The following is a 53,289-nucleotide window of genomic DNA, read 5'->3' as shown; positions in this document are numbered from 1 at the left end:
CAAGTAGGCAGGGATGGTCAGGGACTTTGAAGTGGGTTGCTATAGATAGGGAGGTAGTGGAAAGAATGGAATGTGAGGAAAGAATATTATTAGAGGGAAATAGTTATTCAATCTTTGAATTTTATTGTAGCAAATAAAACATTATGGTGGTAAAGACAGAAAAGGTGTGAAACAAGAAAGAAGGTAAATAAAGATGATATATATTGAATAGTAAATACTGAAACGTAGATGATGCAAAGGGAAGGTAGATTGTTTGTTTGTTTGCTTGCTGTTTGATGCCTCACTCAGCAATATTCCAGCTATATGATGGCTGTCTGTAAATAATCGAGTTGACCAGACAATTCAGTGATTGACATCATGAGCATTGATCGTAAAGATGATGATATGAAGGATATTCTTTGAAATACAAATGTAAAACTTTACAGAATTACTGAAGTCTTTGAACCAAAGTACTCTCAACATTCATAATAGGACTTTGTTAATTGCATACTGTTAGTTTCTAAGGTAGGAAAACAGTATAAACATTCAGTTACAGCTTTATAAAAACAGGGACCAGTACACAGAAGTGTTCCACATATCGGTGAAAACTCATGGAAGTGCTAAACAGGCATTGCTATAGACAAGCCTTTATGACACCTACATGGCAAGGGGCAGGATAAGTCAGTTGGGACAGAGGCTGGAGGAACCAGATCATCCGATCAACTGTGGGGAAACAGAAAAATAAACATACAGGGTATTAAACGCCCAGAATGTATGTTGCTGGTCACTAACCTTTGGCTGGTGACTAGTAAATAATATATCATTTTGCAGTTAATAAATTATTTGTGCTAACAGATAGGTCATATATCGCTAAGCTTTTAGGGGTTCCCCTTTTCCAAAATGTTCCAGTTTTATGTTGGATAAAGTTGCCTAGACACTACAACGTATTTCTCCTTGTTACTTTACAACTTGATCCCTTCAGACAAAATATGGGATAATAAGTTACAGTTTACCTTTCACTGCTAAACTAATTCTATTTGATACAATACAAGGGATTCAGCCTAACCATACAAACAGACTGCTGTGTCAGTTCTGAGAGTTTATAAGAAATCATGGGCAGATCCAGGTTTATAAAAAGGGCCTGGGGGCTGGGGTGTGTTCCACTTGGGCTATTTGTAACTCAAGTACGGGCAGTTCTCACCCAAAACCCTTCCCAAGACTCACAAACACTTCATGTAAACCACTGTAAATAAATTTACGGAATTCATTTTACAACCAAATCAACATGTTACCATGGTAGGAAAGGCGCATAAAGAATGTCATTGAGATGTAAAAGACACAAGAACCCACATTTTCAAATAAAGTTCAAAGTACACAAAGGGCCCTGCATTCAACATCTTAAGCCCCCAAAGTATCAAAGTGTTTGTGGTTCAGTACAGGAGCCATGACAGATCATGAACATGATGATACACACTGCCTCATCACACTAATATATACCAACGTGTAGGTACGGAATCTAATGAAGCGTAATTAGAATTGTACCTTGAACATAAGTGCTCGCATTCATGGTGACAGGTTCCGAAATTGCAATAAATGATAGGAAAACAACGCTTTCAGAACAGCAAAGTGCAGATGTAGCATCAAAAATGGCGTCGATGTAACATCAAAGTGACAACCGTCGTCAAGGAAATCATGAAGTCTCGTAAAATCACGCGATATTACAAAATAAGTTAAACTGGCTCCCGACTTTATTTGCGCTTGCACTGGGGTGTAAGAGACGGAATTCGGCTGTATTTTAAGGAGAGAAGTTAAGTCGCGCCATCATATAAATGGAGCAAATTTTATTATGAGCTGAATTAATTCCTTCAGTCACGATTCTGGGTGTTACTAGTTACTATTCAACCGGCAGCTTGTAAGGGTCCGTCAAATTTAAGGTACGATAGTGACTATAACCATACTATGACTATTTTCACAACCAGCAATCAGCAGACCCTGCATGGTTCGTTCACTAGTTTCAGGCACCAGCAGTTCAGACGACGAGATCCATGAGCGAGTCAGATTGCGACTGAAATTATCATGAGAAGGCCCCTCTAACGCTCTGTCATTTCCTCTACCACAGAACGTGCAGTGCATGCGTGCTTGTGCTGTTCCTTCCACGGTTTGTCCCCCCACGTGTCATGTACACATTTCTATACAAAATTACATGATAGTTTCTTAAAGAACTTCATCCGTCATGGGTCTTAAAATTCAGATTTTGTTGGGTACAGGGTATTCATGGTCAAGTACCATATTGATGTTTCATACACTTTTCTTGATTTCGAGTTATTTTGCAATTCATCGTTCTCATTTGGAGTCAAACGGACTGTAATTAGAACACGAGGCCCAGAGGGCCTGTATCGCTCACCTGGATATTGACGCAATCATGACAAAATATACATTTGCATTGTACATGTATATAATACACCAAATATTTCGTCATTTGGATTCTGTCAGCATTTAATATGGGTGGATGGCAAATCTGACAGAATGAACGTGTATTTATCTAGATACAAATGTGGCATAAAGATCTGAACCGTTTCTATGTTATGATCCAGGATAAATCATATTAAAGGTATTATTCTCTTCATAACAAACAAACAAACATAACATGTATCTGTTTATTATAGGGTGGGGATAATATCGGTTGCAAGTTATGGTCAAGATTCTAACTCCTTTGGGAGTGCCGGACAGATGAACAGAAGGGCCAGTCCTTGTAGCATATGTGCATTCCTCTCATTATACTCTCAATTGTACATATGGTTATACGATGGGGATCTTAACTGTGTCCAAGTTATAAACTCTTTTTAGCCCCGCCCCTTAGTCCCCGGGGGTAGGGGTTGGGGTCAGCCCCTCCATTTCTCCAATATGAATCCCCACCATTGGAGAATGCTTCCATCCAAATATGGTTGATAACTATCTCTTAGTATCAGAGAGGAAGTCGTCTGAAGCAATATAGCCAAATTACCCCCATTTCGCCCCGCCCCTCAGCCTCTTGGGGGGTGATCAGCCCTTCCATTTGTATAATTTTGAATTCTCACCACTGGAGAATGCTTCCAACAATATATGGTTGATATCTATCTCTTAGTTCAAGAGAAGAAGTCGTTGAAAACAATAACGCCAAATTACTCCTATTTGGCCACACCCATAAGCCCCTTGGGGTGTGATTAGCCCCTCCATTTGTACAATTTTGAATTCTCACAACCGAAGAATGTTTCCAACCAAATATGGTTGATATCTAACTCTTAGTTCCAGAGAAGCAGTCGTTTAAAGCAATATAGCCAAATTACCCCTATTTGGCCCCGCCCCCTCAGCCACGCACGCACACACACACGTGCATGAACATCGCTCTATGCTTGACGTTAAACCCATTCACCTCACCTCACCAAGGTGATATCCATGTTGAAATGTATGGATGAAATATGATAGGCGTTGCATCATAACCATTTAGCCGAGTACTTGCATCTATTCCAATCAATGTCATGATGTTATGACAAAATGTTCCCAAGCCTCCAAAATATTATTGTCCACACTGAAACATGAACCCAGCCAGACCGCCAGAGATGGATACTTTCCTTCTCAACAGGGGGGCGGTGGGTAGCCTATTGGTGAAAGGGTTAGCTCATGCCGAAGACCAAGGTTCAATTGCCTACATGAGTACATGTGTGAAGCGCAATTCTTGTGTCCCCCGCACTGATATTCGTGGAATATTGCTAAAAACGGCACCGTACTCACTCATTCGTTTTAAATTCATTTTAAATGTTTGATTTGTATCATGGGCCTACCAGGAACAGCCTGGTTGTCAAAGATGAAACATTGCAACTGTACCAACATGTAGACCATTTCGTCAACAAGAAATGTTGCAACCAGAGGATGTATACATCTTCGTCACTCTGTTTGTTCATGGTACAGTGTGTGTGTGCATGCGTGCGTGCGTGCGTGCGTGCGTGCGTGCGTGCGTGCGTGTAAAAATTGTTTGGGGCCTTGAAAACACAATGCTGTGGTGCCATGTCATTATTCCAGTGTCGGAAAGAACTCGACAAAATGATTTGTGGTACAACGTCTGCCACACTCCATGCATTAATTTCCCATGGTGGTCAGAAGGTATGTATTGTTCGTGGTACAACTTTCTACTTAATGATTTGATTATTACCAAACATTTTGCAAGTAATATATTTCCTAAATATTGTTACAAATGCGTCAAGAGTCCTAAAGGAGGACTCACTCACATATTCATGAGTTTCACATATTTATTATCCTAAAAACACTTGTGTGAAGATTAAGTAATGTACATGTAAACTACTTAGTATGTGAGTGGATGTGACGTTTGGAATGTTAATTTCCCAAGGGACGCAACTCTGCACATCGAATCGCGGCGCCTAAGTACACGACTGAGCCACCCGTATATTATAACAAATGCCTCAACAGTCCAAGAATGATTCATAAATGTTTTGTATGTAAGTATATACATATGTGTTCATAGTTCATTGCCTAATCATCCTTCTTCAAGAATCCTTAGCGGGTTTTACATGGGACCAGTCTTAGGCGCCTCAGGTCACTGTGCAGAGTTGCGTCCCTTAAGCATGCCAGCAACCAAAGACCGTGTGTTTGAATGCCGGATTCGCCCTACTTATATTTCTAGGTTTGTCAGTGTGGACAAAACACCAATTTCATTCCAGAATAAGGTGGGTTGACCCTAATCGAACACTTGTTTATATGGTGCACCAGCGTGTCTTCCCCAATGTGGCAGCTGCTTATGAACTACATGTTTGATCACCATGACTTAGTCCAGAACATCGCCATAAACTAGCAGACCAAATGAGCAAATGAAAACACAACCAAAATTTGTAACAAATAACGTGTTTTATTACTAAAAAGAAAACAATAAAACAAATAAAGGTAAAATTTATGTATTTCCCAAATATTGTAACAAATGCCTCAACACTCCCAAAAATGGTTCATAAATGTTTTGTATAAGTATATATTTTTGTGTTCAGAATTCACTGCCTAATCATCCTTCTTCTTAAACACACTCTTGACTCTTCTGAAGAAGTTGGCCACCCTGGATAGCAAGGCCTTCAGGAAGGAGTGGGTTGGCTGGACGATCTCCTCATCCATGAGATCTACTTCAACAAAGTCAGTGTCGTCCACGATGTACTGACCAGCGATAGTGAGGGACACAGAGGGGACAGTGCTGGGGCGAAGGGTCTGTGGGACGGGCAGGTGGGACAAGTAGGCAGGGATGGTCAGGGACTTTGAAGTGGGTTGCTATAGATAGGGAGGTAGTGGAAAGAATGGAATGTGAGGAAAGAATATTATTAGAGGGAAATAGTTATTCAATCTTTGAATTTTATTGTAGCAAATAAAACATTATGGTGGTAAAGACAGAAAAGGTGTGAAACAAGAAAGAAGGTAAATAAAGATGATATATATTGAATAGTAAATACTGAAACGTAGATGATGCAAAGGGAAGGTAGATTGTTTGTTTGTTTGCTTGCTGTTTGATGCCTCACTCAGCAATATTCCAGCTATATGATGGCTGTCTGTAAATAATCGAGTTGACCAGACAATTCAGTGATTGACATCATGAGCATTGATCGTAAAGATGATGATATGAAGGATATTCTTTGAAATACAAATGTAAAACTTTACAGAATTACTGAAGTCTTTGAACCAAAGTACTCTCAACATTCATAATAGGACTTTGTTAATTGCATACTGTTAGTTTCTAAGGTAGGAAAACAGTATAAACATTCAGTTACAGCTTTATAAAAACAGGGACCAGTACACAGAAGTGTTCCACATATCGGTGAAAACTCATGGAAGTGCTAAACAGGCATTGCTATAGACAAGCCTTTATGACACCTACATGGCAAGGGGCAGGATAAGTCAGTTGGGACAGAGGCTGGAGGAACCAGATCATCCGATCAACTGTGGGGAAACAGAAAAATAAACATACAGGGTATTAAACGCCCAGAATGTATGTTGCTGGTCACTAACCTTTGGCTGGTGACTAGTAAATAATATATCATTTTGCAGTTAATAAATTATTTGTGCTAACAGATAGGTCATATATCGCTAAGCTTTTAGGGGTTCCCCTTTTCCAAAATGTTCCAGTTTTATGTTGGATAAAGTTGCCTAGACACTACAACGTATTTCTCCTTGTTACTTTACAACTTGATCCCTTCAGACAAAATATGGGATAATAAGTTACAGTTTACCTTTCACTGCTAAACTAATTCTATTTGATACAATACAAGGGATTCAGCCTAACCATACAAACAGACTGCTGTGTCAGTTCTGAGAGTTTATAAGAAATCATGGGCAGATCCAGGTTTATAAAAAGGGCCTGGGGGCTGGGGTGTGTTCCACTTGGGCTATTTGTAACTCAAGTACGGGCAGTTCTCACCCAAAACCCTTCCCAAGACTCACAAACACTTCATGTAAACCACTGTAAATAAATTTACGGAATTCATTTTACAACCAAATCAACATGTTACCATGGTAGGAAAGGCGCATAAAGAATGTCATTGAGATGTAAAAGACACAAGAACCCACATTTTCAAATAAAGTTCAAAGTACACAAAGGGCCCTGCATTCAACATCTTAAGCCCCCAAAGTATCAAAGTGTTTGTGGTTCAGTACAGGAGCCATGACAGATCATGAACATGATGATACACACTGCCTCATCACACTAATATATACCAACGTGTAGGTACGGAATCTAATGAAGCGTAATTAGAATTGTACCTTGAACATAAGTGCTCGCATTCATGGTGACAGGTTCCGAAATTGCAATAAATGATAGGAAAACAACGCTTTCAGAACAGCAAAGTGCAGATGTAGCATCAAAAATGGCGTCGATGTAACATCAAAGTGACAACCGTCGTCAAGGAAATCATGAAGTCTCGTAAAATCACGCGATATTACAAAATAAGTTAAACTGGCTCCCGACTTTATTTGCGCTTGCACTGGGGTGTAAGAGACGGAATTCGGCTGTATTTTAAGGAGAGAAGTTAAGTCGCGCCATCATATAAATGGAGCAAATTTTATTATGAGCTGAATTAATTCCTTCAGTCACGATTCTGGGTGTTACTAGTTACTATTCAACCGGCAGCTTGTAAGGGTCCGTCAAATTTAAGGTACGATAGTGACTATAACCATACTATGACTATTTTCACAACCAGCAATCAGCAGACCCTGCATGGTTCGTTCACTAGTTTCAGGCACCAGCAGTTCAGACGACGAGATCTATGGCATGAGCGAGTCAGATTGCGACTGAAATTATCATGAGAAGGCCCCTCTAACGCTCTGTCATTTCCTCTACCACAGAACGTGCAGTGCATGCGTGCTTGTGCTGTTCCTTCCACGGTTTGTCCCCCCACGTGTCATGTACACATTTCTATACAAAATTACATGATAGTTTCTTAAAGAACTTCATCCGTCATGGGTCTTAAAATTCAGATTTTGTTGGGTACAGGGTATTCATGGTCAAGTACCATATTGATGTTTCATACACTTTTCTTGATTTCGAGTTATTTTGCAATTCATCGTTCTCATTTGGAGTCAAACGGACTGTAATTAGAACACGAGGCCCAGAGGGCCTGTATCGCTCACCTGGATATTGACGCAATCATGACAAAATATACATTTGCATTGTACATGTATATAATACACCAAATATTTCGTCATTTGGATTCTGTCAGCATTTAATATGGGTGGATGGCAAATCTGACAGAATGAACGTGTATTTATCTAGATACAAATGTGGCATAAAGATCTGAACCGTTTCTATGTTATGATCCAGGATAAATCATATTAAAGGTATTATTCTCTTCATAACAAACAAACAAACATAACATGTATCTGTTTATTATAGGGTGGGGATAATATCGGTTGCAAGTTATGGTCAAGATTCTAACTCCTTTGGGAGTGCCGGACAGATGAACAGAAGGGCCAGTCCTTGTAGCATATGTGCATTCCTCTCATTATACTCTCAATTGTACATATGGTTATACGATGGGGATCTTAACTGTGTCCAAGTTATAAACTCTTTTTAGCCCCGCCCCTTAGTCCCCGGGGGTAGGGGTTGGGGTCAGCCCCTCCATTTCTCCAATATGAATCCCCACCATTGGAGAATGCTTCCATCCAAATATGGTTGATAACTATCTCTTAGTATCAGAGAGGAAGTCGTCTGAAGCAATATAGCCAAATTACCCCCATTTCGCCCCGCCCCTCAGCCTCTTGGGGGGTGATCAGCCCTTCCATTTGTATAATTTTGAATTCTCACCACTGGAGAATGCTTCCAACAATATATGGTTGATATCTATCTCTTAGTTCAAGAGAAGAAGTCGTTGAAAACAATAACGCCAAATTACTCCTATTTGGCCACACCCATAAGCCCCTTGGGGTGTGATTAGCCCCTCCATTTGTACAATTTTGAATTCTCACAACCGAAGAATGTTTCCAACCAAATATGGTTGATATCTAACTCTTAGTTCCAGAGAAGCAGTCGTTTAAAGCAATATAGCCAAATTACCCCTATTTGGCCCCGCCCCCTCAGCCACGCACGCACACACACACGTGCATGAACATCGCTCTATGCTTGACGTTAAACCCATTCACCTCACCTCACCAAGGTGATATCCATGTTGAAATGTATGGATGAAATATGATAGGCGTTGCATCATAACCATTTAGCCGAGTACTTGCATCTATTCCAATCAATGTCATGATGTTATGACAAAATGTTCCCAAGCCTCCAAAATATTATTGTCCACACTGAAACATGAACCCAGCCAGACCGCCAGAGATGGATACTTTCCTTCTCAACAGGGGGGCGGTGGGTAGCCTATTGGTGAAAGGGTTAGCTCATGCCGAAGACCAAGGTTCAATTGCCTACATGAGTACATGTGTGAAGCGCAATTCTTGTGTCCCCCGCACTGATATTCGTGGAATATTGCTAAAAACGGCACCGTACTCACTCATTCGTTTTAAATTCATTTTAAATGTTTGATTTGTATCATGGGCCTACCAGGAACAGCCTGGTTGTCAAAGATGAAACATTGCAACTGTACCAACATGTAGACCATTTCGTCAACAAGAAATGTTGCAACCAGAGGATGTATACATCTTCGTCACTCTGTTTGTTCATGGTACAGTGTGTGTGTGCATGCGTGCGTGCGTGCGTGCGTGCGTGCGTGCGTGTAAAAATTGTTTGGGGCCTTGAAAACACAATGCTGTGGTGCCATGTCATTATTCCAGTGTCGGAAAGAACTCGACAAAATGATTTGTGGTACAACGTCTGCCACACTCCATGCATTAATTTCCCATGGTGGTCAGAAGGTATGTATTGTTCGTGGTACAACTTTCTACTTAATGATTTGATTATTACCAAACATTTTGCAAGTAATATATTTCCTAAATATTGTTACAAATGCGTCAAGAGTCCTAAAGGAGGACTCACTCACATATTCATGAGTTTCACATATTTATTATCCTAAAAACACTTGTGTGAAGATTAAGTAATGTACATGTAAACTACTTAGTATGTGAGTGGATGTGACGTTTGGAATGTTAATTTCCCAAGGGACGCAACTCTGCACATCGAATCGCGGCGCCTAAGTACACGACTGAGCCACCCGTATATTATAACAAATGCCTCAACAGTCCAAGAATGATTCATAAATGTTTTGTATGTAAGTATATACATATGTGTTCATAGTTCATTGCCTAATCATCCTTCTTCAAGAATCCTTAGCGGGTTTTACATGGGACCAGTCTTAGGCGCCTCAGGTCACTGTGCAGAGTTGCGTCCCTTAAGCATGCCAGCAACCAAAGACCGTGTGTTTGAATGCCGGATTCGCCCTACTTATATTTCTAGGTTTGTCAGTGTGGACAAAACACCAATTTCATTCCAGAATAAGGTGGGTTGACCCTAATCGAACACTTGTTTATATGGTGCACCAGCGTGTCTTCCCCAATGTGGCAGCTGCTTATGAACTACATGTTTGATCACCATGACTTAGTCCAGAACATCGCCATAAACTAGCAGACCAAATGAGCAAATGAAAACACAACCAAAATTTGTAACAAATAACGTGTTTTATTACTAAAAAGAAAACAATAAAACAAATAAAGGTAAAATTTATGTATTTCCCAAATATTGTAACAAATGCCTCAACACTCCCAAAAATGGTTCATAAATGTTTTGTATAAGTATATATTTTTGTGTTCAGAATTCACTGCCTAATCATCCTTCTTCTTAAACACACTCTTGACTCTTCTGAAGAAGTTGGCCACCCTGGATAGCAAGGCCTTCAGGAAGGAGTGGGTTGGCTGGACGATCTCCTCATCCATGAGATCTACTTCAACAAAGTCAGTGTCGTCCACGATGTACTGACCAGCGATAGTGAGGGACACAGAAGGGACAGTGCTGGGGCGAAGGGTCTGTGGGACGGGCAGGTGGGACAAGTAGGCAGGGATGGTCAGGGACTTTGAAGTGGGTTGCTATAGAGAGGGAGTTAGTGGAAAGAATGGGACGTGAGGAAAGAATATTATGTTGAAGAAAAAGTTATTCAATTATTGAATTTTATTGTAGCAAATATGAAATTTTGTCGGTAGAGCCAGAAAAGTGATGAAGGTATGAGTGAAAAGTCTATAGGTGGTTACGATTAAGAATTAAATCTGTACATGAAGTAAACAAAAATGATATTATTTTATATAGTAGATAATGAATGATGGTAAAAAGCTGATGTGAGGTACAGACAAAGGTAAAGCAGATATGACGTGAATGACCGAATGGTCTATTGCAGTATTGGAAATATGTATATTGAGAGCTGAGATTCTTTCTATGAGAAACCATAGACAATGTGATCCAAACAGAAGACTTGTATTGTTTCAAGTACACATTCAATAAAGAGAGGTGGAGATTACATAATCAAAAATAGACAATATGAAGGATTTTCTAGGAAATACCAAATAACAAAGTATATGCCAGGCCAAGTATACTGGTAAGCTGTTCATAGTCATACATCCAGTTGGTAGAATTTGTCTTTAACCGTTTGTTTAGGACAAGAATATATAATAATGTTTGTTGGTTTTCTTTTAGTTTGGGAAGTATGTCATATTTAGTGTAATATTTAGGATGTTAAATTTCAACCAGTATATTAATGTTTTCCACATGTAAGTGATAGTGGAAACACAATATCATATTATATGCAGAGCTAAACACTAAGAATATACATAATAACAGGCCCCTATAACACCTACTGGAGAAGGGGCAGGAAAAGGCAGGGGGTACAGAGGCAGGGGGAACCAGATCATCCGATCAACTGTGAGGGAATGGAAGGGTAAGACATTGAGTACAAGCCACTTCAGAGGGTAAATCGAAAAGTTTGTTGCCTCACATAGAAAATTGTTCAGAATTAAAATTATTTTTCCAATGTAAATTTCCTTTAATACACTTGGCCCAGCAATACTTTCTCAAAACCAGATACAATTATTTGTTTGTAACTTGATGTGTCATAATCCAAGAGATGTTCTCCTTCATACAAGTTCTGTGAAACCTCCCATGTGACCAGAACGTTTCGATTTCCCCTCATACATATACTAACCTATGAGAACATAATGTCTATCATTGTAATATGTTTAATTTCATTTCAAACTCAAATAAGGGATGCTTATTTAGGAGACTGGACTCATCCTTAACCCTCTGGATGCCATTTGGACATGTATGTCCCTACACAAAACACAGTTGCTGTGCCAGAGTGACATATATGTCCTTCTGAAACATCATGTTAAAAGAATTGAAATAAATACAGCGATAGTACACAGGCTATTTTTAGGTGGCAGCCAGAGGGTTAAGACACATTGCAGTCCAGCTGGTCATGTGACAATGTTACCATTTCAACACAAACAGACACAGGTGAGTTCATGTAAAACGTGGGGTAGAATGTGAGGCCGAATGCATTTTAAAAAAGTCTACCCTATGTTGTATGATTATGGACTGAGGGCACCATGCAGTTGTTGGTAATTTCGCAATTCACCAATGGCAGAGACGGTTGTAGGTCTAAAAGGATCTTCATCAAGTGAAGGGACAAACGACATGTGTGTCTCCCTACACGTCATTGGCAGGATTGCGGTACATACCGATACCGTATGCCATTTTTGGAACAGATTTGCACGAGCTCCTTCCTTTGCAGCTCTAACGGTTTCCAAGTTTTTCAGACGTGTTTTGGGGTCAGCTTATGGTTAACATCAAAGAAATCGGAAGTTTCTAGTGTGGGTTGATGTATAGGCCTGCCTCCTTTATATGTAGTATGTATATATATTTATATAGACATTTAGCCTTGATACAACAGGCTGCTAATCTCTCAAACTAACGTTCGAAATTATTGGGCTATTCCCACGTATTTTTTTCAACACAAAATCGAAACCCTGCGGAAGAAATCACTGGGGTAGGCTCGGCCTATAGGTCTACGGTCGATGTTGGGGTCATTGTCGGCACAGGTACTGGACAACTGTACCCCAGGTATATTTACGTATACAGAAATGGACCTAAGATTGGCACTGTCACTTCACATTGTCTAATAATGTTACAGGATCATAAAGACATGGAAACAAAGTCAGAATTGTACCTTGAACATACGTGCTCGCATTCATGGTGACAGGTTCAAGAAATGCAAGACAGGATAGCAAGACAACGCTTTAAGAGCAGCAAAGTGCAGATGTAACAACAACAATGGCGTCAATGTGACATCAAAGTGACAACGGTCGTCAAGGACGACACTCAAAGTAACAGTCACGCGAGATTTAAAAAGAGTGTTGACTGGTTCCCGGCTTCCTTCGCGCTTTCAATATTTTAAATCTGTAAAGACTGAGCTCAGTTTGTATATAAAAATTATGTTGCGAAAAAACGTCAAGTTCACTGTGGAAATTTATTTTTAAAATAATTTGTGGGGGGACACCAAAGAATATCTTATTGGCATTGTTAAGAGTTAAAAAAAAGATTTGATTAATTTTGAGGAGCACATACAGAGTCTTCATACTTTACTCGAGTGAGTGAGTATGGTTTTACACCGCTTTTAGCAATATTCCAGCAATATCACGGCGGGGGACACCGGAAAATGGGCTTCACACATTATCCATGTGGGGAATCGAACCCGGGCCTATGATGTGACGAGCCAACGCTTTAACCACTAAGCTACCCCACCGCCCCATAAACTTAACTCGAAAAAATATATATCGTTATTAAGTGCATGAAATGGTCTATCTATTATATTGATTACCGTTTTTTAATGAGTTCAAAGTCATTGAGCCCCCTATCATAATCGGGTGACCGCAATAATACTAATAGAGGCCATTTACAGATATGGCATTATGTAATATGTCTCCAGCCACTAGGGCTGGGACGGGTAACTCGGGTACTCGAGTCGGCTGGTTCCTGAGAAGGACCTGGTTTCCCACAGTACTACCCGGACCCGTGGTTTGTCACGTGACATATTGTTTAATGACAAAAACTCACCAGAGCTCAGTGGTTACACTACAAGTCACTGATGTTTCCATTTCTTTATGATGATGCACACATTCCTTTTGACTTGTATATGTTTGAGTAAAGATAAAGCTTCAGTCAACTATAGTGTACGCATGTTTGATCGCTTCGTAAGAGACCATATATCTATAATATGGTCTCTGGTTTCATACATGTATCTAAACAGTTTATACCAGGGCTAGAGTTAAACTATTCATTAGACCTACAGTCCCAGCCCTACCAGCCAGGTTGGGTACATCTTACCGAGTCAAGAGAGTTAACTGACTATAAAAGTCCAAACTGGACTTTTAAAGTCAGTTAACTCTCTTGCCTCGGGAACATGTATTCAAGCTATATGACGGCAGTTTGTAAAAATCGAGTCTGGACCAGACAATCCAGTGATCGAAATCATGAACATGGATCTACGCAATTGGGATACGATGACATGCATCAACCAAGTCAGAGAGCCTGACCGACCGATCACATTAGTCGTCTTTTACAAGCAAATTCGCCTCTTGGGTTGCTGAAGACCAATTCTAACTCGGATCTTTCCGGGTCTGTTATATGCTGTGAGATCAATACACATGAACTCGTCATTGGTCAGTAAATAAAAATATAAACCCTATCTACTTACAAATAGGGTGTATACATTATATATATTAAAATGAATACCCCAAACATGATGGTTTATGGTGAATGTGGACGAGTCCCTTTGTGTATAGAAGCACGTCTGAAAATAATAAAATATTGGATAAGACTACTTAATATGCCCTCCTCAAGATTTCCTAAGAAATGTTACAATATGATGTGTTTGTATGATAGCAATGGCAAAACAATTGGGTAACCGACTGAAGGAACCTGCTGAATAATTGTGGTTTTGGTTACATTTTTAAATTAGAACATATTGCTTATCCGAAGTTGTTCATAAATGCTATAACACAAAGATTAAAAGATTTATATTTTCAGTCATTGAATGAAACTCTAACGCGTTCACCAAAGTCCCTGTTATATAGCAGTTTCAAGTCATATATCACTGCAGAGCAATACCTTTTCAGTGTTAGTCTTAGAAAATTTAGGGTAGCACTTGTAAGATCCCGATGTTCATCACATGATCTTTTAACTGAAAAAGGTAGATATCAAAATATTCCGAGAGAAAATAGACTCTGTCCACTATGTGACCTAGGATTAATTGAGGACCAGTATCACTTTTTACTAGTATGTCCGCATCATGATGTACTAAGAAAAGTATATTTACCAAAATATTTTCATATAAACCATTGTACATTTAAGTTTACTGACCACTAGCAACATTGAAACCATAAGAAATCTTTCTATGTACATATATCATGCTTTTATACAAAGAAAATCAAGTTTGGAAATTATATGATTGTACCAATTGCTCCTGTAATCATGATTGTACTTTGTACAAGTATCACTTGTCCCCAACTTGTATTTTCATGAATCAAATAAAACTGTTTTCTATAAAACAAAATCTAGCAGGAGCAGTTTGGTAGTTAATAATTTTGGTAATTTACATATGTTAAAATAAGTACTACAAAGTTTGTAAAAGTTTTTTTTATTATTTTAACATATGTAAATTACCAAAATTATTAACTACCAAATTGCTCCCGCTAGATTTGTTTTTTTATAGAAAACAGTTTTATTTGATTCATGAAAATACAAGTTGGGGACAAGTGATATTTGTACAAGTATCACTTGTCCCCAACTTGTATTTTCATGAATCAAATAAAACTGTTTTCTATAAAAAAACAAATCTAGCGGGAGCAATTTGGTAGTTACTAATTTTGGTAATTTACATATGTTAAAATAAGTACTACAAAGTTTGTAAAAGTTTTTTTTATGGCAACTCAAGTGTAAAGGGTTCACTACCATGTAGAGCTGGCTACTTAATATATACTTTTTAATGCTGCAACGTGATTTAAGTCGCGCAGTTATGTAGTTACCATTCTAAAAAACCTCAGCCAGCTCTACTTGGTAGTGAACCCTTCGCCAATGGACTCTTTGGTTGCCTGGTTAGAGTTACGTCCCTTGGATTTTTACAGCAGGAAATTCGGTCGTCGGCTATTTTCGTCAAGCCTGGATAAAAGACTGCTTGCTCAGTCTGTTTGCAAGTTGAATGACACAGACGTTTCAAGGTAAGAACTCTTTTCCCGGGAACTATAAAATATGTATTCTCAACAATGTAAGACAAACCTGTGTAATTAAATAGTGTGGCTAGTGCTGCACTCATACTTTTGTAACAGTAGTCTTACAGTAACGGCGATATAAAAGACTTACACGTTCTACTTACGTACAGTTCATACCGCGAATTTAAGACATTTCGTTAGTGTTCATTCAAAGCCGTGAGAAGATCCAGTGCGCGAGGCAGGCTTTTGTCTTGACTGTTGGACCCCATCACCTCATGAAGGTGAAATATTGGTTACTCAGACGAAGAAAGGTGTTGTTTTAGGTGATTCACTGATTGAAGCACCGGACCATGGGACTAGGCCTAATATTCAATACTAACATAGCTAAAGAATCATAGCACATGGTCCTGTAATTGAAGTGAGTGAGTATGGTTTTATGCCGCTTTTAGCAATATTCCACCAATATCACGGCGCGGGGGACACCACAAATGGGCTTCACACATTGTACCCATGTCCGGAATCGAACCCTGGTCGAATGCTTTAACAGGTTACCCTTTGATCACTAGGCTACCCGGGCCTTTAATTGGAGTGAGGTTATTGTCTATAGATATTGTAATAAGTGGTATTTTGTTAACATTGACATAGGAATTAACAAAGGAATTGAAGTTGTAAAAGTTTTTTTATGGTAATTCAAGTGTAAACTGAGCTCAACTTACCAGCTTGTTTTACCTAATGGGATTATGTTATAGATTGTGTTGAAGACACCAAGGAATCTGACACATCTGGGTTATACTTGGGATAAATAAAGTAAGAGTTTGCCGAGACTGCACTGAGAGTTCACCATACTCAAGGTAGAGAGAAACGGCCTGACTGTATGTACTTTAGGAGAGAGGTTTGTGATATTGAATAAGATCTCGCTCTGATACTGCTTTCATCGAGCTGAGAATATGTGGACATGTCAGTTTGTCCCCTGTCAAGTGTTGTGTCTCAAGTCTCCACATTCAACCTATTTACATAGATTGTCATCCTTGCTCAGGAAACACCATATCTGTGCTTATCGGTTTCACCAAAGTGGTTATTGTTTCATGAGGGAGGTGGTAGCAGTACATGTTGCACTAATGCCCAATCCCATTGTCTTTTTGGACAATAAAATATGTTTACATTAAACTATACTCCCCCATTAAGCTGACAAACTGGGACACGATAGTAATACTTCTTAAGACAATGTTAGACTAACTCACTTTCCATACTTATGGGATCATTTATTTTCAGTTTACAAGAATGGAAGAAAGAGGTTGAGGGGAGAAGTCTCGGATGACATCATGGATCATTCTAGCCATACTACAGGAAAGAATGGAGACAATCACATCATTCTCCAAGTAAATGAAACTCGAATAAAATGTCAAAAACATGTTCTTATTGCAAAAAGTGACTATTTCCAAGGAATGTTTGCAAGTAATATGAAAGAAAGTTCATCAGATGTAATTGAGTTAAAAGGAGCCAAAGCTGACGTGATTCAATTGTTAGTGAAATCTTTGGACTCTCCTCTGCTCATAACAGAAGACAATGTATATGATTTGACAGAAGCTTCTGTAGTGTACCAATTCCAAGAAGTACTGGAATCGTGTTGTGAGTTCCTTTACCATTCCTTGGATCATTCCAACTGTCTGACTGTCATGACAATGGCTGACATGTTCTCGCTGTCGGAGTTGTTCCATAAGGCAAAGACACACTCTTTGTGGTACTTTGAAGATGTTGCCCGAGAATTGGAACTCTATGACCTTCCAGAGCCACAGCTCATTGACTACCTTTCCCATAATGCTCTCCACTGCACTGATGAGTGGCTGGTGTTTGATGTGTTATGCAAGTGGTACACACAGAATATCTCCTGCAATTCTGATCCTCTGGCTGAATCCTTACATTCAAATGGGGAAAATAATGTGAATGAGATTGACCAGTGCAGTTCCTCTCCAGACAATCATTTCAGTGATATGAACACTGATCCCAAAGAGCTGATACAGGATTCCAGCATGCCTATTTCTGTGAAAGATTGTAATCCTGTTGTGGTCAATGTTGTTGCTCCAGGTCAGTTCACTGACCGTCACACTTCAAACAATGCGGCAGCAGTTCCCAGTACCAAGTTCTGTGAGCTGTTGAAGAAGTGTGTGTATTTTGACATGCTGTGTGAGCAGCAGATACAGAAACTACTTCATCATCCTCTGGTGGCTTCAGACGAAGATGCTAGGCAACTAGTGGCAGATGCTGCTGCATTACGGAAACTGCATCTTCGAACAAGACCAGCTGCCCAGGTATGTACATTTGATACTGATATTAGAGACATGGGTGCCCCAGTCGTTGCAATTTGCTGGGCAGAGTTGCCTCCCTTAGGCATGCCAGTAACCTATGTTTGTGGGTATGAATCCCGGGTTTCCCCGATTATGTTTCTTGGTTTTAAATCTGTGGCAATTATGGTAATGGTGATTTATGTTGCATAACTTACTTCGCTGCTCTGGAGCTTTGCTTTATGTCATCATGTTATTAGTAATTATATGATTTCTTGTTCTGCATGTTCAGGTATCTAAGAGAAAGTCTCCAACTGCCATCATGTGTTTTGGCGGCCATGTTTGTTCATCGTTAACATGTGTGAAACCTGACCAGTGTGAGGGCAACTCCGCCTCGAGGGACATGCTGTGGTTCTCACAAGAAACGTGCGCCTTCTCCGTCGAAGCCCTCACAAAAGATGACAACTCAGAGCTTGGTGAAAAAGCTCTCAAGATGATAGGGTGTCAAGTTACACTTGTTGGTGGGTATCTTGTACTATCTACAATGGAATCTCTGGTTCTCAGCATTACCATGATTACAGGTTTTAAAATATTTGAACACTAACTAATAGAAATTATGATATTGGTTTTAAGATGAACATTTTATCCATATTTGGTTAAATATTTTAAAGATAAATACTACTACGGTAGTTATGCATTAATGCAGAAGTGTTTTCACAGGGATTGTTTTCTCTTGTGTGTCTTGCATACTAATACAGGAATTTGTTGTGATAGCATTAGAATAAACACTAACCATGATAACCACCATTTTGGGGTGAAAATTAACATATAAAAGTTTGAAAATATCTGTCTTTGATAAAGTTAAATATTCTAAATAAAAATCAGCAGACATCCTGAAGACATGTGCAATTGAAAATATTGATATACAGCAAATATCAATGACTGGATTGTCTGGTCCAGACTTGATTATCTACAGACCGCCATCCTATATCTGGAATATTGCTGAGTGTGGCTTTCAACAACAAACAATGATTACGTTATTACGTATAATAGGAATTCTCATTTTCTATCACATCCAGAATAATCCATTCATGACATACATGATGTGCCAAAGTCAAACATTAGGTGGCCCAGTCGTCTGAGGTGCTGGGTATTCCAGATTTGAGTCCCATAGTCTTGTCAGACATACCAGAAACCTTTGATGGTTGGTTCAAATCCTGGTTTGCCCTGATTATGATTTTAGTTTTGTCAGCTCCATACCTGTTCTCAGACGTTTCACCAAAGTTGTAAACGTCCATCGTCCTACATCACTTTGGGCTTTGAAGCTGACATGTCGTGATGTAACTGAAATAATGTTCAAAGTGGTCTTAAACCAAACTCACCCACTCACTCACTGACCATTGCGACCACTGTTTCAGACAAGGAGGTGTTTGTCTCTGGTGGGGAGGCGGTCCTGGGGAGGAACACGTGGCAGATGACAATGATGGCGTTCAACTGTTTCACCCGTAGATGGTGCTGCAAGAAGGTTCTCCGACAGCCCCGGAGACACCATGGAGCATGTGCTGTGGACCGCAGACACTTGTTTCTAATTGGAGGGTTTGGGCGCTTCCGGAAGATACTCAATGTTGTTGAAAGCTTTGACGTTGAAACAGGTGACCTAAACTTATTTATTAGACTAGTGGCTAAGTCGCTGATTGATAGGTACATCCCGACATTCAGGCGAACCAGTGATTTGTGCCTTGCAAGCAAAAATAAACAAAAAATGGTATATCATGATTTGTGCCAAAGATTTTGTTCAAACAATAATTAGACTAAACAAAAAAAAGTATTGTTAGTTGGATAGGAACCAAAGCGATTTAATAATGTTGAAAATGAATTTTATAATTTTAATTCATCAAGTGAAACTCATTGTAAATTTCCCCTGGGTATGATAATGTTTTTCAAAATTCTATGACACGTTCCCAGGGGTTCTGGGGTATAACTTAGGTGCTACTCTTATTACCTGAAGTATATTACCCAGGCAGCTAAGCACTGGGATCCTTATCCTCTACATTCACTCTCTCTCCTATTCCAGATGAATGGTCGGACCATCCTCCCTTGCTTCAGCCTGAGTTCTCTGCCGCAGTCGCTGTCTGTAACAACAAAATCTACGTCTTTAAAACACAGATTCAGCAGTACTGTCTCACAACTTGTGAATGGTCATTCATCACCATAAGCCAACCAATCAGCTCCAACGTCAACTTTGCCTTGACCTTTGGCAGCAGCATCTACCTGTGTTGCAAGTTCACCAAGAATCTGAGAATGTTTAACCCAGAAACAAGAGACTGCAAGGAATTGGGCCATTTCCAGACAGAGTGTATGGGATGTGTCCTGCTCCATGGGAAGGTTTACTGGTTCGAAGATTTCTCCAACAGCCCGACAGTGGAGTGTTTTGATCCTAGGGACAAATCTTTTGAAATTGTGGGTAAAATAAAGAACTGTTTCTTGGCTGGTGAAATTATCTCAGTCCCGAAATACCCTGTCTTTTCTCCATCTGCTTTGACATAAGGAATGTCATTATGTGGATGGATTTTACAGTGAAACCTTGTTTACTCGAAGTGTCTTTCTGTTTAAGGATCATCAGATCTCAGGGATCAGTGAAGCTGGGAGATGACTGAGGGTGGGTGTTTTACAAGCTATGCCGTATGAACATTTGAAACCTATGTTACAATAGTGGTTTTAAGCACATATGAAATAACTGGGAGTACTGAATGCAGAAATCTTTTTAGAATTACATTGATCAGTTGTAAAGTTATAATTATTTACATTTGAAAAATGTACAGAAAACTCAGCATAAGGCACTTGTATAAGGCACACGTGGCACTCCCTGCAGAGTTGTTTCCCTTAGATCAGCTGCTAAAATTTTAGAATTGAAATAGTTGAATATTGGCCACAACAGTTCAATGAGGTATTTAGGAGATAAACACACTGTGTTTTCAGTGTAGCGCTAAGTTACCTGTAGATTTAACTCTCCTTAATTAAGTTTGGAACCGAATATACTCAGACTTTTCATTCTGAATAATTGTTGTTTAGATTCCAGTTTCCAGTTTGTTTGTTTGTTGTTTAACACCACACTCAGCAATATCCCAGCTACACACTTTCAGTGTTCTCATGTATGCAAGTAAAATATACTGGTGTAAAGCACAATGTTTGCCTATACACACCAATATACAACAACTACACACAACATCGGAGTCATAACTTCACTCATGATCGTTGCTGATACATACCAAAGAGTTTGCATTTAAATTTAGTCACGGCAGAATGGCTATAAACATACTGTGTTTTCATTGTAGATCTATGGCAGCACTAAATGTAACAATTAAAACAACATGCTGTGTATTCGGTTACAAAGATTAATGCAAATGAACAGGCATAGCTCTACTTTGAAAACACAGTATGTTTATCTCCTAACCTGTGTTAAGGACATAGGTGATGGAACAGTTTGTAGTGTAGAGTTGCATCCCTTAGGCGTGCCAGAAACCTGGTTTAAATTCCAGACTCTCTCCAGATTTCTGTTTGTCAGCACCATACCCATGCTCATTGGTTTCACCAAAGGGGTAAATGGATAAGATCTGCATCACTTCTCAGGCTTTTTCCACTGATATCTAGTTGACATACTGAAATACTGTTAAATGCAGCATTAAACCAAACTCATCAACTATTCAAGGTGTCATCTTGTAGTACATGAGTAAAGTGTCACTGTGTTCAGAAGTTTGTGAAAGTTATTAACAGTAGTGTGTACATGTTTGTTTTTGAGTATGTGTAGTCCTTACATTTTAAGTAGGGTGGGGGGCATGGGTGGCCCAGTTGTTAAAGGTGCAGAGTTGCATATCTTTGGCACTCCAGAAACCGAAGATCGTGTTGCGAATCCCTGTTTGCCCCAATTATGTTTCTAGGTTTGTAAGCACCATACACATGCTCATGGGTTTTACCAAAGTGGTAAAACTTAGAAACCTGCATCACTTTGGGCTTTCCTCCCACATTAAGCTGACATTGTGTGATATAACTGGAATACAGTGGGGTTAAACCCAACAACTCAGATTTCATTGACTCAAGAGGTGTCTTTTTGAGAAGTTGAAAAGACATACCCAGAGAAGAAGAGTATATGTAGATGTAGTCTATGAGGACACTTGGAAGCAATAAAGATAGATATTGGATGGTTGTTGGACATATTTGATTACTGTTATCTCTGTTCAAGGTTTCAAGCTGTACAAAATAAAATATTTTTACATGATGTCCATTGTGTTTGATTATCTAATGTATTGTATCTTCATTCTGTTGGGAGAAATACCTTGTACTGATTCGCCACTGAACTTGGTTTCAAAATTGATGATACTCATATTATTGACTGCCTCCGTGGTCTGGTGAATAGAGCATCTGCCCAGAGATACGGAGGTCAGTGGTTTGATCCCCTAGCTGGTCATACCAAAAGAACCTTTGATGATCTGGGTTACAATTGGTCTTCAACAACCCATGCTTGTCTTATGCTTGTCGTAAGAGGCGACTAACGGGATCGGGTTTGCCGGTTCGGAGTCATACTATACATACAGTGTTTAAGTGGTGTATCCATGTTAAACTGTGGCATGGTATATCAGTGGGTTAGCACTATAAAAGTGGCATTAGTCCAGACTGGTACAAGGAAACATGCACACACATGCATGCACGCAACCACGTGCCCTCCCCACCCCCCCTCCCACAAACACACACATCGTATACAAGAGCAATAATCTTGTTTGTTGTTTAACGCCGCACTCAGCAATATAACAGCTATATGACAGCGGTCTGTAAATAATCGAGTCTGGACCAGCCAATCCAGTGATTGGCATCATGAGCATTGATCCACGCAATTGGGATACGATGGCATGCATCAACCAAGTCAGCGAGCCTGACCACCCGATCCTGTTAGTTGTGAAAATATATTTAACCTTTATTATCCATCCATACCTAATACATAAGAACACTGTTATTTTATTATCTGAAACAGCTTAGACAGGTCAGGTTAAGGATACATAAAAAAATATCTTATTTTTCATCACTGTCCAAACCTGAAACATTTGCCTCATGTTAAAGTTATCATTAATTTTTGTGCATGCTTAATTCAGCTCCAGTTCTACATTTTTAGTTATTTCCCGAAGTTCCATTTTTTATGTAGCCTGTCCTGATATTCATGTATCGATGCTTATTATTCATAATTTTGCAAATGGGGAAAACAGGTTTGAAATCTTGTATCATCTTTCAGAAATTTTATAGTGCAACTGTCAATTTTGTTTGGAGTTGTTTGGAAAAAAAAATTAAATGAATTTTTAAAATATTTTTATGTTTTTTTTAATTCATATTTTTTAAAATATATGATAAAACAAGATTATTATTTTTCCTTTATAAAATGTAAATGTAAATAGAGATCTATCTAAATATACATTTGAGTATGCTGATTGCTTATGTAATTAAAGATTCTTCTAAAAGTGACATGTAAAATAATAAAAGTATAAACATAATTAACTTTTAAAACAAAATACTGTACATAAGATAGAAGTCAAACATACGAAGAAAACCAAGGTAGATAACTCTAAATGGGCACCTGCTTCCGGAAAATGACGGCGACAAGATGGCGGAGGTTGTTATGGTAGAAAGTTTTGGAAATTCTTTTGGTGACAGCTGATATACGCAGCTTTCACTTTTCAAGTAGTGGTTTTATCTAAAATGTTGGCAATTGTGCAATGGAAGACGACCCACGGACAAGAAAAAAGGTAAATATAACTTGTGATCCAAATGTCTAGAAACTGGAAATAAATCAGCTGTTCTCGTTTTGATCAGTTGTAAATATACATTAAGGGAACATTATAGAAAATACTGATGATTATTAGATCAAGGCAATGCTCTCAAGATCTCAAACAATGAATTAAACCATCAAATTAATTGGACATGATGGAAGAATGATTGAAGACCGCTTGCTGTAATTTCGTAAAAAAAAAGTTAACAATGATTGTTTTTAAAAAAAAATAGATCTATAACTTTCGTAGGCCTGTATCAATTGATAAGTTATTTCAGCGTGAGTTACATTTATAATGAAACTATCAAGGTTTCAGATCGATTCAATTTCTGACAAACTGACAGACTTGTCATCCAATACGTCCTTTGTATATTAGGCTAGACTTCTACCGAGTATCTTATCTTTAACTGTTAACAAAATCATAATGATATCCCAGTGCCTTTGGTCTCTATCAAAATCTCTGCACTGTATTAGTCGATAAGCCGACGACATAAGTATTTTAAGATTAACAATAACACGTACAACACCAAAATATGGAATTTCACTTCCTTGTTTTGGGATATATTTTTTTGTCTCAGAAACAAACGATCTGTCTGATAATGGATTTATAAGTTTTTGCTCTGGTTTTGACATTTTTGGAGCTCTTGAATTCTAGAGCAACTGTTCGAAAGAAAACAATGAGACTATTCCTGGATATCATATGAATAACCAAATGGCAATTTATATGATTATATTTTGAATGATGACAATAGATTTAATCCAAGTTTAGAACTGTGATGATGATACATATACTAGATCTACTTGTCGAAATACAAGATGCAATGTTTTAATAACTACAGGAAGGACCTTACAGACTTATGTCTGGTGCAGCAATATCTTTCTACAAGTGGTGGGATGTCTTGTTGGTGATCATGGTGATTTGTGGATTTGGAAAAAGCTTTCAATTCTATAAATAGAAATTTTACTTTGGCATTCACTCATATCGAAATGGTATTCATGGTAAATCATTCATAATATTAATGACTGTGTATTTAAAGATTATAGCAGCAGTAGAAATGTTTTGAATCATTTAGCAATGTAAGACAGGGTTGTGTCTTGAGCATGTTAAGTCACTTCTCTTTGCTATTCATTACGGAATTTCACACTATATTACAAAATGCACAACTCAGAGGTATATTTGTTGGCTCTGACTTTCATGAACAGTTATTGTTACTTTTCACTGAGTATATTTATATATTTGATGACAGTGTTATTGGTCTACAAAGAAAGATTGACATCCTCCATAAGTTTTGTATATCTTAGGGTTTAGAAGTTATTATGGAATCATATGGAGGGTTCAGTTTTTCATGAATGGTGGTATTATCCGATCATATGAAAAGTGGGTCATTGACAGTAAACCGTTAAAGACGTCTACATATTATAATTACCTAGGGGTGTTATGTTCCACTTGATTATCTTGGGCAAAGTGTACTGTTACTCTTGTTAACAAAGCTAGTACGGCGCTTCTTGTTATTAAAAAGTTATACAGTAAATTTCCAAATTTGCCTGACAATGTACTACTTAAAATATTTGATAGCAAGATAAAGCCAGTGTTATAATATGGGGATGAATTATGGGGCTTTCAAGAAAGAATATTTTCAGATAGATTTCCCACAAATTTCTGTAAATATGTATTGAGAGTTGGTAAACATGATTCAAGTACAGTAGAACACGGATGTAACGAACACGGATATAGCGAACAAACGGATACAAGAAACTGTTCAAAAATCCCTGATTTATAATATCATATAAAATTTACGTATATAACGAACTCTCTATAGCGAACTAACGGATACAGCGAACTGATATCTGATAACCGACAAGCCCATTTATCACTTATTAGCGACGTGTATAGCGAACTGAGAAATCTCACTCAGTGTCAAGTGTCACTGACAATTGGCTGTACGCAATCCGCGGCGAATCAAAACAATGGCGGCGAATCAATACAATCAGTGGTGACGGATCAACCTTGTTAAATTTGCATTGTGTTAATCTTACCTGTACATGTAATCTTGTCTGTAAAACAAACAGTTTTTGACAGTTTGGCGGATCTGAACGATGCCGTTTCAAGAATGCAGTCAGCGAAACGAGGCCAAAGTAAAATCACAAACTACACATCTCGTATGTAAATCGAAAAATGATAAATTTGTTTAAATTTTGTACATGTATTTGATAACAATCTTCAGAAAATGTTATGAATTTAATGTTATTAAATGAATGTTGTAAATTGATATCAATTGAATGATCCCTGCTAATACAAATCAATGCTGCAGTTACGTGTGTATTGTGTTTTGTCTTATCCAACCGAAAACGTGTATAACGAACAACGGATATAACGAACTGATTTCTCTGGTCCCTAGTAGTTCGTTATATCCGTGTTCTACTGTAATGCTATTTTAGCAGAGTGTGGGAGAACAGGCACATGTGTTGCTTAGTTTTTTAAATGTGTTACTTATTGGTGGAAATCATTGAAAATGCCTCAGGATCGTTATCCAAAACAATGTTATTTATTATGAAAACATAAGACTTGGCCATGTTGGCAGGAAGACATACCTGGGTGTCATCTTCATATGTTTTTGGGGTTGTCTGGTATGATCAAGACATAGGCAATGATAAACAATTTATTTCTACTTTCAAGCAAGGACTAGTGGATTGTAATAAACAACATATGTTTGGGGAGATTATGTATTCTCCACATTTCGTGCATTTTAAACTGATTAAGTCGATGTTAGAGGTTGAATATTGTGTGGCTAACATTCCTGAAAAGAGGTAAGAAGATATATATGTCTACTTAGTCTACATGCGTTGCCACTGCAATGTAATAATTATGAAAAAAGCAAAGATTTTGTATGATTAAGTGCTACATGTAAAAATGTGACAGCAGATGCATCGTGGATGAACTCCATGTTGTATTTGTTTCATGAAGTCTTCATTACTGGCGATCACATTCAGTATCTAGTACACTATAGAAGTATTTTAGAAGCACGTAACTCAATCGTTTTTCTTCTTTGAAGATTCGAAGCATGGGATTTCTTGAAATTTAATAAATAAATAAATTAAGTTATAATTCAGAATTTTTGCTTAGTTCACAGTTAAACAAACAAAGGAAATCTTATACTTAATCGTCAGAGCTCCAATAATTAATTGTGCTGATAATACTCACAGCTCCTGAATACTCCCTCTACACCTAGTCCACCTGTGAACATCAACACTCACAGCAAAACAGTCATTCAGGATGAAAACAATTACTTCCTATCAACTAATAAGCATGACAAAACATGACAAAACATGACAAATCATGACAATAATCCTGTAGTGAGGCACCAGGCAACTGCCTCATCGCCATGTATTTATTGGGTCAACACAATGGTGTGACACAACAGGGACACAAATGCTATTTGTGTCGTGGAATTCCACAGGCTGAAGTAGGGTGGGTTCCTCTTGCCTGCCACTGAATACAGGTCACGTTACTCCACCCTTCCTGTAATCTGCCTGTCACGAATGCTGTATGCCTATGATGACAGATGGGCACAGACCGTATGTTTGTAGAGAAAATTTATTATCTAATCTTTTGTCCCTTTTGGGTGTGGCACTTCAGGGCCGACTGTATGAACTTGGTGTACACCATTCATCATCTGCTAGATAGGTATTGCATGTATATGGGACAGGCAGGCAGAGGATATAGGGGATATTGAGTCAGGTAGGGGAGGAGAACTTCTGCATTTGTTCTTGTTGTATTTTGGTGAAAATACTAAGTTGGTGGCTTGTAGTTAGTCTCATGCTTACATTGTTTATTTATTAAATATTTGAATATTATCATGATTATTCTTAGTACAGTTTATCTTCTGTTTACTGCTAATAATATTAACATGAATAATATTTGCTCAGAATGGTGACATCAAAATCATTGCTGTTTCATTTTTTTTTGTATTTCTTTTTCTTGCGCTATTTTCACAAATTATTATTATTGTTATTTTCTTGTGAGTGGGTGTATATTCATGATAATATATTTATCAGGTTGATCAAATAAAGTTATTGATGATGGTGCATTGATAATGCATTTTAGTTTAATTTAGACATATCATAGCATGGTTAGGTCATTTGTCATTTTATTTTGTTGATTTGTTTTTACAAGCAGTATTTGAAATAGACACTCATAAATCAGCTCAAATCAAATCTTCAATCAGGTCAGGTTTTTATTTCGCTGGTAGTAATCACTTCAATTAGGAATTGTTTTCCTATGTGTATCATTCTAACATGAGTCTATATGAGGACTATCTACTTTAATGAAGAAGCTTCATGATGGACTCCAATACACATGCAGATTCTAGTGAGTGAGTGAGTATGGAGTATATTCCAGCAATATCACGGCGGAGGACACCAGAAATGGGTTTCACACATTGTACCCATGTCGGGAATGAGCCCGGGTTTTCGGCGTGACGAGCGAACGCTTTAACCACTAGGCTACCCGACCGCCCTGCAGATTCTAAGACCAATGTGACTAAAAAAAACAGGTTCATCACGGTGTTAATCTGGAACTAAGGCAGTGTTCCAAATAAGAGCCTGACTGTAGGCCTTTGACAGTTAGATCTTAACGTTGTATGGGTCCTTGCATGTAAACTTATGTCCTAATTTCTTTGTCACAATAAGCTGCAGTTTATTAAATAGGGCCTGAAGAATTTGGTCGGGGTCTGCAGCTTCTAAAGTCTTTAGGTCCTGATGGCAGCCTGGCAATTTGTTATATACTTCAAACCATGCATCGTGTGATCCCACCCCATCCCCAACACCCCCAGAAACCATAGGGATGTGTTTAAACTACTAAACTAAGAACAAACATGACATTTAAAAGCATATTTTTAGTAACCATGATGATAAGTTAACATAAAAAAATGATTGTCAGGTGAAAACATTATAATGAAAAAGTGTTGTTTTGAATGAAAGGTCAAAGAGTTACTTCCCTTTCTTTCTCGTTCCTGAAATCATTTAACAACTTTAGCAGAGAGAAGAAAATAGGGCTGCTCTCTCATCCCATGTTGCTTTATAATTACCATGATTACTGTCCTAAACAATTAATTAAAAAAATTATATTTCAATCTTTCCATCAGTTCGAACATAAATCACCTGTCTCTGGAAAATAAATAAATAAATATATATATATATATATATATATATATATATATATATATATATATATATATATATATATATATATATTTTTATTGAATATTTGAATATTATCATGATTATTCTTATTACAGATCATCTTCTGTTTACTGCTAATAATATTAACATGAATAATATTTTCTCAGAATGCTGTGATCAAAACCATTGTTGTTTCAGTGATCAATGCTGATATATTTATAGAAAAAACAGAGTCCAGATATTCGTGCTTGTCAAAACTCCTTTATCCACACAAGATCTTTTGCCGTTCAACGGCTCTTCAGGTGTAATGAAAACTTTTAACTTACATGGTAGTCCTAGGTGACGCACAACAGTAGTATTTGTGGCGTCATAATGCCTATGATGTAATTGTGACAATGGAGGGAGAAGTAAAACGTAGTCCTAGGCTACAGCCATCGTTATGCTTTTGACGTCATAAAGCATATGACGTCATAGCTAGTGATAATAGTGGCAGGTATGAATACATTATGGCGTGAGTGCACAAATACACATTGAGCTGCATGGGGAAGTTTTGAAAATTATGCTTCTAAATTAAGTTTAGATTTCAAAAGCCTAATGAACATCTGTTCTTTTTCCAATCGTAAATGTTTGTCATTATTAAACAATCTATAAAACAGAAAAACAGTAACATGACCACTTCCGCATTCATCAATGTGTTTGCTTACATTTATGTTGTCACTATGATATATATGTGTTAAACAGATAACTCACCAGTTGTTTTCTCAAGTAAACATAGTATTTTTTATTTTTTAATTCCTTAAACTACCAGCTATCTGATGCTGAACATGGAGATGAAAAACTCACTATGCTTACAACCTGATGTGAACAGCATCCGTCAAACCATCATATCACTCAAATTCTGTTGAAAGCATCGTGAACCTCAACTCACTCATTGTTGTTCTTCCACTTCCAGGGCTTCTTCAGCAACCAACTGAATCGCGGTCGGGGCCCCCGTGAAGAGATGGGCATGTACAGCCGACGGGTGCTCAACAGTTACGATCTCAAACCCCCTGACTACTACGTGAAACCTCAGTACCTCATTGAGGAGAACGTAGAGAAGGTTGTCAAGGTCAGTTGAAACCCTGTGTAGAATCTATGTATGTGTAACTGGTATTTCAGTAACTAATGATGAGCTGACTTATGTAATGCACCTTCTTTATTCTTTGAATGGTACATTTCGTAGAGATGCTGGTACTTTTGTCAAGTCTCTTTGGTAAGAATGCAGTGTCTCGTGCATACATGATCATGTTTGTATAATTTTTCAATATAAAGGTTACATGATTTACAGCTTTTCCATTTGACAAGAGGTTGGTCACATGACTGCGAAACTGAAGATCAATAGTGCATGAATGACACATTTTGACATTCATACGTTTTTCAAGAGACTATATTCTTGAAATGACGTAAATTCTTGAAATGACGTAAACACTGACAGGCTATGTCCACATCCCTGGAGAAACCCCTGGGAATTCCCAAACACAAATTAGCACCGAAGTGTTGTTTCTGATCATTTAGACCCTTTAATCTTGAACTTAGTGTTTTAGCACACATTGGGTCAGAGAGTTTGATTGCATGTTCGTTGAAGGACATCCTTGTTACGACCACTCCTAGTGAACAAAACAAAGAAATGCACATCCAAACTAGTAGTATCGACTCAATCCATGCCTAGACTCACAGTGACAGTCTACAGCAATCTATAAATTTACCTTAGTATCTATTTAACGCATCTTTACAATCACCGTTCAATTACCGGACAGTGATCTCCCGCCATGTATCCGTCGGCCATTCCAAATTTATTACGCTTCGCAGTCACCCTGAATGATTAACTGAGGTAGCTCTTAACAGACCCTTCTCAGCTCATAATGATATTATTTGAATATAATTGTTGTAAACAAACTACAAATGATGTCACTGGAGCATACGTAAGCTCATGTCACCTCTCCTTTTGAGGAGCTGTTCCATTCCGCGATGAAGGTGGTTGTTGTATGGCTGTTGGTGTAAACAAGAAGTCACGCATACTTAATAGAATTGTGTATAGATATAGATCATGTAGATACTTAGACGTATAAAATAGTGATACAAAAATTTAAAAGAGTTGACTTTTGCTTTAAGTGAGTTCATTGGAGTATGGACCTCCATAGACATGAAAATGATTTCAAGGTACAGGTCCAGGCTAGTAGACTGAAATGAATTTGACGCAGACTGACATAGCAAATTTCTTTAATTCTTGTGAATACCCTACCTCTATTACATCATTGTCATAAATTCCTGTTTATGCTGAGAACCACACTACAAATATTTTAATAGATTTTCAACAGACGTCCTCTTCACTGCCAACATATCTATTAGTTGTGAGGGAAACCCTATCCCTGCCAGAGACGCCACTGCGGAATCACCTCACTACTTTCCTGTGTGTCCAGATGACAACAAGGAAAATTCTCTTTCTGATTAAATCCTCCTTGGGGCACTTATTGCATTTTCCTTGCTCAAGAAAATCTACATGACATAGTTGTAACCATTTTCCTTAATAAAAAATGTTACCACACAAAAAACTTCGTTTTTGTATGATATACGACCACCCTTACGGGGCCTCACCACCAACGGCGCCTCACGCCAGGGGGAGCAACTCTCACCCAAATCACTTTCCTTATGTCATCTGTAAGAGACAGACGTGTTGATTTTTCACACAAGACAAAATAAGAGAAATCTATCGTTCGACAAGAACCATGGCTGACCAAACTGTATGTATGGTACATTTCTTTCATTGCAAAGGCGTAATACCTCGCATTGTGAAGTTATAGAGTTGTAATTGACGCCACGTGCACGGCACCTTTGAATTCAAATGGCCGTAATGGCGTCCATATTGTAGTCCCACGGGCTGATACATGTAACACCAAGGCCATTAAGAAACGGCTTGGGGTTTTGTTATATCATACAGCATTGGACTACAATTTTTTCCTTTACAAAACCCAAGGTGGTGTGTTAATTTATAAACTACACTTACCTTTTTTACGGGTTTTTTCATCTTAGCGCGTAACACGCCCCTTTGGTGTTATAGTTAAACTACGACATTGGCTATTAGTATCGCGTTACAAATCGCATTCTACATTACGCCTTTGCTTCTAGTTTCACAATTTATGCACGTATTTTTCCGATCTTTATATCGCACTGATACACGTTAATACCCTTCCCGCCCACCTCAGAAATTACGGTCTTGTTTACAAAGACCTTCAAACTGTGTACGGGTTGTTCTAAGACAGGCACGAACGCTGCCTGATATGTCTGGCGGAGGACATTGCCTTTACCCCCCAAAAGAGACAAGTTGACTTGTTCCACTTTAAAGAGGTCTATAAAGGCGGGGGTAGATATCAGATCTACTAAGACATTCCCCCCCCCCCCCCCCCCCCCCCCCCCCCCCCCCCTCCCTCCCCATCTAAAAAGGGTAAAAAAGCTGCCGAGATTGTCTCCCCCGCTCCCTCTCCGGGGGCCGGGGGAGAAGGCTGGAGGGTCCCCGTAGTAAGCACTGCACCCTCTCCTGCACTGTCTTTGGCAGACTGTTCTGCGTTACTTAAGTCGCCGATGGCGTCGATGATGGAGGAGGTGAAGTCTCGGCTCCGGAGGAGCTACGGGCTGAGCCTTCCCCGTTGTCGGCGCCGGACGCGGCTTCGAGATCTGTGTTATGCCCGGCGTCGGCCGAGGCAGGCCACTTGATCTCGGGGACGATCCGAGACCGGGCTTCGGCTCCGGCTCGAGGTCGCTCCCCAGCGGAGGGGTGGCGGGCGCCGGCCCGTGCACTACCGACGCACAATTTTCCCTAGCGGAGCCAGACGCCTCTTCCGAGGCCGAGGCTTTCACTAGTGGATTCGTAGCCCGGAGCCAGGGGGGTTCCCTTTGTCTCGGGGACGATCCGAGACCGAGCTTCGGCTCCGGCTCGAGGTCGCTCCCAAGCGTAGTGGTGGCGGGCGCCGGCCCGTGCACCACCGACGCACAATTTTCCCTAGCGGAGCCAGACGCCTCTTCCGAGGCCGAGGCTTCCACTAGTGGATACCTGCCCCGGAGCAAGGTTGGTTCCCTTTGTCTCGGGGACGATCCGAGACCGAGCTTCGGCTCTGGCTCGCGGTCGATCCCCAGCGTAGTGGTGGCGGGCGCCGGCTCGGCCCGTGCACTACCGACGCACAACTTTCCCTAGCGGAGCCAGACGCCTCTTCCGAGGCCGAGGCTTCCACTAGTGGATACCTAGCCCGGTGCCAGGTGGGTTCCCTTGAACCTCCGGCACCTCGGCACCGGGACTCGGCACCGGGACTCGGCATCGGGCCGGGTGCAGAGGCACGTGCGGGACAGGATTGTCCAGGTACTGCCTCAGGTGGCTGCGCCCATGCCAGAGTCGGAGACACCCAACTTGACTAAGGTCAAGCAGGGCCGGCTGTTGCCCCCCCTTTCCCGCGTGCGGTGCGGAGTTGAAGGCTGCTTACATATGCTTCGAGGAGCAATATCATAATGCATGCCAACAGCTCCGTGTGTCCGTACACTCCGCGTATCTGTCGGCTGTACAGAGGGAGTTAGCGGGAGAGGGGCCGGTCGACTCTTCGGAGTTGGCCGCGCAACTAACGGAAGTTCAGTTATCTTACGCGGGACGCTATTCGTAGCTGTGCCTCGCAGATGATGTGCGCTGTTATGGGCATGCGCAGGCGGTGGATGTCGGTATCTAAATACTCGACTTACACATGCCAAGACTTACTTGCTTTGCCGTATAAGAGGGTGCCACCCTCTTCCCTGGGGCTCAGCAGGTGGTCCGAGAGGCCGCTCAATGGTATACTTCCATCAAAGACTCATGAGGCCATGTTGGAGGTACCAAGCGTTAAAACCGCGTAAGCGGGCCTCTCCAATTGTCCCCCCCTACGCTAACGCACGGGTCAGACGTCCACACCTGCTTGGAAGCCGCCGCTTCCTTCAGGTATAAGGGCGCCGGGAGGAGCAAGAGAGGCACGGGCCGGGGCAAGGCAGCTGGTCGAGACCAACAGCTTATTCGCGGGGCTGGGAACGATGGGTTCCCATTAGCGCCCGAAGAGCCCCGGGTGAACCCACAGTCGCAAGTTATCGAACTGCCGACAGCCGGGGTTCACTGCCTCCAGCCGGATGTCCCCGTAGGCGGCCGACTGACTCTATTCCTGAAGGAATCGGAGACAGTTACATCACAATCCCCGGACCCCGTCCATTTTAAGGGATGGCCATTTGCCTCGGTGGAAACATCATCCGCCCCTCCCCTTCTCCGGGATAAAGCACACTCCGGTGCCTGCTACCCGAGAGAAGGCGGAATTCCTCCGTGCCGAGGTCGACGCACTTATGAAAGCTGCGATCGAACCGGGTCCCGAGGGACAGGAAAGCGAGGGCTTCTACTCGACTTGTTTCCTAGTCACCCAAACAGTGATCTCACCTGTCGAGACAGGAGAATGGCTAACGTCAATAGACTTAAGTACGCCTATCTCCACATACCAATACACCCCGAGTTCAAGAAATACCTGAGGTTTTTCTTTCGACGGGAGGTGTTATCAGTTCAGGGTTCTACCATTCGGGATCTTCACGGCCCCGAGGGTGTTCACCAAGCTGATGTTGAGTCCCGCCCAAGTGGCCAGGTCAAAAGGTCGGTTCTGCCATCCGTACCTCGACGACTGGTTACTAAGAGCTCTATCGCAATCCCTGAGTCAGATAGCTACACAACAAGTGATAGATATTCTGATCACGCTAGGGTGGATGGTCAGTCTCAAGAAGTCAGATCTGAGCCCCACTCAGAATCTAGTCTTCCTAGTGGCTAATTTCAACACGGTGAGAGGACGTGTATCTCTGTCACAAGATATCAAGTCCCTTAAGCGCAAGTCACGCTGCTCGTACATAGCTCCAGTTACTGGACAACATGGCGGCGACAGTGGATTTGGTCTGGCGGGGCGCTTGAGAATGAGTCCCATTCAACAAGCACTCTGTCGAATTTGGGCGAACTCGGAAGATCTCGAGACTGTGCTCGAGACTCCGTATTGGCTCATTACACACCTCCAGTGGTGGACCGAGGTCGGGAATCTGTCCCGGGGGCTCCCCCTCGACACTCCCGTTCCGTCTCTCACAGTTCAAACAGAAGCGTCACTCTCCGGCTGGGGAGGCGTTCTGAATGATCACACTGCCTCGGGACTATGGTCCCAGCAGGAGATCAAACTGCATATCAATGTGCTAGAACTGAGAGCGGTCAGGTTGGTGTTCCAACGCTTCCCGGGTCTGCTTCGTGGCCAAGTGGTTCGTCTAGAGATGGACAACCAAACGGCGATGACTTACATCCGGAAGCAGGGGGGAACGGCGTCTCCGTCGCTTCGACGAAAGACGTGGCAGTTCCTACTATAGTGCGACTCTCACGATATCAGGGTGCTACCTGTTTATCTCCCGGGGGTGGACAACGTCCGTACGGACGCTCTGTCTCGCCGGATCCTCGCTCCTCACGAGTGGAGGCTCGACCCGGGGATATTCGGGATTTTCTCCCTGTTATACAGGCCGTTACAGGTGGATCTGTTTGCGTCTGTGATGAATCACCAGACACCAACGTTCTGCTCCCGAGTCCACGACCCGAGGTCGGTGGCACCGGACGCCTTCCAGCTAGATTGGACGGACAGAATTCTGTGGGCATTCCCCCCAGTACCTCTGATTTCCAAGGTCCTGTCTCAGCTAAGCACTCAGCCTGCGCGACTAATTGTGCTCCTGGCACCTCTTTAGTCGGCGCAGAGTGGGTTTCATGTAATACTCAGGTTTCTGTCTCAGCCTCCTGTTATATTACCTTTATGACCGGACCTCCTATCCCAGAACGGGGCCCTCCACCCGAATCCCAGGATTCAATGGGTGGCTTAGCCACTGTCAGGAATCGCCTCCAGAAGAGCGGTATTCCTGCACGAGTTGCAGACACAATACTGGCTTCGCGGAGAGATTCGACAAACGTTCAGTACGATAGATAGGCCTGCTATGCGCCCTGGTGTGTCGATAGAGGGATTGCAGATCTTTTTTTTTTTTTCTGCAGATCTCGTATCCGTGATTGAGTTTCTCCAGTCGCGACTAGATGACGGCCTGGCCGCATCAACAGTCCGGGGTTACTCTACAGCTATCGCAGCTTTTCGTCACTGTCGACGGGGCACTTCTGGGTGCACACCCATTAGTGCAGCGCTTTTTAGCAGGTGTGGACAGGATCCGACCGCCAGTCCGGCGGATCAGTTCCCCTTGGGACTTGTCAATCATTCTCGATTGGCTGTCCGGTCCTTCCTTTCGGGATCTGTGGTCTCTCTCTCTTCAGCTGTTGAGCTGGGAGACGGCGTTCCTTGTGGTGGTAACGTCCGGCAGACGGGTAGGCGACATTCGTGTTATGTCAGCCGATCCCGAAATAACTGTCTTCCATGCGGTCGATAAATATCACCGGGACAGAGTCAGTTTTCGACTACCGGACTCTTACTGTCAAAGGGTCGCACACGCTTCCACGTGAACGGCTCCTATTGAGCTACCTGCTCTTTCACAGCCTTCCGCGTCGGGGACCACTGCAAGACATGCTCATGTCTTGGATGTCCGCACGACTCTCATGGCCTATATCAGCAGAAATATTGGTGTCCGTAAGGATAACCAACTATTTTGCTGTTACGGCGGTAGGAAGGTTGGCTCACCTGCGAGTAAACAATCTATCTCGAGGTGGATAGTTTCAACCATTTGTACAGCGTATACGCTTACAGGCAGGGACCCCCCTACCAGGTTGAAGGCTCATTAGGTTAGAGCAGTGGCTGCGTCAAAAGCGTACGCCGCGGCTCTGCACATTGAGCAGATCTGCTCCGCGGCTATTTGGAGCCAGCCGTGCACGATTCATCAAACCTTACCAACTCGACAAACACTCAAGCGAGCGTACTCGGTTTGGTCAGTCAGTTCTCCGAACGGGGCAAAGTTCTAATCTCTAGCCGATTGAGCATTCGAGATTTTAGACAGTCCTCCGGTTATACTGCTCGGTAATGGTCCGGATTTTATCTTCTGCGGTCGATAAATATCAGTCCTTACTACTCGATAATACTCGTATTTTGCGCACGCGCTCCTTCGATCCTCGGGGACCCTCTGGCCTAGCTCAGCGCTGGTTATGGTCTCTCGTGATCTATGCCCCTATATCACTTGTTCAAAAAAAGTGTGGGGGTGGGAGGTGTTTCGAATTCTCAACTTATGACAAGCCGCGAAAACAGGCTTTATCATAATATATGGTCGACCACGCCCTGTCTCTAGCCCCCGCCTTTCGACGGTGGTGCCTCACGATAAGGTTGGTTCCATTTATTGAACTCAATATTTTATTCTGTTGAATAATCAAATACGATGTATTTATTTACGCCTGTTGCTGACGGATGCCACTTCCTAGATTATCTTTGGGAGTCTGTCCTGATGCAATAAGTGCCCCAAGGAGGATTTAATCAGAAAGAGAATTTTACAAACCTGTAGAGGTTATGAATTCTCTGATGAAATCCTCCTTGGGGCACAGCCACCCACCTCCCCACATTCCGTCAGCATTTGACATATGGAAAGTGATTTGGGTGAGAGTTGCTCCCCCTGGCGTGAGGCGCCGTTGGTGGTGAGGCCCCGTAAGGGTGGTCGTATATCATACAAAAACGAAGTTTTTTGTGTGGTAACATTTTTTATTAAGGAAAATGGTTACAACTATGTCATGTAGATTTTCTTGAGCAAGGAAAATGCAATAAGTGCCCCAAGGAGGATTTCATCAGAGAATTCATAACCTCTACAGGTTTGTAAAAATTTGTACTTGGGGACAATAAAATGATGAGATGCTTGGTGTTTGGTGAAGAGGTGTGTGGGGTGTGTGAAAAAGTAATGGTTCATTTTAGGGCCTAATCAAAAGCCTTTGTTTTGTGCTTCAGTATGCGGGGATGATCGATGGAGTGGTGGCCGACATCGACATCACAAACAGGACTGATGTCCTCCGAGTCATTGACAAGGGAAAGGTGAGATATTTATAAAGCATGTTCTTGGTTAGAAATAATATAACAAACATAGATGCCAATTGACAGTTGTAGGAAGGGGTAATATGAGGCTATACCATAGAATTATCCCAAATTAAATGTTGTTGTTTTAGTGGATTAAGATTCCTCACAGTGTCATCTTGGTATCTATGGTACCAAAATGGATGCTGTGGGAAGACCTCTATGCTATACTGGACCCCATCCACAAAACCATCTTGGTGCTGTAACTACAGGTGTCCATTGAACCTCACCCCAAATAGCATTAAGTTACTGTCATGTACTCAATACTGAGACTGCTCACTGAAAACAGCTAGAAGATTATTGTTGAAGCTATATTCACTCATGAATGCTCGCACACTCTGACACATGCCATCAATCATTCAATCAATCACATTTTTATCTCACTTATTATTTCAGAAACAAGGTTTCATCCCACCAAAAGTTGGATACGAGCATGAAGCCATCTTCAGCCTAAGTGTCAACAACATCAAGATCAGCAGATACAACCAGTCAGAGGTATTCTTAGACGTCTTTGAAATACCTTTGACACGTACAAGACATATGGATAAAATACCATTATGAAAAAGATAGGATGTTTGAAATATCATTATGATTTTCATGTGTCGATAACTTCAACTGACTGTTTTGGGGCGGTCGGGTAGCCTCGTGGTTAAAGTGTTCGCTCATCACGCTGAAGACCCAGGTTCGATACATGACATGGGTACAGTGTATAAAGCCCATTTCTGGTGACCCCCACCATGATATTGCTGGAATATTCCTAAAAGCGGCGTAAAACCATACTCACTCACTCTTAAAGAATTATCTCCCTTTTCCAGGATCTGTTGCTACGGATACCAATGCATGAGATTGCAGCTGTGTGTTACATAAAAGATGATGGCCAGCATATTCTGGCACTCAAACATGGTAGGTTGTATTTAGATAACTTCTTTCATGTTACATTCTCCTGAGGCAAGGGAGTTAACTGACTCTAAAACTCCTGTTTCCACCCTTGCCGAAATAGACTGGAATTTTGGAGTTGCAGTTTGGCTGGACGATCTATGCATAGTCCAATCAAAATCGCGTGACGAATTAGACATCCGGTGTGTAAACAACATGGATTTCAGCGTGCTGATGTCCGTCGACAGCAGGATTTGTTTGCAAAACATGTGTTCCGTCAACAAATATTTTGTCAAATCTTTTCATGATTTTAATCAAGGTGCTCAAGTGATTTGATGCACTTCGCTGGGTGAGACCCGTTTTATTACAATATAGATCTTGATTATTGATCAGATCGTCTCGACTTGGCGCCATCATTTTGTTTGAAGCAAATGCAAGCGATGTGAGCAATGGAATCTTATTGGTCAATAGGAGAGACATAGAAGGGACACAACTCATAATAGCTGCTGGGGGTGCTACTATCAAGCCTGCAAATTCCAGCCTAGTTCGGCAAGAGTGGAAGTGGACTTTTATACTCAGTTAACTCCCTTGCCTAGGGAAGATGTTCTTGTTACTGCTTTCTGTTCTTCACATAAATCTGATATATTCCTTAAGGCAATAATCATGATAATTTTGAATTAACACGTCTCAAAGATGACCTAGTAGCTGTAAACTGTTGCAGTCTAACCATCAACCCTTGGCTAGAATCATTCCCATCATTCTATCTCCTGTCGTAAGAGGTGACTCTCATATGGCCTCAGAATTAACATAAAACATGGACAAAATTTAGACATGGTGATAATGAATAATAAAATGGTTTATTTAGTAGATGTTTACACAAGGATCCCAACTGCTGATGTGGCAGCCCTTGTGGAAACTCATGTAATTGTTTCATTGAACGTCTATTTTTAAATAGCTACAAATGAAATGATGCACTCACGTTTGTTAATTGTGAAAGTTGCAGGTAATGTTAGTGACTTGATACTAGTTGGCAATGCAGCTTTACCATATCATGTCAATGAAAACATCTTTAGGAATATACATGCGTTTGAGTAAGCAGTGTTAATGTACATACGTTTATCTGTTTCTCGTCTTCTTTCTTTTTCTCATTTAATGTATTAATTGTAAATAAGCATACATGTTAATCTTTGGGAGAGTGTGTTCTAAGTTTTGATAACTTGTGCAAAATGCTTTTCAAGAGATATATGTTTAAACTGAAAAAGAGGCGACTAAATTGGAATGGGTGGTCAGGCTTGATGACATGGTTCATTGTATGGAGTGGTGTTCATATCAACCTCTGGTTTGTCTGGCCAGAGTCATTTGTTTACATGTCGACGTGATACAGCTGGAATATTGCTAACTGTGACATAAAGGAACATATAAACTGTCTAGCCTATCAGTATGCATTGCAGAGCTCCAGATAAGCTGCGTATCTGCGTAAAATACGCATCGGAAATGCAGAAATACGCTTTATAATAAAATCCAAGCGTATCAAATACACAACAAATAATACAGATACGCAACAAAAATAAAACTTGTGCATATCATCAAAATATTGTGAAGTAACCCTGCATATTCGATTTGCAAATCAGCAACTTATTTTGAAATTATAAACGAGCATTCTGTCAACCTTGCCAAACTCCATGATGACAGTTACATCATGATCATTGCCATCACACTTTCTTGTGGAAGTATCGTGGTATTTTTTAGTCCTATAAGGCTCTCGAACCCTCACGACACCAGTTTGCAGGGACTAGATGAATAGTGTTTTTAAATATTTAACTTAAATACCCACATGTGTAAAAACTAGTGGGTAACAGAAATTTGAATACCCAGATAGAATTACTGATACCCAATGATTTTAAAATGCATGGGTAAAATACCCACAACACCAAAAGCCTATCTGGAGCTCTGGCATTGTGACACTGCTTATTCTGTCCTTCCCTTTAGGAACACTCGAGGAATGCAGTTTGTCTGTCCTCTACTGCGATACAAAGGTAAGATCCAGACGGACTTGTTTAGGATTCGGAAGCTTTGGTTCTGTCACAAAAGTCCACTTAGGACTATGTTACACTGGAAGTTAGAAGTCTGACCTCACAGGGCTGGTTAATAGATGACTTTCACTGGGACTTGTTTAGCTCATATCACCGCCATAGAAAATGTGAATACCATACATGTTGGTTCATATATGAAGAATTATTCCTTTTCAAGAGACATTAGATTGGTTCGATGTACAAGAGCATACTGGTATGTTGTGTGAACCTCATCATGTGACGTGATAGATCCATGACTCAAAATGTACCATTTGTCTTGTGCAGGGTTAGCGTGTAAAGTTTGGAAATCACGTGCAACATATCGTGATAAGAATAAAGACACTCTGTGGTAACACTTGACTTATTGTTAGTTTTGTCATTAAGTGGTACACATTGGAAACATCACTTCTTAACGTACATACTTCTCTATGTGTTTCTGTTGTTCGTGTGTCTTTTGCGGTGAGTAGATATTCTCACTGAGACTGGTTGTGTTAGACTCCTTATGCTTGTTTTAGGAAACTCAAAAATTGCAAAAATGTGATCTTTTAGATGTTGCAAGTAGGATTATAATATATATATATGAAAAAGAAAAATCCAGGAAACATTTTTCTTGAAGCATAGCTTTGAATGGAAAGCCTTAGAATTAGTGTCATATCCATCTTCATTGGGGTTTATTGTTAATGAAATTTGTTAACAGACTCTTTGAAACTATAAAAGCGACTGCTCTAAAAATATTAATTTAAGAAATGTGTGAAATTGGGGTTGTCAGACATGTCATTCAGGTTGTATAATAAAAAATAATATAGATACACATATCCAGAAGGGAAGGTACAGGTGTGTAACACCACCCACCCCACACCGCCCCACCCCACACCACCCCACACCGCCCCGAACCACCCACACTTTTAAAAATGTAATTGTATTGGATATACCTAAATCATTTGATGATATGTTTTCCAACAATTAACATCACTATCAAACATAAGTTGTTTCACAAGTTGTTTTGATTCATCTGGCAATAATGATCTGCTTGTAAAGTGCATAAGGGGTGGGGGGGGTAGCCTTGTGGTCATAGCGTTTGCTCTTCACGCCGAAGCCCCGGGTTTGATTCACCACATGGGTACAATTTCTGAAGCCTATTTCTGGTGTTCCCAGCCTTGATATTGCTGGAATATTGTTAAAGGTGGGGTAAAACTCAACTCACTGTAAAGTGCATAACTCCATACGTGTGTGTGCTTGAAGGGTTGCATTATAATGACCGTATTCGACGTAATAAGTGCCCCGCTCTAATAAGCGCCCACGGCGGTATTTGCTAATATGTTGGCTAGTGAACAATCCCAGTTAGCACCCCTTCCGATTGAACAATGTTCACAAGACTTGTACAATACGCACTAGTGTGTTATATGCACATTTAACTATGGGCAATTAAATTCCAGAAACATATCTGTTGTACATAAACATTTCAGGCTGTCAGCATAAACCACGAAATTGATCTTTCAACTCATAATACATAATACGAATATAATACACACTCTTTGTTATATGCACCCTTAATTATGGGCAATTAAATTCTGGAAACAGATATTTGTTGTATATAAACATTTCAGGCTGTCAGCATAAACCATGAAATTTATCTTTCAACTCTGTTTTTTCACCAAAATAATATTCTAATGAGAGCCCCCTATTTCTAATTTTGAGAGCGCCCCGGGCGCTTATTTCGTCGAATACGGTACCTTGGTCAGTGTGCACTCAAGTTTTCATTCTCAATGCCCTGGTGAGTATACAACCCAAGGTGTGAGAAGGGTAACAGTCACATTACCATCTCCTCCTACTGGGTACCCATTCACTGCTGGGTGACCACATCTGCCTAATCATTTGATGATATATCTCAACAAAACAATAACATGACTACCAAACACCAATTGTGCTTGAGTTGCTTGCCTTCATGTGGCATGTTTTATGTTAAGTGCCCCTAACTGATACATATGATAGCAAAGTATCCTACTCAAATACTGTCTTCTGATTGGTTGCCATCAGCAAGCAGCAGAGGAACTGTGTGCTCTGATTGGCCAGTGTTTCCAGCTGGTGTATACTGAGGCCACCATGCAGCTGTTGGATTCTCGCATCCCCGGAACCACGACCAGCGTCTCTCACAGTGGATCAACTGGGGGTACGTGCAAGTTGATGACACTTTTCACTTTTCATCAGTATTCTTGTGTAATGATAGGACACATTTGACCAAAGTCATACAGTGTTTTATTTATGAAATGTGAACACTGAAACATGATTATTTGTATTTACAGCATTGATGAACATTACATATTTTCAAATTTGAGTTCGTTTGTATGGTTGGGATTCCCAGGCTTCAAATACTCAATAACCTGCCACTCTGATTTTTTAATATTTTTCATACTAAAATTATGGGTTATATTTTGTAGTGCTCTCTTACCATGTGTACTATGACAAAGTTTATTGTCTTATTGCATTGGTTTGCTTGTCTGTTGTTTAACGCCACACTCAGCAATATTCCAGCTACATATAAATGCTAGTGGCTTGTAATAATCATGTCTGGACCAAATAAACCAGGAGTTGATATTATGAGCAATGATTTACGCTGTTTGGGTTTGATGACAGGCAGTCAACCAAGTCATGTCACTGACCACCTGATTGATTTGATCACCTCTTACGGCCAGCATAGGTTGCTGGGACTTATTCGGACCCAGAATCCCAACAGGGTTTTTATTGCATTAGGAAAATGGCGTAGCCCAGTGGTTAAATCATTTTCTCTTTACACTGAAGACCTTGGTTCAATTCCTCATATGGGCACAATGTATGAAGCCTGCTCCTGGTCCCACTTGCACAAAGTGATCTTAGCGCTAAGATGATCGTAACACCCATGCTTTAACAAGGCTTACGATAGTCTTAGCGCTAAGATAGCTTTGTGCAAGTGGGCCCCCGTCTCCTTGCTATGATATTTCTAAAATATGGCTGGAATGTGGCTGGAATATGGCTAAAAATGGCGTAGATGTATCACTCACTCTAATTCCATTGGCGGTAGAGGTGACTTAGTGGTCAAAGGTCAAAGAGTTAAAAGTGTCTATGACCTACAGTTTACAATTTGGGTAGCCATGGTAACATTGGGCTCTCATCTCATTAAAGTGATTAAACTAATATAGAGTGGTATAAACGAAATACTGTTATTAAACCAGAGTCACTCACTCCCATCTGATAGCTCAAAGTGACCTCGCCCTCTGAACTTGATCACTCTTTTTTAATATCATTCTGTATTGCTTGTATTAATTAAAGTACAGTTATTGATAATAGTTTTTATCTCATAGAAACAATTTCAGAGTCGACAACGGTGTTTCCCTTCGGACATGGTGGACGTCCTTCATTGTAAGTTACTTGTTGAGTGTTGATTATGCATGCTTTTGTGTTGTCTTTGGCATCTTTGGAACTGGTTGTCTTTGGCATCTTTAGAACTGGTTCTCCCTTCTTTTTATAACAGAGGGGTGATTTGGTTCACTGAAAATGTAATTGTAAAATGGTAAAATATAGGAAAACTCTAAAATAATTGCATAAAAATAATCATGCATGTTCAAATGGTGTTCATTCTTATACTTGTGGGTTCAGGACTGTAAATATGACATGATCAAGTGCACATAAACATCTAGCATCATGAGATAAGCCAATTATAATTACCGTATTCGACGTAATAAGCACCCTGCTCTCATAAAGCGCCCACGTCAATATTTGCTAATATATTGGCTAGTTAACAATCCCAATTAGCACCCCTCCCGATTGATCAATGTACACAAGACTTATTTATTCGCGTATAATACACACTTGTGTGTTATATGCACCCTTTATTATGGGCAATTAAATTCTGGAAAAATATATCTGTCGTATATGAACATTTCAGGCTGTCAGGATGGTCAGCATAAACAACGAAATTGATCTTTCAACTCTTTTTCACCAAAATAATATTCTAATAAGAGCCCCCTATTTTTAATTTTGAGAGTGCCCTGGGCGCTTATTACGTCGAATACGGTAAGTGTGTGGCCTATGATGATTTTGTTTACCAAGTTTGCACTGTTTTTGTTTACATTTCCTTAGTGGGTCAAGGACTTTGAGTATTATATATGTTTGAATATTAGACATGCCACCTTACCTTTTCTTGTCCTTTAGAATTATTGTGGTATTTTTCTTTCAGTTTGACATCATCAAATCTAGATCTGCCAACACGTCAAGATTCCATCCCGAGACGATCGCCCCGCGGACAAGAGCGTGTGCCGAGTGAGAACAGTACGAGGGGGAGTGATGTCAGCATCCCCACCGACCTGGTCAAAGACTACATGTTTAAAGTTAGTATGTTGTTTGTATATATTCATAAATGTCTCTTTTCATACTGCACAAAAAAATCTAACAAATTTCTTACCTTTAACATATTGATATTGCTTCTGGAGAATGACTGATATTTTCCCATATAGCTCTGGTTCTCAATTCAACATATGCTCACCAAAGTCTAGGACTTGCATTTCTGAGGGCTTTTCTTTGGACTTTGTGATACATCTGAAATCTAAGATCTGATGATTGCAGTTTGGGGGCTTTCCTCTCATATCATTAAGGTGTGATATTACTGAAATACTGCTCAAACTACGTGGAAACTGAAATACTGCTCAAACTACGTGGAAACTGAAATACTGCTCAAACTACGGGGAAACTTAAATACTGCTCAAACTACGGGGAAACTTAAATACTGCTCAAACTACGTGGAAACTACTTGGGCTAGCTTTTTCTTACCACCTATTACAAAACATCACTGTATTGTTATTGGATAATACATTGGAATGAGCCTAAATGAACCAATCATATGATTTAACAATATCTGATGATAGAAATAAGTGAATGAGGGTTGGGTTGAACGCCGCTTTTAACAGTATTCCAGTTATATAGCGGAATATCAGTTTAATGTGGGGATATAGGGGACTGGGACTTTGGGGATATCCATAAGCACGGGTATGGTGCTGACAAACCTAGAAACATAATTGGGGCAAACCGGGATTCGAACCCACAATCATAGGTTTCTGGCGTGCCCAAAGGATGCAACCCTGCACAGTGAATGGCGGCACCTTAGACGACTGGGCCACCCGGGCCCCCTGATAGCAGTGGTCCCTGGTTACCTGGGGTGCATGAACATGAAGAATATCACACAAAAACCATCGCAAAAACATATCATAAGAAAGCAGTTTCAGGAGACTGCTAGTATTTTTATCTGTCTGTTTATTGACCATCACATGAAATATTTCAGCTGCATCAAAAGCTGAACCCGGATGAGTTGCGTCACTTTGCTGAACTTCTGCGGGACTGGCATAATGACCTACCGATTGGAGAATTTTGTGAACAAGTGCTAAAACTTTACGGTCAAGATAGAAAACATTTGTTGGCAGGTGGGTATTTTATATTGTTAGCAAGTCATCCATAGCTTTCCATCATCATTGTCTTCATCCACAAACTGTGATGGATTTAGCTGAAACATGGCTGCCAGCATCCACATTGGAAAAACATGCATTCGGTCGTAAACATCTTCTCAGAAACCACAGGACCAATGAAGCAGAAATTTTACATGTTGTCCCAAACATAGATGGCACCCCAATTTGTTCATGAGTTTGAATCTGATTTTCAGTATGGTCTCCAACATAGCTTCAACATTGTTGTCAGAGTGCTACTTGGGGAACGTGGTCCTGGACAATTTGCTGACAGTGGCACAAAATAACATTCACTAATCCTCCTGTAACTTGTTAATAATCTGTAATTAATGATGCTGTTCTACTGACATTGCTAAGATGAAGATTGAGGATGAGCTTGTTAGGATGAAAATACATTTAATATAAAAGCAAAGTCAGGAAAAACTTGTTTATTTGTTCAACATTGATTCCGTGACTGTCACATGCTCTCTGTTTGATATTACTGAATGGATTTGGAATCAATGTAGTCATAACATCGAATATTGGTTTTCTAGAAATGAGTCCTTTCATCCCTTCTGCGGACTATGGTCAATTTGTCGACTTTCTCCGCAAGAATGGCATCAACATCCCTGAGAATGGAACACTCTCCAGCTCCAGGAGTAACCCAAGAATGTACACGTAATAATTATTGGCTTCTATATAGCATGCACATCAGACATTAGAAGGGAGGAGGACTATTGCACTTTACAGAGAACCCTAATCATAAAAGTAACAACAAATTTATCTTATCGGCTGAAGGGGCCCCGATAGTAAAGGCAATAAATTAGGTTCCTTGCTAAGATAGGAGAGGATTCTAAGGGCTAAGCTAGTTAAGGCTCCAGCCGCTAAGTGTTATGTTAATATCAGACCAAATGAATGAATGCTAACATCTGAAATATTTTGGAAGAATTTCAAGTGTTTATTTTTTCGAGTTGACTTCAAGCCTGATGTGTTTGTTCCAGCAGACGGTCAGTCAGTGAGTTGTCAACAGCGAGCACTATCAGCAACGGCAACATCGACGACGTAGAACAGATTCTTAACATGGTCACAGATCACATCGCTCGTCTTGATGCCAGCGTGGATGTGGAAACAAACCCCGAAAACTTCATGCATGGAATCGATAATTATTGATGTGTCTTTCATTTAATGTTTGATCTGGTTGAAACTGGTAGAGAAATCCAGAATATTCCGGTATGACTGATCCTTAAACATAGGACCTAAGACTACAAAATGCTTCAGGACCATCTCTGCATAGGATCTCGGACCATATGGGTACTGGCTCTGGTATATTCATATATGAGATCAAAGCTGACCGAGTATGATTTGAATGCATCTTTGGAAGATGCTTTTGGTGATTGTGTAACAGTGAAATAGACAGAATATTTCCTAGACCCAATGTTTATATAGATAACTTTTGGCCTTCAGTTCTATTGGGTACTGGGGAAGTGTCAGTCATTCATACTGATGATCTGAGTTTGGGTACAATTTGTGAAGCTCATTCTAGGACCCCTTACTGTTATTGCTGTCTAGGACATTTGGACACGGTGGGACCATTTGGGCAAGGGGAGAGGTCAATTTTCCCAATTTCATGAGTGTGTGGGTGAGTTGGGTTTAATGCTGCTTTGAACAGTACTAAAGTTGTTCCACGGCGTGTGAGCATATACGGGAGGAAAGCCAGAAGTGATGCAGATCTTGGATGTTTCCGAGTTTGGTGAAATCACCGAGCAATGGTATGGTGCTGACAAATGTAGAAACAAAATCATGGCGAGTCTGGCATTTGTAACGATCATACGTTTCTGACATGCCTAGGGGGCGCAACTCTACACCACAGACTGTAGCCACCTGTGTCCCGTACACCTTGAATTAGTAGAGCGAAGGATTTACAATACCACCACACACTGGATCAGGGCGAACTGGAATTCGAACCCTTAAGTTTCTGGCACATCTAAGAGATGTAATTCTGCAAGCAAATTGTGGCGCCTGAGACACCTGCCCATCCATGCACACCTAAAGCTAATAAGCCAAGTCCTACACTGGTGGAATTGCATTTGAAAAAAAATGAATGATTTCTTTTACCTGCTAAGGGTAGGGAAGAATAATACTTGAACATCTCGATTAATAAGGGAGTGAGTGAGTTGGGTGAGTTGGGTTTAACGCCGCTTTTAACAGTATTCCAGTTATATCGCGGCGTGTCAGCTTAATGTGGGAGGAAAGCCCGAAGTGATGCAGGTCTCAGATGTTTACCACTTCGGTGAAACCCACGAGCAAGGGTATGGTGCTGACAAACCTAGAAACGTAATCGGGGCGAACCCGGATTCAAACCCACAATCATAGGGACGAAACTCTGCACAGCGAATGGCGGCACCTTAGACAACTGGGCCACCCGTGCCCCTGATTAATAAGGGAAGCAAGTTCCTGTGCCTTCCTAGTCAGTTGAAGAGTGATACCAGTACCTGTAGAATTGGTTCCAAAATGTCTAGCAGAGTTTCTGAAACTGTTTTGGATCTACCAGCATGAGATGTCTCTGCTTGTCAAAACATCGCTTGAAAGCAAAGTTATTTAAAAGAAACAGGTGTTTCCAAAATACCTTGAATTTTTCATGATGTTTATTGTTTTTTTGGCAATTGTTAGGGTATACGTGTCAGCAAAAACATTTAATAGATTGGTCCTAATTAAATTTCAAACAATTTGGAATTATGACCTAAGTTACCTACTGTTACTGCATAACTTATTTTGTGAAACAATTTAAGACTGCTTGTCTCATCTGTAGAGTTTAAAGTTTATCTGAAAAATATTCTCAATGTTACTGTTTATTAAAACATAATTAACTCAATCAACACCTTGAATCATGTCAAATATTGCATTACATTACATGGCTAATACCTGCTTATTGTTGTTTAAATGTACATATTATTACATTCATTGACATTTTATCTAAGACATAACATGCAATGTATGTACACTTACCATTCTTATTTACTCTGTAAGAAGTGGACATTGGGATGTGATAACATATTTATTGTGTGCCTTTGATCTATTGACTATTTTTGTAGTCCTTCCCATGCTGATAAACAGCGCAGCAGTCTGTGACTTGAGCCACTAGTCCGAAGCCTGCGTCTAGTTCACTTTATTCTGGTCTTGTCAGATTGGTTTATATTTGTCCATATGCCAAGACAGAATAACCCTGAAATTGATACCAAAATTAGTTTGGGCTTGTTGACCTACAAGCTTTAGGGAAAGATTGTTGTGGGATCGGAGCGAAGGTTAATCTGAATGTAACTGGGCAAAGTCAGGGCGGGTTTTGGGGGTGGGGAGGTTGGAGGTGCACAAGTGTCTAGGTGTGGGAGTTCCGGATCAAGACACATACCATACATATTATTTTGATTACATTGGTATAAGAACTCTCTTTTATGCTGCTTTCATCTTAAACATTAGTGCATGATATCAACCACATTAATGCATGATATCAATCACAATGCATGATATCAACCATTGTTGTATATAAGCATGTTGTATTTGTTAAATCTACTTAGTTTTATCAACACGATACTGACTTGTATACATGTGCTTATAAGTTTCTGTTTTGTATCTTTATCTTCTCTAATAAGGAAGAAATGTCTCACTGTTTTAGTCCAATACTGTTATGATAAATGTATTTATGCGAAAGTATAATAAGCCGTGTGCCATGTGTCTTGGCACTGTGAAATGCCAGGATTCACCAGGATGTTGATATGAGTGATATACAATCTGATACTCGATATGATACATGATAAAACATTTGCTATATATGTGATATATGTGATATGGTACATGATACACTTGTCGTATGAGGCGACTAACGGGATCAGGTGGTCAGGCTTGCTGACTTGGTTATAATGCATGTCATCATATCCCAATTGCATGGATTGAGCGCATGATGTCAATCACGGGATTGTCTGGTCCAGAGCCTACTATTTACATACAGACTGCTGCCATATAGCTGGAATATTGCTGAGTGCGGTATTAACCAAAAAAACCCAAAATGATATGAAACACGATATATGATATGCAATATGGTATGCAATCAGATACATGATGTGTCACATGTGATATGATACATGATATGATACAAGATATGCAAGTCAATATGATATCCGATATGATACGCGATACACGGTATGCTTTGTTTTGTATCGATGCTAGGGATGACCTTTAGGGCTTTTAACTGTTGCAGTAGTTTAAAACACTATTGGGACACTATATGCAATGCTTGATTGAATACCTTTGTCAGATTTACTGGTATTGACACCAAAACCTCGACCATTTCCCAGCTTCAGTAGCTAGCTTCAGGGGAATTGTTACAGAACCTGGTCAAAGTTTGAACTTAGAGGCATTGATTATATTTCGTATAATAATAATTCATTTTCCATCCGTATAATTTTCATAGCTATTTTGCCCTTTACGCCAAATGGAATCTGCAGATAATCAAGACTGTTATTTTCTTGCATTGACGTTTATATATATAATTTTATATACACACTTAATTGAGGAACATGTAATGTATGTAGAAGCTGTGAATTATGGACAATGAGTATTTGGTAACTAGTCTTTTATGTCCCAGGAATACTTAAGTCTTGAAATTAATGCGTCTCCAAATTAATACGAACGCTGTCCCCTAGCCAGAAATGTGACTCAAAATCAATGCGACTTCCCCCACCCCATCCCCAGTGGAATGATACATATCCTTACCTTAATCCAACCTTACCTTGATCCCATCAGACAGCAAATAACACTGCTTATTAGCGCTGAGTAGAGCACTTCTGTAATAACAATAAACAGTGTTTTCGCCCAAACAACCTACAGTTTGTACGTTTATTCTGTTGACTGGCGTTAAGGAAGTTCAAAGGCAATAAAATAATAGAACCAACAACTCACTGATTGGAGTGGTCAGTGATACCTAGTTAGACATAAGTGGGTAGAATTCTTGACCCCAGCAGTGATCACTCACCGGATGCCTAGTGTGTAATTCCTATTCTTGGAATGACATGGTTATATAACTGTGGCAACTGCTGCTCAATAAACCATGTTTGTGGTTATATTCAAGTTGGTATTTCCGCTATCCAATGTGTCCAGTGCAGTCTTATTGTTGAGACTCATTTTGGAGATATAAATGTTACGTTTCATTACATGCGAAAAAAAGACCACTTGCATTTAATTCATGCTCATGTTAATTTCAAGATTTACAGTATGCCTTTTACACTGACAAGGTGTTGACTTTTCACATTCTCTCAAAGGTGTTGACATACAAGCAGAGGTGTAGTAATTGGTTGATATTCATGTCATCAAAAGTAGGTTGAGGTTGTTGTTTTTTTATGTCAGTTTTGGATGCTACTTATTCATTCTAGACCTATTCTTAGATTTGACATCTACTTCAGTTGTGAATTTTATTGACCTGCTTGCTTTATTTCAATATGGATGCTAAATCATTGAAAATGTGGTCATTCATTTCGAAAAGAAATCCCATTGTTTTGGGCAATCCTGATGTGTGTACATGTTGTATGTTACTATTGCTGCTGTGTCATGGGAGGCTGCAGAGCTCCAGATAAGCTTTTGGTGTTGTGGGTATTTTTCCCATGCATTTTAAAATCATTGGGTATCAGTAATTTTATCTGGGTATTCATATTATTGTTACAGACTAGTATTTACACATGTGGGTATTCAAGTCAAATATTTAAAAACACTTCATCTAGTCCCTGCAAACTGGTGTCATGTGGGTTCGAGAGCTTTATAGGACTAAAAAATACCACGATACTTCCACAAGAAAGTGTGATGGCAAATGATCCTGATGTAACTGTCATCGTGGAGTTTGGCAAGGTTGACGGAATGCCCGTTCATAATTTCAAAATAAGTTGCTGATTTGCAAATCGAATATGCAGGGTTACTTCACAATATTTTGATGATACGCACAAGTTTTATTTTTGTAGCTTATCTGTAATGTTAGTTGCGTATTTGATACACTTGGATGTTATTTTATAGCGTAATTCTGCATTTCTGAGATACGCAGCTTATCTGGAGATATGAGCTGTGTGAGAGTGCCCCTGCAATATCTTTCAGACAACATGAACTGGAGATGTTTCCATCTCAAGGGCTCCAGGTGACAGGCTTCAGTGTGCATGGACACAGTGGCTGCGCTCTGTGCTCAATTACAAAATCCAAGAAACATGGAAAGAGAGCCTACCATAATATTGGAAGCTCGAAAAAGCACCTGGTAGACGTATGAGATTTGCTTTGTGTGTTCATTGTTCATCAAACAGTGCATAATTAGAGAGAGGAGTGTGATGGTATTGTGTAAATATGTGCATAAGATATGGTATGGTGATTATGTTGCTAACAATAAACTGTATCGAGCAATATAAATGCTAAATAAATTGATCTTTTTCATTTTGGCGTCATTGATTTCAAGGAAAACAATTCCATCTTACCCTAGTCCTTGACATGATTTTGTTTCTTGGTGAAGCAATTGTTGATCAAAGAGTTTCAGAGACAACGTCTACAGACATTGTGATCATCACATCCCTTACTTCAAGCATAGGACACCGGGGACCTCTGTACTCCGCTCTTACTTCAAGCACAGGTCACTGGGGACCTCTGTACTCGGCTCTTACTTCAAGCATAGGTCACTGGGGACCTCTGTACTCGGCTCTTACTTCAAGCATAGGTCACCGGGGACCTCTGTACTCGGCTCTTACTTCAAGCTTAGGACACCGGGGACCTCTGTACTCGGCTCTTACTTCAAGCATA

General features: G+C 40.2%; 5 protein-coding genes across 12 annotated transcripts in view; 2 read left to right on the top strand and 3 right to left on the bottom strand.

Annotated features, from left to right (window-relative positions):
* LOC139480390 (uncharacterized) overlaps nt 1-1,546 on the bottom strand; it is a 1,768-nt gene extending 222 nt beyond the window's left edge. Inside the window, exons 1-3 of the mRNA XM_071263455.1 lie at nt 1,522-1,546; nt 641-702; nt 1-39 (exon numbers count right to left, since the gene is read on the bottom strand). The exon at nt 1-39 is cut by the window's left edge and continues 222 nt beyond it. Of these exons, the coding sequence (XP_071119556.1) occupies nt 1-39; nt 641-702; nt 1,522-1,546 (126 nt within the window). The remainder of the gene's footprint in view (nt 40-640; nt 703-1,521) is intronic.
* Nucleotides 1,547-5,022: 3,476 nt separating this feature from the next.
* LOC139480391 (uncharacterized) lies at nt 5,023-6,790 on the bottom strand. Its single transcript, XM_071263456.1, has 3 exons — nt 6,766-6,790; nt 5,885-5,946; nt 5,023-5,283 (listed from the first exon to the last, which is right to left on the bottom strand). The coding sequence occupies exons 1-3, from the start codon at nt 6,788-6,790 to the stop codon at nt 5,023-5,025; spliced, it is 348 nt and encodes a 115-aa protein (XP_071119557.1).
* Nucleotides 6,791-10,263: 3,473 nt separating this feature from the next.
* Nucleotides 10,264-12,678, bottom strand: LOC139480344 (uncharacterized). The gene is made up of 3 exons (XM_071263407.1): nt 12,654-12,678; nt 11,287-11,348; nt 10,264-10,524 (listed from the first exon to the last, which is right to left on the bottom strand). The coding sequence occupies exons 1-3, from the start codon at nt 12,676-12,678 to the stop codon at nt 10,264-10,266; spliced, it is 348 nt and encodes a 115-aa protein (XP_071119508.1).
* A 2,953-nt stretch (nt 12,679-15,631) lies between these two features.
* Nucleotides 15,632-22,217, top strand: LOC139480461 (kelch-like protein 38). The gene is made up of 5 exons (XM_071263538.1): nt 15,632-15,702; nt 16,966-18,002; nt 18,268-18,496; nt 19,394-19,627; nt 20,050-22,217. Exons 1-5 carry the CDS (start codon nt 15,684-15,686, stop codon nt 20,520-20,522), a joined length of 1,992 nt encoding a protein of 663 aa, XP_071119639.1. The 5' UTR covers nt 15,632-15,683; the 3' UTR covers nt 20,523-22,217.
* A 1,393-nt stretch (nt 22,218-23,610) lies between these two features.
* On the top strand, nt 23,611-52,929 carry LOC139480462 (cerebral cavernous malformations protein 2 homolog). 8 transcript variants are annotated; one of them, XM_071263543.1, is made up of 12 exons: nt 23,611-23,764; nt 29,921-30,076; nt 37,932-38,015; nt 38,451-38,549; nt 38,870-38,957; nt 40,920-40,966; nt 43,040-43,172; nt 44,353-44,398; nt 45,216-45,366; nt 46,314-46,452; nt 47,025-47,148; nt 47,472-52,929. In XM_071263543.1, exons 1-12 carry the CDS (start codon nt 23,735-23,737, stop codon nt 47,638-47,640), a joined length of 1,266 nt encoding a protein of 421 aa, XP_071119644.1. In that variant the 5' UTR covers nt 23,611-23,734; the 3' UTR covers nt 47,641-52,929. The 8 variants fall into 8 exon arrangements, with proteins under 8 accessions (XP_071119644.1, XP_071119643.1, XP_071119642.1 ...); XM_071263542.1 differs by having other exon boundaries at nt 44,341-44,398; nt 47,025-47,142; nt 47,475-52,929; XM_071263541.1 differs by having other exon boundaries at nt 44,341-44,398; nt 47,025-47,142.
* Nucleotides 52,930-53,289: the final 360 nt, after the last annotated feature.

This window comes from Haliotis cracherodii, unplaced genomic scaffold, assembly GCF_022045235.1.
Source record: "Haliotis cracherodii isolate W230 unplaced genomic scaffold, xgHalCrac1.p SCAF_4, whole genome shotgun sequence".
NCBI classification, from domain to species: Eukaryota; Metazoa; Mollusca; class Gastropoda; order Lepetellida; family Haliotidae; genus Haliotis; species Haliotis cracherodii.
Note: the sequence above shows the minus strand (reverse complement) of the source record. Positions and strands in the feature narration are given on the sequence as shown.

Excerpts from the sequence above, each read along its gene's own strand:
- LOC139480461 (XM_071263538.1), top strand. Across the intron at positions 18,497-19,393 it reads GTGTCAAGTTACACTTGTTG|ACAAGGAGGTGTTTGTCTCT; the intron begins GTGGGTATCTTG and ends CCACTGTTTCAG. Across the intron at positions 19,628-20,049 it reads AAGCTTTGACGTTGAAACAG|ATGAATGGTCGGACCATCCT; the intron begins GTGACCTAAACT and ends CTCCTATTCCAG.
- LOC139480462 (XM_071263539.1), top strand. The coding sequence starts at position 23,735 with ATGGAAGACGACCCACGGACAAGAAAAAAG. Across the intron at positions 23,765-29,920 it reads ACCCACGGACAAGAAAAAAG|GGCTTCTTCAGCAACCAACT; the intron begins GTAAATATAACT and ends TTCCACTTCCAG. Across the intron at positions 46,453-47,024 it reads TAGAAAACATTTGTTGGCAG|AAATGAGTCCTTTCATCCCT; the intron begins GTGGGTATTTTA and ends TTGGTTTTCTAG.
- LOC139480391 (XM_071263456.1), bottom strand. The coding sequence starts at position 6,790 with ATGAATGCGAGCACTTATGTTCAAG. Across the intron at positions 5,947-6,765 it reads TGCGAGCACTTATGTTCAAG|TTGATCGGATGATCTGGTTC; the intron begins GTACAATTCTAA and ends GTTTCCCCACAG. Across the intron at positions 5,284-5,884 it reads CTTATCCTGCCCCTTGCCAT|CAACCCACTTCAAAGTCCCT; the intron begins GTAGGTGTCATA and ends CCCTATCTATAG.
- LOC139480344 (XM_071263407.1), bottom strand. The coding sequence starts at position 12,678 with ATGAATGCGAGCACGTATGTTCAAG. Across the intron at positions 11,349-12,653 it reads TGCGAGCACGTATGTTCAAG|TTGATCGGATGATCTGGTTC; the intron begins GTACAATTCTGA and ends ATTCCCTCACAG. Across the intron at positions 10,525-11,286 it reads CTTTTCCTGCCCCTTCTCCA|CAACCCACTTCAAAGTCCCT; the intron begins GTAGGTGTTATA and ends CCCTCTCTATAG.